We start from the raw sequence: 72,089 nt of genomic DNA on the forward strand, positions 1-72,089 counted from the left end.
AGACGAAATGACATACTGTCAGGGTTCGTCTGTAAAGCACTTTTAGAAGGGGAAGTCAACTCACTCGTGCTGAAGCACCCAGGGAGCGACGCGATCTGTCAGGTACACCACTCCCTGACACACCGAGGAACCGGCCCAAATCGCTACACACGCACACACTCTTTGTGTTGCTGTGAAAACAGCAGTTTTCGAGCTTATAGCTCAGCTCCTCGGAGACTCGCGACCTCGCTGAACGTGCCCTTTCACCAGCACTGAAAGCTCGCTGTAAATCCTCTTCTGAGGCAATGTTTTAGATTAAAACAAACGAAGAAAGGAGTCTTCTAAAACAGGACACCAGTGAATGGCTCCGAAGCGAAAGACAGAGTGCGATTGCATCTGCTTCCTATTTATATACACCTGACGGGGGCGGTGCGCATTATGCAAATATCGCACGCCAATTCCATTGGCTTGTTTTAGTTTACACGAAGATGATAGGGCTCTCTAAGCGATATCCCAATTCGTCGGTCACTACTGACGTACGTCGAACGTGACCGACTGAAAGGGAACTGTAGGCCTGGAAACTTACGCTATTTTGAATCAATAATCGGAAAAAAGCAATTGAAGGTTGACGTGCATAATTTAGTTATTTATCTGACTCCAAAATAATTAATCTGACTCCATTAAAGTTGTTATTTTTTACCTCTTATTCATTGAAGGTAAAAGTCTTAGAACTAATAGGAAAATGTAGGATTTAGATAACGAAATGTCAGAAATAAAGTCAGTCTGGTTAGTGATAAGTGAAGCTGGTAAAGCTGTTTGTGGAGATTGATCAGATCTTGAATGATTTAATGTCTTTTATCTTCAGTTGATTTCATCGAAGGCTGTGGCTGAAGTCAGTTGTAGTTCTTGTTGTTTCTCTGTCCTTCGGTGTTTCTGCTCGTTATCACCTAATTATCTCATTAACTCCAGCATGTTTCTGTGTTTCATTTAACAGCCTGTAGTGTGCACAATGAGCAGTGTTCAGTTCATCTGGGCTAACCCATGTGGGGCCTCCATGGAAACCGTGGACAACAATGTCTGGGCCCCAGTTAGGCAGTCCAGGTGACACCCATCTGGGCCCCACCATGCTATGTTGGCTGGGTTGCTTTAAATAAATGTTCATTTAAAAGCAGCTTACTTCAATGTTACATGTTAACATATCACTGTGCTTAACACTGAGAATTTGAATAATTGTAATGTGATGATCAGGTGTGGGTCGGGTGCGGATATCTAAATCAGAGAACATCATTGGTGTGGATGGGTGTTGGGTGGATGATTTGTTTTAACAGTGTGGAGTTGATCAGCACATCTCTACTGGAGACACAAGCTATGAGAGTCAGAAATCAATGTAATAAAAGAGGCAATGATGTTGTCGGTGAGAGAATATCACTGAACAAGTGAACAATATTTGGTCTCAAAGTAGACAGAATATGTTACAGAATAATACACTAGGCTGTAGGGCCGTGTGGAAACTTGCAAATGATGCTCTTATTAATTATTATCACTGTTTAGTGACATCATTGTATGTTCAGGGGAAAACTGAAGGTGGTCACAACACCTTTTAATTGTTGTTTTAGATCCTGCAATTATTAATTTACAAATTAAGCATTGCAGAGATGGTCTTATTGTTGGGAGATATGAGGGTCTGTGGCTCAACCATTGAAAAAAAGCCTTGACATCATTGAATTTCATTCAGTTATGTGACAGTCAATCACTGTTTGCAGATTCTATAGAAATGAATGAGAAGTGCTGTAAACTGAATCATACCTCTTGTGCTATTGTCTTTGACCTCTGTGTAAGATTAACCGATAGGCTGTCAATTCGTTAAATGATAAGCTATTTCCTCACAAAAGCGGTTTATTCAGCGTATGAAGCCTATCCTCCATTGACATCCATTCAAGTGGCTTTGCTAATGTCCACCAACTGCGCTGACAAAAGGCATGATGGGAAAATTTACTTGATGATGACACATATCCGCCTTTGATCTCGTAGGTGTCTGAGCCATTCTGAGAAGTGAAAACTGTCGGTCTTGGATGCATTTATTTCTCTCCTTCTCTGACCACAGCAATCTATTCTTGTCCATTTTCAAGGTAAATGCATCTCAAAAGAGACTACAAAAACAACCCCACACCCCACGTCCTCTACAGCACAACTTTGTATACCTTACCCTTTTTTTTCTGCAAATGTTTCAGCATCACCTTGTATAGGATGCACATGAGCTTCAAGATCTGGTACTTCTGTTGCTATGTGTTAGTCAGCCAAACAAATACAATTTGGTATAAATGGGAACACTAATGCTGTCTAGGTATTCCAAGTATTATATTGACTCCCTTGGGATATTGACAGTTCAACAACATCAGCAAAAATCTGTTTATAACTACAGATGTTAGAGCAACAGGTATGTGACGTCAGCACTCGTCTGTTCATCGCTCCTGAGGGTCACATGATCATACGGTCAACTCTAGAGAGAAGCTGCTGTGAGAAAGGAAACTGTATTCATGACCATATTACAGTATTTCACAATTGCTAAAACGCTAAAATCCATTTTCAAAACCAAAGTTGCAAGTGTACAAACCACTTTATTGATTGAATCACACAGTTTGCAGAACTTTAAACACTTATCATGTGGTTAAACACAACAAGCAAATCGGAATCACTCTTTGTTCAAAACTGTAAACACATTGTCATTCACAAAGCACATGTAGCATTGTGGTGCACTTAACTCACAGCCTCCAAAAGTGAAACATGAGCAACACACTGTTGTCATCGGTAACACACAAGCACTCAAAATTGAACACACCTGTTTCAAATCAGTAATGTGTTGCACCTAATCAGTAATCAGGATATAAAACCATGTCAAATCCAAATGGCATGTGTGATTTTCACAATGGAGGGCAGGAGAGGAGGAGGAGGAGGAGGAGGAGGAGGAGGAGGAGGAGGAGGAGGAGGAGGAGGGAGAGGAGGAGGGAGAGGAGGAGGAGGAGGGAGAGGAGGAGGAGGAGGAGGAGGAGGAGGAGAGGAGGAGGAGGAGGAGGAGGAGGAGGAGGAGGAGGAGGAGGAGGAGGGAGAGGAGGAGGAGGAGGAGGAGGAGGAGGAGGAGGAGGAGACGACAGAGACAGAGGAGGAACAAGAGCCATCATTTCCAATGAAATTAGAGCAACAATCATACACCATGTTCTGGTTCATGGAATGAGCAGGACTGCGTGTTCAACCAAATATAAGCAGGTTCTCTGTGGCCTCCATTGTCAGGACATTCAGAGAAGAGAACAGGTAAGTGTACTATCATTTGTGGTCCCTCAAACTTACAGTACAGTATGTACAGTTGTGGAATGTCTCAGTAAATTACTGTAACATATCTCTACAAATTGGTCCTTTTCTTGCAGTGATATACTTATATAATAGTATTTTATGTATTGTACATATTTGGTGACATTTCAATGCATTAGGCCTGTCTGTACAATTCTAACAAGAGGTTTTATTTGATAGAACTGAAAGACTTCCACATGCCGGTGGAAGGAGAGGTATGTTCTCTCAACAGCAGGAGACCATTATTGTCAATATGGTCCTTCAAAATAATCTCATTCGTCTGCGTGAAATACAACAGCGAGTTGAGGAAGACAACGTGAATTTTGAAGGAATCAACAGTGTGAGTCTCTCCACAATTGACCGTGTCCTGAAACGCAACCTGATAAGTCTCAAACAAGCCTACAGAGTACCATTTGAGAGAAATTCTGAAAGGGTAAAAGAGCTACGATATCAATATGTACTAGTAATCATGTCCAGCGATTATACAGCACTATTGAGTTACTGTACATCTTTACTGTGTTGAATGTAATGTAGCACATGTAAACAGAGGCATGAAGCCTGGAATGCTATGTCATTTACATTACTTCAAAAATTAATTTTCGTTACAGTTTTTTCCAATTGCTAACACACAATTTTTCAAACTAGTCTGGTTTTATCAAAACACTTAACACAATTCACAAAACCACACACCCAAACTGCAAAATACCTCATATATCCTGCAAAATGAAGCACTGCAACCGAAACTACACAGAGCATTATCAAAATCAAACTTTTGCATGAAATGGCACACACTTCATTCATATTACCAGATTTTTGCCTAACCACCTACACACTGTTGGGCATAATGAAAAGCACACCCATCTTTAGTATGCTTTGCCATAATACTAAAATATGTATCAGATTGTTCACATGCACAGAAATATTTGCAGATACACACATGCTGTTGCAACATTTTTATTTTTTTTCCTTCACTACAGTAAACAAGTCAGTACAACATAAGCACAGCAGATATATTTACATGGGACTGAACAAAAATATTCTTACAAAAAAAGTAAACTGAAAAAGAAAATTTCTGAAAAAAAATATATTACAGTAAAAAAAACAAAACAAAAAAAAAGGCAAGAAAAATAATTAGGCAGCATCTTGCCGCACAGCCGGGTCTGGCCACAACGCCTCGTCAACATCACAGGCAATATCTTCCCTTGCCAGACAGAGGGAAGAAGCGCCTTGAGTGCCTTATCCATCCCTGAATTGCACCCACATCAATCTCATCACATGCCTCTTCCATGGCCTGCACAAGAGGCATGCGCACAAAGGGCTTCCGGTCGTATACCTTCCACCGCCATGCCGAAAAGAATTCTTCTATGGGGTTCAGAAATGGGGAGTATGGTGGGAGGTATTGCACGAGAAATGTTGGGTGGTCAGCAAACCAGTTTTGGACTGGGGCTGCACGATGAAAGCTCACGTTGTCCCATACTACAACGTACCGGTTTCTTTGATGGTCTGCATCATTCATACGCTCTGGTGGTATGAGAATGTTGTGAAGTCTGTCCAGAAATGTGAGAATATGGGCTGTGTTGTATGGTCCAAGTTTGGCATGACGGTGGAGGACACCATGCATATTGGAGATGGCAGCGCACATTGTGATGTTCCCACCACGTTGGCCAGGAACATCTATAATGGCTCTGTGGCCAATGAGGTTTCTCCCTCTTCTTCTGGTCTTTGCTAGGTTGAACCCAGCCTCATCTATAAAGATGAACTCATGTGGGATTGCATGAGCATCCATTTCCAGTACTCCCTGAAAACAAAGAACAAAAATCACTCAATATGGTGTTATCCAGTACACTGGGAAACAATGTTGTGTGTAGTGTACTGCAGTCAATATAGTACTTACATCCACATATGCTCGTCTGAACTCTTTGTTTCTTTGAGAGTTTCTCTCAAACGGCACCTTATAAAGTTGTTTCATTCTGATTTGGTTTCGCTTGAGAATGCGAGCCAATGTGGACAGACTAACTCGTTGAATGTTGTTGAATAAGGTGTTGTCTTGGATGATGTGGCTTTGAATTTCTCGTAATCTGATTTCATTATTTTCCAAAACCAAGTTTACAATGGCAGCTTCCTGTACCCCGGTGAACATTTGGCCCCTTCCTCCACCATGGTGTTGTCTCTCAGTCCTTTAGAAAAAATTAAATAAAAATATATATAGGGCTTGGACAATGCAGCCTAAATATTTTCCCCCACAGTAGAGTACATTGTACAGGAAACTTGTACAGTTCATGAATGGCTGATGTCATACACTAAGTAAACAGGTGTCACCCAACTGATACACTATGACATGGGGTATGCTACATGTGTACTACATGAAATTTTGGTTACATCCCTTTTCTCCAGTCTAAAGGTCCGGATGACAGAGGCGACAGTAAAACGGCTCAAGTTTGGCTGCACTCTCTGTCCAGCCTCATGCATTGTCAACCCATGGTTGATGACATGATCTACTAAGGTTGCTCTGATTTCATTTGAAAGTGTTTGTCTTCTTTGGCCATGAACTCCTCTACCTGCTCTACCCCTACCTCTCACTCTTCCTCCCCCTCTTATTCTCAACCTCCCTCTTCCTCTTCCTCTCTCTGCAATGTCTTCCATTGTTGTTGTAAAAAAAAAAAAAGGTTCTCACCTGTGGTCTTTTCATAGTGCTTACATCCTGATTGAAGTGTTAACAATTAACCACTGAGGTGTTTGGCCAGGTGGCACATGTAATTGGCCAATTAGCTCATGTAGTGTCATTTTGAATGGCAGTGTTTTGAAATGGCAAACATGTGACTTTATGTCAGATTGTTGTGTCTTATGCAGAGAACTGTATTTAGTGAATTTAAAAAGTGCTATTTTAAAATGCAAAATGTGTGTAAAACAGAAAAGGTGTTTAGACTTTTGGAGACTTGAGAAGAAGTTTTGCTCTCTGTGTGTCAGTTTAAATAATTGTGCTGTGCATGTCATTTTAGTGTGTTAGCAATTGGAAAAAACTGTAATTTCTATAGAGAATGTTTCAACTGGATTCCATGGAGAGGCCTCATGAGTGCATCTTCTTGGATGAAGCTGGCTTCAATCTCACCAAGAGGAGAAGGAGAGGCCGCAACATTATTGGTCAACGTGCCATTGTAGAGTTGCCAGGGCAGTGTGGTGGCAACGTGACCATATGTGCTGCCATCAGCAGCTACGGGGTTATTCCCCGCCATGTGACATTAGGGCCTTATAACACTGCCCATCTTCTAACATTTCTGGATGCTCTACAGGAAGCACTACTGAGACGTGAACAGAGAGGTGATGAGCAGGCAGAGCATCCCATGTATGTGGTAATCTGGGACAATGTGAACTTTCACCGAGGTCCTAGAATTCATGAGTGGTTTGAAAATAACCCACGTTTTATAAATGTGTGCCTCCCACCATACTCGCCCTTCCTTAATCCAATTGAAGATTTTTTTTCTGCATGGAGGTGGAAGGTCTATGACAGAAATCCTTATGCACAGGAAAATCTCCTTCAGTCAATGGATGCAGCATGTGACAACATTGGAGTGGAAGCAATTCAAGGTTGGATTCGGCATGCTAAAGGATTCTTTCCCCGTTGTTTAGCAAGGGACAGGATTGCCTGTGACGTTGATGAGGTCCTGTGGACTGACCATGCCCAGAGGCATGATGCTGAGGGAGAATGATTTCAAGACATTGCGTACTATCGATCTGTTGGATATTTAATTTGTGACTACATCTTATGTGTGCAAGTACTTGATAATAAAAATAATTTTTCCCTGCTCTGCCCTGAGTGCAGTGTTTTGCATTTATCTCTGTAGTGTGTAATGACTGCTGTGTAGTGTTTATGCATTAGCTGGATGTGTGTGTTATTTGAAAACTGTATTTGGTTTTGGGTAAAGATAACATAGTTCTGAAGCAATTGTTTGATATAGAAAGACAAGTCAAAGATTTTGACAGTGTAGCTTAAGTTTGGTGATTTGTGTTTAAGGTTTTGAGAAAGCGAGAGAAACATTCAAAAAAAGTGTTTTAGCAATTCAGAAATACTGTAATTCATTTTCCTGTTTCTATTAAATTTTTAATGTATTTTATATCTTTTATGTATAATCTTGTTATTCTGACTTTAAAGCATTTTAAATATTGCTGTCTGGTTGAAAGAGCTGGGAGAATTAGGAAGAAAGCATTTGTGATTAGGTTAAAATTTGGTAAATTTGGATAAGGGGACAAACCATGGGGAAATTCAAGCTGTAGTGCATGGTTAAGATATCTCTGGATTACAGTCAGGACACTTTCCAATGGGGAAATTTGAACTGCGTTGCTTAGATAAGATATCTCTGGAAGTGGGATTAGGGCTGTGTGGTGCAGTTTGAGGTGTCTTGGCAAAAGGGGAGATTGAAACTTTATCAGTTTGAAGTGCCTTAACAGTCCTGTCGTGTGAGGAAGATCCGTTTAGATCTGCTCTGATGGACAACAACAAACTCCCTGAGACTTCCTAGCTCATCCATCCAGATAGCAAAATTATCTGTTTTTACTGTTATTTCTATTCCTTATTTTCTATTTTTATTATTCTTCTTTATGTAAAGCACTTTGAATTACCATTGTGTATGAAATGTGCTATACAAATAAACTGGCCTTGCCTAACTATAAAAATAACTATAAAAATTTTTTGTACTATCATTTGTACTATAATTGGTTTTTGAAGATATTTTTGAAAAATACAATTATTTACAAGGCTGCAGAGAACAGTGCACTATTGCAGACTTATATACTGAGGTTTTAATTACATTATTTTAATATAGTCAGTCGTGAATTAAAGTGGGCCGGTCTAAGGCATGAAACTCCAGGGCTGAAAATGAGTCCCAATCTGGCCCTGACAGCAGACACGCCTCTTCAAACACTACCTATTCAGAAACCTCATGAATACTGATCATGGTGACAGGAAGAGTCTCTTCACACTGAGAGCTTCATTTGAATATTATTATGAAACATCTGCAGTCATGCTTTTATAAAATAAATAAATAAATAATTCATTCATTCTTTGCAAGTGGTTTCATTTGGGTTGTTCCTGTCTCGGCATGGGGCAGGTCACTACAACAGAATTTAAAAAGAGGAAGGAAAAAATTTCAGCAGAAGAAAGTTTTCAGCTCACATTTTCAGTTCACTCTCCTGGAGTCTGTTTGCTGTCTGAAACTACAACACGGTAAGAGTTACACTTGTTCAGTGATGAATATTGAATAACTAATGAATCTCCATTCACAGAAGAAACATTTTCTTTCATAATAACCTCTGAACATCCAGAGCTCATGTGCGAATTGAATGTGTGAGAGTACAATAGACTGAAGTTATTGTGTTTTTGAAGCTAAAGCTGACATGTTGTGCTGTTGTGTAAATGATTTAGTTTTCTGCAGTGATGTCACAGAGACCGGCTCCTTCTCCTCTTCTGCTGTTTCTGCTCATGATTCCAGGTGAGTCTCTCCTGAAAATGTGTGACTGACAATAACTCAATATTAGAAACAGAGATTGTGACTAATTAACTTGGTCCAGTTAGTCCTGCTGTTAGCCCTGGGGAAAAATGATCATCAGTAAAATATCTACTAAAAATGTGTTGAAATGTATATTTTAGCATCAAAACATAATTATATTATTGTTTTTTTTACTGACATAATGCCAACTGCTGAAACTTCTGACATTTAGTTCAGACTGTTTTTCACGTTTACTCTTCTGCTTCCTGTATTTCATCACCTTTTGTGTAGATTTTACACATGATAAGTGTAGTTCTTCATTTACATAAACACCAGTTTTGTAAAAGAAAGTTTTTAGATGGGCATTTTCATTATTTTCTTGTCAATGTTGTGTTTCAGGGGTTTCTAGTGCTGATTGGGGTGTGAGTTACAGTCCTTCACACATCTGTGCACTAAAGGACTCATCAGTGATAATGAACTGCACTTATACATACCCTACTGGACATCAGATCATGAAAGTGTTCTGGACCAAAGGTGATGTAAAAGAGGATGGAGAGTATCCAGATCTGTCTGAGGACCCTGAATACAGTCAGAGGCTTCAGTATCTGGGAGATAAACAGCAGATCTGCACCATCAGACTGAGTCATGTGACACTGGAGGATTCACGCATGTACTATTTCAGGTTCATCACTTACAATCCTGATGGTAAATGGATTGGTCATTCGGGAGTGACTCTTACTGTCACAGGTGACTTTCATGAGGTTTCTCTCTTCTTCTGTGCATTATGTTGAATAATAATCAGTGTATGACAGCAGCACTAGATATAATGTGTGTGTTGTGTTCAGATCTTCAGGTGAAGTCTCCTGAGAGAGTGACAGAGGGAGATTCAGTCCGTCTGACATGTAGAAGCAGCTGCACTCTGACTTACAGAGCAACATTCATCTGGTACAGAAACTCACAGCCATTAACTGCAGGAATTTTTGAAAACCAGCTCATCCTTGGGAAAGTCAACAGAGAAGATACAGGCAGATACAGATGTGGTGTAGATGGACACAGTTACAGATCTGCTGCTGTTCAACTCAATATCAGATGTAAGTATATTCTTTGAAGTTTTATTTCTAAAGCCAGTAGAGTTCAATTGTCCCTCCTTTTGTTTAAAATGGAAGTAAACTATGCTGATCATTAAAACATTAAAATAATGTTTCAACAGTACAGCACAAGATGTGAACATTCAATCTAAATGGTTAATGGTTAAACAAACTTGGCCTTGAAGGAGGCTCGAACCCGAGGCTCGGCTTGAGCTCCGAGTTAAACCCCCCTATAACAGTACAGCATAGAGGGAGAATAAGATAAATAGAGGAGGGAGATGGGGAGGAGGAGGGATGCAAGGTAATCTATAGCAGACAGCAAGCCAAATCTGTTTACTACTCACGCTAAGATTATATGGCCACACAAACTCGTGAAACACATTTAAAGCTCAAATAACATTTGCATTTTAATCAAAGAATCAATAATAAAACACATTAATTAAATACCAAATACAAAAGTTTGAGTATTACTAAGAATGAAAAAAAAAATGCCATATACATATTATTCACTGTTATTTTTCATGTGGAGTCTGGATATTACATATTTCTCCTGTAGATCCTCCAGAGAATCCAGTGATCTCCATCAGTCCATCTGGTGAAATAAAGAAGGGAGATTCAGTGACTCTGATCTGCAGCAGTGATTCAAACCCTCCTGCAGAAATCAGATGGTTTAAAGGAGGAACGTTTGTAGGATCTGGAAGAATCTTCAACATCTCAAAGATCAGCTCTGATGACAGTGGAGAATACAAGTGCAGATCCACCTATGAACATGGAGAGAAATACTCTGATGCTGTGACTTTAAACATCATGCGTGAGTTAATGATGGTTCAGTGACTGTAACGTTACATTTAAAATGTATTGTAATTGTTAATGATTATATATGTTTTTCTGTTTTAGATCCTCCCAGGGACATCTCAGTGTTGATAAACGGATCTGGTGAAATAGTGTCAGGAGATTCAGTGACTCTGATCTGCAGCAGTGATTCAAACCCTCCTGCAGAAATCAGCTGGTTTAAGGAGAATGAAAGCTCAGCTGTTGGATCTGGACAGAGTTTCAGTGCACTACAGAGTGGACGCTTCTACTGTCAGGCTCACAATCAACATGGATCTCAGAGATCAGACGCTGTAACTGTCACAGGTGAAGCTTTTATTAACACACTCATGTATCTTCACATCATTCATCAGTTTGGAGAGTTAATCATGATGATCTTCCTCTTTCAGTTCATCATGGTGCTGGTAGGAATGTGATTGTGATCGCAGCGACATCTGGAGGATTATTCATCATCATCATCATCATCATCATCATCCTGTTTATAATGTGAGATCAATAAAAAAACTGCAGTGATTGTAAAAGTTCATTTTTTTACTGAATAAGTTTACTTTTGATTTAATGTAAGAAATTGCTCAGTTGTGTTTTTAGTTATCAGTAATTTTTAAAAACAACATTCATATTTTCTCTTCATTGAATAGAGTCCATATGATAATAATGTCTGTCATTATAACAGGAGGAAACAAAGGGATGATCAATCTAAAAAACAGGTAAATCATCTCAACATGACTTAAAAAATATGGTCTAATATCAGCTATGCTCAAATTAAGAGAAAGCAAAGAAAAACTGCAGAAATTATAAAATCCACATCAAGACCAAACTTCATGTTATTTTATCTTGTTAATTTTATATATATATATATATATATATATATATAATATAGATTTTGCTTTCATGCAACATGGAATAAAATGTTTATTCAATAATCATGTCAGATGAGCAAACGCTCCTGCTTCTGTACATCTGTACACATGAGAGGTGGGAAGAAGACAAGAAAAGTGAACAGCGTCCCATGAAAAAGCCCTTTACTTTCAACACTGTCAGGGATCTTTTTCCAGTATTTTTTAATGTGTATATTTCTAATTTTTTCATTGATCATGTTTTTATTATTGTGATATTTTGTGATGTGTGTCCTTCTGTCTCTCCTGTAGATCTCTGATCCCAATAAAGACACATATACAGCTCTTGAGCTCAAGTCCACGACCTCTGACCTGTACAACACACTCACAGTAAGTGAGACGTCACAGTCAGATGATCCATCACAGATGATCACATGACCGATCTCTCTCTCTTCCACACAGACGGTTCATCCCAGAGCTCCTGAAGACTCTTGATCCTCAGAGCTTTTCTAAACATGAGAATCCATCAGTGAGTGTCTGAACCTGCAGCTCTTCTCCATATCATCCATCAAACTCTCTTCAGCTCTAGTGTGATTGATTTGTGGATCTTGTGAAAGGTTTATAATGTTGTTGATGAACTTCAGTCAGTCTTTCTTCATCTTATTGTTTGTTCAGATCAACAGGAAGATGCTGCAGTAAGAGGCGGAGCATGAAGGAACCAATCCTGAGCTCTGTGGGCGGAGCCACATGTGATTGACAGGATCATCAGTGATGAGTCACACGAGTTTCATTTCTGTACAGTTGAAGAAACATGATGTAACAGAGGAATTAAATGAAAGTTAAAGCTTGTTATTGTGTAAATATAAATGTTAAAATTAATTCAGCAGAGCAAAACACAAGTGATGTTCAGCAAACAAGCCATGCTTTTCATTTTACAACATTTTCCTGCTTTTAATTCATAGTTGATCATTTTACCCTGATATACTGAACAAAATCATAATTGTGTGCATTCATAAAGGAATATGTTGTTTTTGCTCTCAAAGTGCTCAATATTATCAGCTTCTGTTATTCTGACTCTTGTGTTCCCTTTAAATGTTCAGTTTTATTTGTAATATGTGTTTGTACAAACCTTATGGTCCCTATTGATGTATCGATACACACTAGATACTTATAGATATTTTTAATGGAATCAATACCCAATATTAAAATTGGTGAATGAATCATTTTTCATTTCTTTCACACAAAATGCATTCATGAAACTATAACTCTTCTGGACTTCAGCGAATGACGGAACAGTTAAATAAATCACACTGCAGGAGTGTGTGCCAAATCTTCTGACACACTGCCAAAATTTTGTTGGAGGCTAAATTTGATCATTAATCGGCTGTTGGTGAACACATCAAACTAATGACCAAAGACTTGATTTTAGCCAAGGATCAGAGGAATCTTTTAAGATTTTCATAATGTGTCTTGGCCAAAATTGTACTTGTGTTTAAATTCTGCACTCTTAAATCTTTAATCTTCTCACATTACCAGATAATCTGGACAGAACATCAGAACCGATCAATGTTATGGATGAGATTTTTTCTCATATTCTTGGCATAAATCGGCCTGAAACTCCTGTAGTGTGAACCCGGCTTGATGTCACTGCTGTAGAGAAGCATGAGTCACATGACACAATGTAGGGGGCGACAGACAAAAGAGGAAAAGAGTTTTCTCATTCTGAATGCAAAAACATCAACTAACATAATAAATATCCAGCAGAACGTCTGGTTATACAATCCTCTTCTCTAAATATAATGAGTAACTATATTTATATTCACTTAAAGAAAAGATCATTATATTTCTTTGGTTATAGTTCAGTGATGTTGTTCTCTTGTTGAGGGAGGGACACTGATATTTCCAGCACTGGTTATTAATAATCAGTGTTAACCACAGAAAGTCCTTCACTGTGAAGCTAAAGTGCTTGAGATAAAACAGTCAGTCATTCAGTTGCTGTTGATCTGATGAGCTTCAACACGGTAAGACAAACACATTCATACTTCAATAAAAACTGATGAATATTTCTATAGATGAAGCTCATATAACACATGATTCCTGACATGAGAAATATCTTCTGTACATCTAATGATCAGTTCATTTACACACACTGATGTTGAGCATTAATAATCTTCAGATGAGCAAAGATCTTACACTAAGAGCTGTTTAGAGTGATGAACAGACACTGTTTATGAGTATATGAGTGATGATTTATGCTGTATTATAGATATATTTGATGCTGATGTTGGTCAGAATGGCTCCTGCTCTTCCTCTGATCTTTCTGCTCATGATTCACGGTGAGTCTCTGTTTCATTTCAACTTCTGAGGCACTGAAGCAGTTGCTGCTTAATTTAGATATAAAGTGTCTTTCATTTTCTTCTGAAGTTTGTGGCCTGTTTAGGTTGTGGCCAGTTTTCTGTGGTATGTTGATTTTCTTTTGAAACAGGAAGTTTGGGTGAGGCGTGTCAGTGGGCTTGTCCATTTTATAAATATCCAATAGTTTTATGTCACAGAATGGCCTTCTCAGCTCTTGCTTCATCAGAACAGGGTGTAACGTTTTGCAACGTGTTGTCAGGGCTAAATGCAGCCCAGATCATCAATTGTTTAGCTTGTTTTCTCAGAAGACAATGTGGAGATATGATAGAGGTTTATGTGACTGTTTGCATATAGAAAATCTCAGAGCAGATAGACATGAACTAAAAGCCATAAAATTCTCTTTTTGATATAAATGATTCCTTAAATCATTAATGCTTATTATTTTCCTTAGTCTTAATATTAGAATATTAATAGAGCAACATGTTCATGATTGACAACTTTGAAGAAGAAAGTCATAAACACCTAGGATGACTCAAGGGTGAGTAAATATTGGGATAATTTTCAGTTTTGGGTGAACTATCCCTTTAAGATGTGTACAATGTTTCTGAACATGCATTTGAACATGGTTTTCTTATTGTGCAAACACACATGAGTCTAAAAATGAAACACTACTTCTCTTTAAATGTGGGCATGGATCTTTTGACACATATGAGGCCTTCATAAGAATGTCAGAACTGAAAACTTCCTTGTTACTCCAGAAACGGCTTTTATTGAAACCAAGATTAGAAAGCAACTTTATTATTATTATTATTATTAGAGATCTGAGAAATGCATTAATTTCAGTTAAGAAATATGAAAAAGTAGGCTGAGAGTAAGATATTTTTTGCTTATAAATAGTATTTGTTTCCAAACAAATAATAATAATAATAATAATAAAAAAAAAAACAATGTAAATCATTGCATTAGTTGCACCTTTATAGTAACAGATTATATATTTCAACTGAAAGCATTTGGAAAAATCAAGATGTTTACCATATGAAGATATAAACTATTCCAAAAGTTTTGAGTTTTGTCACATTGAAAAAATAAACAGATTGCGCCTTCAGTAAGAGTGTGCTTGAGCACTGATCGGCTATGTAGGCAATTAAAGGCTCATTATTATGAGTTATATGGTTTATTAATAAAAGAGAAATTTGTACAATAATCAGTTAAAATGAACGACTACTAGTTGATCAGAAAAATCTTTAGTCGAGGGCAGCTCTACTTATTTCAGCCAATCATAGCAGTGCATCTCTGACAGCAGACACGCCTCTTCAAACACTAACTATTCAGAAACCTCATGAATACTGATCATGGTGACAGGAAGAGTCTCTTCACACTGAGAGCTTCATTTGAATATTATTATGAAACATCTGCAGTCATGCTTATACATTTTTTTAATCATCCTTCTTGAAAGATGTTTTACTTTTTCATTCTTTGCAAGTGATTTCATTTGGGTTGTTCCTGTCTCGGCATGGGGCAGATCACTAAAATAGACTTTAAAAAGAGGAAGGGAAAAAAAATTGCAAAAACTGCAGAAGAAAGTTTTCAGCTCACATTTGCAGTTCACTCTCCTGGAGTCTGTTTGCTGTCTGAAACTACAACACGGTAAGAGTTACACTTGTTCAGTGATGAATATTGAATAAATAATGAATCTCCATTCACAGAAGAAACATTTTCTTTCATAATAACCTCTGAACATCCAGAGCTCATGTGTGCCTAATGTTGCCTTTAAATGAGTTTCAACAGTGGAAAACTGCTAACAGTCATGATTTTTACAGTGTTTACAGTACACTGTAAAAAAAGTCAGTAAAATATACAGCAAAACACCGTCAAATTCCAAAGGTAATGGAGCGTAAAACCAAAAACTTCCTTTTACTGTATTAAATAGATTGAATAACCATTAATTGTGAGACTGGATAAAACTTCGTTTTTTACTGTAATAAAATGTTGAAATTATAAATATTTTCTGTGAAAACAAATAAATATGCATACATTTTACAATTAAATATTGTAATGTTGAAAATGTCTAAAAACCTTAGATTTTATGGTATTATTTGAGTAAAACTACATCTTTTGGGGTTGTGCACATTGGAATTCACAGTATAAATCTGTAGATTTTTAAGCAAACAAAAACATTCATTTTTACAGAAGCAAGATGTTAAAAAATCCCACTAAACACTGGACGTCGGATAGACGTGCAGATCATGTCTATATTAGGTCCGTCGGTCCATGACCATTTCTGAACATCTATTCGACATCCAAACTACACAGTTAAAAAAAACCTGTCAAATTTACGGTATAATACCGGCAGCTGTGGTTGCCAGGAATATACCGTGAAAAAAATGTGGAATCTGTAAAAGACAATACGGTATACTGGATTTGTAACCCTAAATTTTACAGTAGACAACCTATTTTTTTTCCAAAATGATGGTAGAAAAAAACAAATATATTTGTCAATTATACAGGTATTTGGTCGTATATATTTGGACGTCCAACCATGACCCAACTTGGACGTCATCTTGACGTTCAACATTTGACCTTTGAACGGGGTAATTTTTTTGGACGTCATTTGGACGTCAATAACAGATGCAGGAAATTGACATGATTAATATGTAATATTTGTTTTATAGGGCCTATCAACATGATTAATACATGAAGAGTTCAGATGCAAAAGCTTCTAAGTACCATCTGAAATTTTCTTCTAGAATTATCATTATTATCAAGCTTGTATATTTAAGTTCAATAATTTCACTTAAATGGCAATGCAAATTACCTATTAATTGTCATTTAAGTGAAAGTACTTAACTATATAGTTACTAACCCTAACCACAGCTGCCGGTATTTTACCGTAAATTTGACAGGTTTTTTTAACAGTGTACAATAGACTGAAGTTATTGTGTTTTTGAAGCTAAAGCTGACATGTTGTGCTGTTGTGTAAATTATTTAGTTTTCTGCAGTGATGTCACAGAGACCGGCTCCTTCTCTTCTTCTGCTGTTTCTGCTCATGATTCCAGGTGAGTCTCTCCTGTAAATGTGTGACTGACAATAACTCAATATTAGAAAGAGAGATTGTGACTAATTAACTTGGTCCAGTTAGTCCTGCTGTTAGCCCTGGGGAAAAAAGATCAGCAGTAAAATATCTACTACAAAAAAGGACTGAAATGTATTTGTTGCATCCAAACAAAATTATATTATTTAGTTTTTACTGACATAATGCCAATTGCTTAAACTTCTGACATTTAGTTCAGACTGTTTTTCATGTTTAGCGTTTTCTCTTCTGCTTCCTGTATTTCATCACCTTCTGTCTGTCTGTAGATTTTAAACATAAGTGTAGTTCTTCATTTACATCAACACCAGTTTTGTAAAATAAAGTTTTCATAGATGGACATTTTCATTATTTTCTTGTAAATGTTGTGTTTCAGGAGTTTGTAGCCAGTGGAGTGATTGGGGTGTGAGTTACAGTCCTTCACACATCTGTGCACTAAAGGATTCATCAGTGATAATGAACTGCACTTATACATACCCTACTGGATATAAGATCAGGAGAGTGTTCTGGACCAAAGGTGATGTAAAAGAGGATGGAGAGTTTCTAGATTTGTCTGAGGACCCTGAATACAGTCAGAGGCTTCAGTATCTGGGAGATAAACAGAAGATCTGCACCATCAGACTGAGTCATGTGACACTGGAGGATTCACGCATGTACTATTTCAAATTCATCACTGATAATCCTGATGGTAAATGGATTGGTCATCCAGGAGTGTCTCTTACTGTCACAGGTGACTTTCATGAGGTTTCTCTCTTCTTCTGTGCATTATGTTGAATAATAATCAGTGTATGACAGCAGCACTAGATATAATGTGTGTGTTGTGTTCAGATCTTCAGGTGGAGTCTCCTGAGAGAGTGACAGAGGGAGATTCAGTCCGTCTGACATGTAAAAGCAGCTGCACTCTGACTGACAGAGCAACATTCATCTGGTACAGAAACTCACAGCAATTAACTACAGGAATTATTGGAAACCAGCTCGACCTCTGGAGAGTCAGCAGAAAAGATACAAGCAGATATAGCTGTGGTGTAGATAGTTACATCTCTCCTGCTGTTCAACTCAATATCAGATGTAAGTATATTCTTTGAAGTTTTATTTCTAAAGCCAACCCTTGTGAAAAAAAAGTGCACTTTAGTATACTTTTATAAAGTGTACTTATTGCACAAATAATATTCTTAAAAAGAACACACTTAAGTGTGAATTAAATGTAATGTTTTCAGCGCTTAAGTGCATTCTATTTGTAATTAATTTCAAATGTATCACAGATTAAGTTCATATTAAATGCAATAAGTTGAACTTTTGAGTGATTTTTTTGAACAACTTAAGTGGTACGTTAATACAACTGTATGATAACCTTCATAATTACGTCTAGTATGTTTAAAATATAGTTGAAGTGCACTGCTTAATGTACTGACAAGCAATTAATGTGAAATAAAATATATTTTAATATCAGTTATTAATACACTTAAGTGTGAATTAAATGTAATGTTTTCAGCCGCTTAAGTGCATTCTATTTGTAATTAATTTTAAATATATCACAGATTAAGTTCATATTAATAATTATATTTCATATTAATAAGTTGAATTTCTGAGTGATTTTTTTTTAAACTACTTAAGTGCAACTTTAATACAATTTTTTATGTACTTTGAAATATGGTAAAAGTGTACTTCCGAATGTACTGACAAGCAATTAATGTGAACTAAAATATACTTCAATGTAATTTACATGTACACTGTTATATCATTTAATACATTTGTAATTACATTATTTACATTTGTTATTACATTATTTGTAGTTACATATAATAATGAAGTTACAATTTAGTATATTTCAAAATATTGCAATCAACACAAATGCAAATTGAAACCCTCTACATTTATTGACAAAACAATCTCTAAAACAAATACACAAAAACCTTTTTGTTGATGCACAAGAAAAACCCAAGAAACACTATACAAAGACAAACAATTACAACACTTTAACTCTCATATAGAAAGAGTCTGGAGGACAGAGAGGCTTATATGCACTATCATTTTCTCCATCACATACAAAGGTACGTAAAACTACCCATCACTTTCTGCATTTTTACATTTTCAGATAAAATCATTCGGTATGATCTATAAGATGATAAATAAGATGCAAACAAAAATGTATACAAACAAAATGTAAAGAAAAGAAAAGATTCAAAACTTTGGGTAACACTTTACAATAACTTTTTATTAGTTAACTATTTTAGTTAACATGAACTATGAATGAAAAATACTTCAAAGCATTTATTAATCCTGGTTAATATTCATTTTAACATTTACTTATGTAACTTTTGATTTTAATCATGCATATGTTAATAGATAATGCACTGTAAACTAACACGAACAATGACTATACATTTTATTAACTAACTTGAAAAAAATATATTTTTTTATTACCTAATGTTAACAAAAGATGAATAAATACTGTAAAAAGTTAATGCACATAGTTAGATCATTTTGTCTAATATATTAATTGATGTTAACAAATGAGACCTTATTGTAAAGTGATATCGAACCTAGTTACTTATAAGCTCTGAAACCTTTACTATCACAAAAATTAAACCGGACCAAAAGGTTTCTTCTAAAATCTTTCTCCAGCATTACAGTGAATGTAATTTTGAAAAGAAAAACAAAACAAAACAAAAAACTTGACAAATTCCAAAGGCACAAAAACAAGAAACCAAATTTGTCTATCACCAACTTTTTTGAAGTTGTAGGAAAAAGTGCTCAGTGTCCCAGAAGTGTCAATGTCCCAGAAGCTCTCCATCGGCAGGAAACCTCAAATGTCCATGAAGCTGCGCACCATCTCTACACAGTATGCGTAAATGGACATGTTCTAAAGAGGCAGGAAAGTAAAAAAAAAAAATACCTTGAGGAAAAAGATAAACAGAAGGAAGACAATTGTTTGTAAACAGAGTCAGTCCATTATTATAATTGGCTCAAATGAATGAAAGCAATATAGAGATATAGTTGCACTCCAAAGTTTATATACACCTTTGTAGTTTTGAAAATAATCAAAAATGAACAAAGACATTTGATGTCCTTTTCCACCACCCTCCTAGACCCATTTGGTATTCCCTAAAGGCAAAGAGTTGCTGATAGTGATTGAAGCCAAGATGTGTACTGTGTAACGATCATCTCCTCCACTTTAATACCAGTTACAGTGTGAAATAAATATGAAATGAACATCTGAAGGTATGTTACAGTACAACTGATCCATAACATGTCACATTTAATCGCTCAGATCAGTGTTTCAACCGTGGAAAGACGTCAATAAAACAGCCTGTAAACAATGTCACGTAACATCACATTTACTTCAGAAAAATCATATTCAGCATAAACTCATTAGTCAGCTATAGAGAGGAGCATTCTGCTAATTATATGCACCACGTTACATATTCATTATAATTTTATTTTAAATTTTTATTTTATTTATAATTAATTTATGTATTTAATGCATGATTGAATAAATTATTTATGACAGCCATGATTTAAATGTTTATATTTCAAAAAACGAATTGGAGTAGAAATATGATTATGTAATTATAAAGTTAGTATTATAACTTTATTATAAAAAAAACTATTTATTGTAATTTAAGTGTTTGTATGTAAATAAGTTAATTTTAACCTTCAATATTATAGTAATATAGTACCAAGTGACTCCCTCGTCTAGTTTATAGCATTATTTGAGAGATTTTTTTTCCTCAAGAAAATTTGTCATTAACTGTATCTGATATACATCCAAAATAATCGATATTGAATCGAAATCGAATTGCAAGCTTGTGAATAGAAATCTAATCGAATCGTTAACACTGTCAATACCCAGCCCTACTGAATACTGTTAGATTTAGCTGAAAAATATAAAGCACTATTTATTTCATTTGTATCTTTGTTCTATATTTATCTATGCTTATAATTTGTTCATTATTTTCTATTTGCATTCACTCACCTACAAAATCAACCCAATCCTCCTAGAATGATTACTTCTTTCCAAATAGAGCTATTTAAGTCATCTGGTGAATTGTTTTCATATCGCAATATATATATTGCAGATTTTTTTTTTTTTTTTTTGCCAATATCGTGCAGTCCTAAACCAAATATTATTAAACTATTTCAATTATAAATTATGTGCTAACTAGTTTTGATTAGGTATTAACTTTGATGTGCAATGATCTCCCACATATTTTTCCATTATAACTGCACTTATTTCCGTTGTTGGTATAAGTGGCAGTGGGTGGTAATAGCAAGATGGTAGAAAAAAATAAGTTTCTTGTCTGGTAATGCTTCTTTAGTCATTCGGCCATCCTGCAGCCTAAACGACTGTAGGCAAATCACCCTAACACCTTGCAGTATTCGCAAAATAATTTTAACAATAAAAGGGATCATACAAATTTGCATGTTGTTTTTTTATTTAGTACTTCCCTGATGAAGCAGTTCATTCTGCAAGGTGTAAGTAAACTTTTGACCGCAACTGCATCACCTAAGATGAATTACCTCAGTCATCAGGACAACACTGTAGTAGAATCCTAGAAGAAAATCATTCACATTTCCCACAAACACCAGGATTCCAGTGATCACACCATCTTCACTGACACTGGCCTTTAAACATAGAGAACATTTTTTATAAATGTTATTATTCCTACTTTACAGGGAATTAAACATAACTTTATCAATTACACAAATATAGATAAATAACCCAAGACCCAAGCAAATTGAGCGGGCGTTCACACAGAATGCGTTTTGCTTTGAAAATAATGATATAATATCATTATAAATATATAATAATGAGATGGGGATTTGTAAGTGCACAGGTGAGAATTTATTACTTGCAAATAGAAAAGATTCAAAGCATTTAAAAGCTATAAGGATAGTTGATGGCAGAGTTTAGCTTGTAATGTGGGATCAGGATGTGCTGGCTGAATTAATAGCAAAATTAATGGCAAAACTTGTAACATCACCTCATCAATACGGGTCTTTGATTCCACACAGCTTGCACTGTATCTCCATTGACAGATCTGTACTGATCCTACAAAATGAATATATAACTAGATAAGCACAAAAATATTACATATTACAAACACAAACAGTAATTGAACACCTCACTTTTCAAATGCAAAAAGAAAAATAGATTATAAGCAGGAATTTCTAGAGGGGGTGATATATTGAACATTACTGGTGGTTATATTAGCATTTAAATGGATTAAATGTAAATGTCTTTGAATGTTACAAGATCAGATCTTTGAATTTAGTTCTGCAAATTTAACCTTTCTTTCAAATGAGCCTACTTTCACTTTTCTGTGAACTTATATTGGTAAATAATCCACTGTTATGTCGCGGTTGTCCGAAACACAAAATGGAGAAGAATGAAGAAACACGCAATCTTCACACCATCATCCAAACGGTCTGGCTTCCTTCAGTGATGACGATGATATACATATGAGGCATGTGTATAAAGCTAAGGATCCTATTTGTCCAGGGACATGTCAATCAAGCTTCTAGTCCAATCAGATGGCGAGATATTCAACAAATCATTGAGGCAGACAGGCGGGATCACGCCGCAGCTTTACACACACACACGCGCTTCAGTTTCACGTGGTGGGCGTGTGATCGCGTTCCGAGTGATGAGAGGAGCTGTTTGATGGAAGATTTGCATGTGTTTTCATAGTTTGTGTATTGTTTTGACTTCTAAAATGGAATATGGAGAGGCAAAAGCACCAATGGCACCGATAGAAATGTTTCTGAAGTACTTGAAAGTGATGAGGCATGGACCAGTGACGCCGTGTTATGATTCGCCGTGTTATGACAGCTCGCTTTTCTCGAGGGAGACGAGAGGACCCTGAGCTTGACTGGTAAGCTCATATATTCCTGCATTTACAATGCTAATGCTTATTTAATGATAAAATTATTATTTTGAAATGGGAAAGCACAGCAACTAGGCCAATAAACTGTTACATTTGACAAAACATTTGACGAAACTGCGTATAAGTATACTCATACATATTAGTATACAAGTATCCAGACTTCAATAAAATCGTCATTTGAGTAAATCTACATTTTGAAATCGTAAAATGTATATTATTATATTGTAAACAACTAACTAACAACTTTTATTTTTTGTTTCAGATGCTGCATGAGATCCTGGACCACCGGCACAGATGGTCCTCAGCTTCACATCTTCAAAACAGGCCAGAGGAAGGTGATGCTCTCATCACAAGGGACAAAATATTATAGTGATAAACAGAATGATAAAAATGTGGAAGATGTAGATCATGTTTTACATTGTTAAAGACCACATACATTTTATTTTATATGTTATACTGTCTTGCGTCACCTGAAAGGAGAATAAAAAGTGTAAAACGCTAAACAAAATCTCATTCTTTTATGCTTTTTAGCATAGTACTTGTTTTGCATCTCAGAGACAAAGATAAAAATGAAGAAAATCAATAAATAATAAAATAAAGTGCTATACCATATAATAAAAATAGGATTTTTGGGGTAATGCAGTCTGTAAAACCTGTTTTTGCAAAGGACAATCCAAAGAACACTTGCATACGCTAAAATATCATTTTGCCTCCCTTCAGTTACATTTCAATAACTTCTGTTTAGAAGATGATAGATTCAAAATATTTTTTTTCTAGTACAAGCTGTCACCTAGTGGAATCAAAGAAAACAATCAGCAGGTCCCTATAGCAAACAGAACCTGATTTACAGATTTTCAAAAACAGGATTTTAAACAAAAAAAAGTGCTTATTACAGTATTTTAAATGCATACAATGTAATTTCTGAAGTCTGATTTTGTTATTTTGAGGGGTTTTCTTTACAATGACACCAATATTTTACATTTCTCTCACTGTATGTGTGAAGGGTGAACATTTAAACTTTGGTATGTCAAATTCAGGCGGAAATCTAAAAAATGCCTCAGAGTGGAAGAGGTTAAACAAAAAGTTTATAGGCTATGTGCATGATTTAATTTCTGTTCAAATTGAAGTTTTTCTAGTTCATTGTTGTAGTTCGACTGTACGTTTAGAGAACTTGACTCATTCACCTAACTAAAAGTCAATCATTTTTACAGTTTAGTCTGATTAAAATTATTAATGTATTTTAACTGAATATGAATTCAAATTAATTTTGTTTAGATTTGTTAAACCTTTGCTTGCAACTAATGCAATTAAATATGTTTATTCGACTTAGAACAACATAATGATATTAGAAATTATTAGACACATATGTAAAGTACAGCACTATTGCATTAAGTATCACAAATTCACTCCACAAATGACATTTTATGTCAAATATTATGTAGAAAACTGACACTAATTGAGTTTAGAGCAGGAGCGAGTGATAAAAATGTCAACAATAAGTTGTACTGGATTATACTGTATAAGCAAGTGTATTGAAATTCAAAAGAAAAATACATTTCAGGTGTATTAATGCACACAGTATACTATATATTAAAGACTAAGCACATTTAAAATACATTAACAAATATCATTTTGGACAACACACTTAAATTGAAATTAAAATAAATTATTTTTTCACGTGCTTTAGCATATTAGTCAATAAATCAAAATAAGTGTACTTATGTAAAACACTATGAAGTCATAATTAAGTAAAAATTAAGTGCATTTTTAAAAAAGTTTAGAAATATTGCCATTAAATTGTACTTTCTTTAAGTACAACTTAGAGATCATTAAAAAGTGCATTTTTAAAAAGTGCACTTTAGCATATTTAGAAATATTGTGATTAAAGTGTACTTTCTGTAAGTAAAATTTAATTAGACATTATTACAAAGTGCATTTTTTAAAAGTGCACTTAAGCATGTTTATAAATTTTGTCATTAAAGTGTACTTTCTGTAAGTAAAACTTAATTAGACATTATTACAAAGTGCATTTTTAAAAAATGCACTTAAGCGTGTTAATAAATATTGTCATTAAAATGTACTTTCTTTAAGTACAAATTAATTAGACATTATTACAAAGTGCATTTTTAAAAAGTGCACTTAAGCATGTTTATAAATTTTGTCATTAAAGTGTACTTTCTGTAAGTAAAACTTAATTTGACATTATTACAAAGTGCATTTTTAAAAAGTGCACTTAAGCGTGTTAATAAATATTGTCATTAAAGTGTACTTTCTTTAAGTACAAATTAATTAGACATTATTACAAAGTGCATTTTTAAAAAGTGCACTTAAGCATGTTTATAAATTTTGTCATTAAAGTGTACTTTCTGTAAGTAAAACTTAATTAGACATTATTACAAAGTGCATTTTTAAAAAATGCACTTAAGCGTGTTAATAAATATTGTCATTAAAATGTACTTTCTTTAAGTACAAATTAATTAGACATTATTACAAAGTGCATTTTTAAAAAGTGCACTTAAGCATGTTTATAAATTTTGTCATTAAAGTGCACTTTCTGTAAGTAAAACTTAATTTGACATTATTACAAAGTGCATTTTTAAAAAGTGCACTTAAGCGTGTTAATAAATATTGTCATTAAAGTGTACTTTCTTTAAGTACAAATTAATTAGACATTATTACAAAGTGCATTTTTAAAAAGTGCACTTAAGCATGTGAATAATTTTTGTCATTAAAGTGTACTTTCTGTAGGTAAAACTTAATTTGACATTATTACAAAGTGCATTTTTAAAAAGTGCACTTAAGCGTGTTAATAAATATTGTCATTAAAGTGTACTTTCTTTAAGTACAACTTAATTAGACATTATTACAAAGTTCATTTTTAAAAAGTGCACTTAAGTGTGTTAATAAATATTGTCATTAAAGTATATTCTTTTTAAGTACAATTAAGTGGCCTTTAATTTTAATTATATTATATTATCTGCAAGTGCACTTTTTAAAAAGTATAAGACTTGAAGTACATAAAAAGTACACTTTCAATACAGTTAAGTGCACTTCTTTTTCACAAGGGTTAATAGAGTTAAATTGTACCTCCTTTTGTTTAAAAGTGAAAGTAAACTTGTCACGGTGCACATAAAAAAACAAGATAGGATCCAATTGCAGCGGTTGTTTATTGGGGAATCCAGAAACATATATCCAAAGCCAGGCAAGGGGTCAAAATCCAGAATCCCAGTCCATAAAACAAAAAGCCAGAGAAACAAAGAGCACGTAACAAAAAAACAACGAACCACAACCAGGGACAGACACAACTGAGATTAAATAGACAAACACTAATTAACAAACACAAAACAGCTGGGTGCAATGATGAATGGTAATTAGTCCAGGGAGTGTATATGGGAAATGTAGTTCATGAAATGAGTGAAACAATGAGTCCGGGAAGGAGTGCCCTCTAGAGGCTGAAGGCACTCTCACAGGTGATCGTGACATTACCCCCCCTCAAAGGAGCGGCTACCAGACGCTCCACCAGACAAAAAACAAAAACACAAAAAAAAACTCAGGAGGGAGGTGGACAGGAGGAGGATCAGGGGGAGGGATGGTGGGCCAGATCCAGGGTGCCCAACTGATAGCCAGGGTGGTGCTGGAGGAACTAACCAGGCTGGTTCCAGTGGTTCTGGAGTCCTGGCTGATTGCCAGGGTGGTGGCGGAGGAACTGACCAGGCTGGTTCCAACGGTTCTGAAATCCTGGCTGATTGCCAGGGTGGTGGCGGAGGAACTGACCAGGCTGGTTCCAACGGTTCAGACGGCCTGGGCAGTGGCGGCAGGGCAGAAAGCCTGGGCGGCGGCGATAGGGCAGAAGGCTTGGATGATGGCGGCAGGACAGAAGATCTGGGCGGCGGCGGCAGGGCAGAAGGCTTGGACGGCGGCGACAGGGCTGGCCAAGGGTGCTTCGTGGCCGTATCAGGGAGAGCGGAGTACTCAGGGACGGCAGCGGGTTCAGACTGGAGCTGCTCTGGGACGGCAACGTGTTCAGACTGGAGCTGCTCAGGGACGGTAACGTGTTCAGACTGGAGCTGCTCTGGGACGGCAGCGTGCTCAGACTGGGGCTGCTCTGGGACGGCAGCGTGCTCAGACTGGGGCTGCTCTGGGACGGCAGCGTGCTCAGACTGGGGCTGCTCTGGGACGGCAGCGTGCTCAGACTGGGGCTGCTCTGGGACGGCAGCGTGCTCAGACTGGGGCTGCTCTGGGACGGCAGCGTGCTCAGACTGGGGCTGCTCTGGGACGGCAGCGTGCTCAGACTGGGGCTGCTCTGGGACGGCAGCGTGCTCAGACTGGGGCTGCTCTGGGACGGCAGCGTGCTCAGACTGGGGCTGCTCTGGGACGGCAGCGTGCTCAGACTGGGGCTGCTCTGGGACGGCAGCGTGCTCAGACTGGGGCTGCGGCGCCGGCAGGGCAAGGCGCTTCGGTGGCGCCGGCAGGGCAAGGCGCTTCGGTGGCGCCGGCAGGGCAAGGCGCTTCGGTGGCGCCGGCAGGGCAAGGCGCTTTGGTGGCGCCGGCAGGGCAAGGCGCTTCGGTGGCGCCGGCAGGGCAAGGCGCTTGGAGAAACAAAGAACAACCTCTAGAGTGGCCTCCAGGCCTTGTAGGATGGAGGAAGCCCTTCTCCTCCTCCTCTGCTTATGAGGGTGAGGCGGTGGCACACCCAAAATGAACTCACTAGCTGGAGCGGCCTCTGTAGTAGACCCACTGACTGGAGCGGACTCACTGGCTGGAGCGGACTCACTGGCTGGAGCGGACTCACTGGCTGGAGCGGACTCACTGGCTGGAGCGGACTCACTGGCTGGAGCCTTCCTCCTCCGTTTCCTTCTTTTCCGTGTGGGAAGCGAAGATTCAGCGCCCACCTCCTCAGTGATCTCAAGAACGGACTCACGAGCTGGAACGGACTTACTGACTGGAACGGGCTCTGAAGTGGACTCACTGACTGGAACGGGTTCTGGAGTGGACTCACTGACTGGAGCGGGCTCTAAAGTGGACTCACCGACTGGAGCGGGCTCTGAAGTAGACTTACTGACTGGAGCGGGCTCTGAAGTGGACTCACTGACTGGAGCGGGCTCTGAAGATGACTCACTAACTGGAGCGGACTCACTGACTGGAGCGGGCTCTGAAGTAGACTCACTGACTGGAACGGGCTCTGAAGTGGACTCACTGACTGGAACGGGCTCTGAAGTGGACTCACTGACTGGAACGGGCTCTGACGTGGACTCACTAACTGGAGCGGGCTCTGAAGTGGACTCACTAACTGGAACAGGCTCTGAAGTGGACTCACTGATTGGAACGGGCTCTGAAGTAGACTCACTGACTGGAACGGGCTCTGGAGTGGACTCACTGACTGGAGCGGGCTCTGTAGTGGACTCACTGACTGGAGAGGACTCACTGACTGGAGCGGGCTCTGAAGTAGACTCACTGACTGGAACGGGCTCTGAAGTGGACTCACTGACTGGAACGGGCTCTGACGTGGACTCACTAACTGGAGCGGGCTCTGAAGTGGACTCACTAACTGGAACAGGCTCTGAAGTGGACTCACTGACTGGAACGGGCTCTGGAGTGGACTCACTGACTGGAACGGGCTCTGGAGTGGACTCACTGACTGGAGCGGGCTCTGGAGTGGACTCACTGACTGGAGAGGACTCACTGACTGGAGCGGGCTCTGAAGTAGACTCACTGACTGGAACGGGCTCTGAAGTGGACTCACTGACTGGAACGGGCTCTGACGTGGACTCACTAACTGGAGCGGGCTCTGACGTGGACTCACTAACTGGAACAGGCTCTGAAGTGGACTCACTGACTGGAACGGGCTCTGAAGTGGACTCACTGACTGGAACGGGCTCTGGAGTGGACTCACTGACTGGAGCGGGCTCTGAAGTAGACTCACTGACTGGAACGGGCTCTGGAGTGGACTCACTGACTGGAGAGGACTCACTGACTGGAGCGGGCTCTGAAGTAGACTCACTGACTGGAACGGGCTCTGAAGTAGACTCACTGACTGGAACGGGCTCTGAAGTGGACTCACTGACTGGAACGGGCTCTGACGTGGACTCACTAACTGGAGCGGGCTCTGAAGTGGACTCACTAACTGGAACAGGCTCTGAAGTGGACTCACTGACTGGAACGGGCTCTGAAGTGGACTCACTGACTGGAACGGGCTCTGGAGTGGACTCACTGACTGGAACGGGCTCTGGAGTGGACTCACTGACTGGAGCGGGCTCTGAAGTAGACTCACTGACTGGAACGGGCTCTGGAGTGGACTCACTGACTGGAGCGGGCTCTGTAGTGGACTCACTGACTGGAGAGGACTCACTGACTGGAGCGGGCTCTGAAGTAGACTCACTGACTGGAACGGGCTCTGAAGTAGACTCACTGACTGGAACGGGCTCTGAAGTGGACTCACTGACTGGAACGGGCTCTGAAGTGGACTCACTGACTGGAACGGGCTCTGACGTGGACTCACTAACTGGAGCGGGCTCTGAAGTGGACTCACTAACTGGAACAGGCTCTGAAGTGGACTCACTGACTGGAACGGGCTCTGAAGTGGACTCACTGACTGGAACGGGCTCTGGAGTGGACTCACTGACTGGAGCGGGCTCTGGACTGGACTCACTGGCTGGAGCGGGCTCTGGACTGGACTCACTGGCTGGAGCGGGCTCTGGAGTGGACTCACTGGCTGGAGCGGGCTCTGGAGTGGACTCACTGGCTGGAACGGGTTCACTAGCTGGAGACTTCTTCCTTCTCCTCCTCCTCCTCCCTTTACCGGGGTGAAGCTGAGGCTCAGTGCCCACCTCCTCAATGCCTTCTGAAACGGAATCATGGGCTGGAGCATGCAAACTGCCTGGCTGACTCAGTGAGGTCCATTCCCTCCGACGGCGAAGATATGTGGCGAACCTCCAGAAATCTAAACTCCGTAGCCCCTCCATCTCACATTGAGGCAGAGGATCGTCGAGACAGCAATTAAAAGTATCCTTCAGCGCCGCGTCGTTGTATCTCAGCCCCACCGCCATCGTCCAAAAGACCTTGGCGAAGCATCCTACCTCTTCTCCCTCCTGGCGTAGAGCCATCACTGCCCCAAGCAGTGCCACACGCTCCCTGCAAGTGGCTGACGGAATAGTCCTCATGCTGCTGGATCCTTATAATGGTGGTTCGTTCTGTCACGGTGCACATAAAAAAACAAGAAGATAGGATCCAATTGCAGCGGTTGTTTATTGGGGAATCCAGAAACATATATCCAAAGCCAGGCAAGGGGTCAAAATCCAGAATCCCAGTCCATAAAACAAAAAGCCAGAGAAACAAAGAGCACGTAACAAAAAAACAACGAACCACAACCAGGGACAGACACAACTGAGATTAAATAGACAAACACTAATTAACAAACACAAAACAGCTGGGTGCAATGATGAATGGTAATTAGTCCAGGGAGTGTATATGGGAAATGCAGTTCATGAAATGAGTGAAACAATGAGTCCGGGAAGGAGTGCCCTCTAGAGGCTGAAGGCACTCTCACAGGTGATCGTGACAAAACTGTGCTGATCATTACAGTTTTTTACAGACGCTAGGACACATTTCTCAATACTTAGGTCACTTTTGCAAAACTCTTCACACAGTTCTCCTAACCAACTTTCAGCTTGGCAAAGCAGTTCATTTCACATTCAAAATGCACTAAATCTACCAAAACACTGTATTCAGGTCTCAAATCAACTCATTCTTCCAGAACACTAGCAAAGGTTGACAGCCGACAAACACACTCTGTCACCCACAAAACAATGACCTAAAAAACACTAACAACATGTAGCATTATACAATGTTTTCTTGTGTAAAACAAGGACACATCTCTGTTTATAATTCACTGCAATATATGTTACTGGAATGAATCAGACGTGATGCAGAATTCGTCAATATTTTATGTCGTTTATTTATTTTTATAATTTTTTATAATTCCAAAATACAAGAATTTGTATACACACCATCCACTGATACAGATACAATTCAATTGTTTTTATAGCATTTAATTTTAAGATTTAAAATATATTTCATTAAAATATTACTGTAGGAATGCAGCAAATTGCTGTCTTATTCAGTTTTGTATTATGTTACTGTTTTGAACACAAGTTTAACAGTTTTGAAAACAGTATGTAAGCGTGTGCAAATTGGCCTGTACGTACACAGAGTTTTGGCAGTTGTTGTGTCTGAGTGAGAAAAGAATTCATGAAATTTGAGAGATGTAGTCAATGAATGCATTTTGTGCCAAAGCAATGATAAATGATCCTCAGTTTAGCCCACATAGACTTCTGTTGTGCTCACTGTGTGAAGAGTTTTGCAAAAGTGACCTAAGTATTGAAAAATGTGTCCTAGCGTCTGTAAAAAACTGTAAAAACAGCAGTAAAATACTGTTTCAACAGTACAGCACAAGATGTGAATTCACAAGAGGATAGAACATAGAGGGAGAATAACGGAAATAGAGGAGGAGATGGGGAGGATGAGGGATGCTGGAAGAATTGTCACTGGGATTACACAGTTACTGCTGCTTATATATGTTCGTTTGGAAATACATTATATGTGATTTTAAACACCTTAAAGCTCAAATAATGATTACAGTTTAACAGAAGGATGATTTAAAATGATTCTATGAAATAACAAGCTTCACTTTTATGTCCCCACTCATGTTGGATCCAAGAATTCACGTTGTTTATGCTAAATTTTGTAAAAACTGAAATAAAAGTACATTAGTAGATTAATGATGCTTGAATGGAAATTTGAATTTACTTGAGTGTGAAGCGATTCTAGACTCAGACCATGTGTGCAAAATCCAACTAGTCACGTTTATATATGTAATATTCATATTTTGACATATAATGTACACGCATGTTCAAGTTCAAACACTTTATATACTGTCATTGTGTATTATGTAGAATCAAGAATAAAACACACTAATTAAATACCTAATAAAATTATGAACGTGAATAATTAACACAACAATATAAGACATGTAATCTAAAAAGGCCAAGAAAACAGTATCAGCATACAAAAGCTTGAACATTAATAGAAAAATGCCATATACCATGTACATATTATTCACACTCTTATTTTTCATATGGAGACTTGATATTACATATTTCTCCTGTAGATCCTCCAGAGAATCCAGTGATCTCCATCAGTCCATCTGGTGAAATAGTGTCAGGAGATTCAGTGACTCTGATCTGCAGCAGTGATTCAAACCCTCCTGCAGAAATCTACTGGTATAAAGGAGGAACATATCTGAAATTTGGAAAAACATACATTATCTCAAAGATCAGCTCTGATGACAGTGGAGAATACAAGTGCAGATCCATCAATGAACATGGAGCGAAATACTCTGCTGTGACTTTAAACGTCATGTGTGAGTTTATTATAAAACATAAGATGTTAATTCTCTCTCTCTCTATCTTTTTTTTTTTGTTTTTGTTTTTGTTTTTTGTTAAATAATTTTATTTCACATTAATAATTTTAAAAAAAAGTTTAAATAAATAATCCGATAATTGCTATTAGACCCTCCCAGGAACGTCTCAGTGTTGATAAATGGATCTGGTGAAATAGTGTCAGGAGATTCAGTGACTCTGATCTGCAGCAGTGATTCAAACCCTCCTGCTCTGAACTTCAGCTGGTTTAAGGAGAATGAAAGCTCAGCTGTTGGATCTGGACAGAGTTTCAGTGCACTACAGAGTGGACGCTTCTACTGTCAGGCTCACAATCAACATGGATCTCAGAGATCAGACGCTGTAACTGTCACAGGTGAAGCTTTTATTAACACACTCCTGTATTTTCACATCATTCATCAGTTTGGAGAGTTAATCATGATGATCTTCCTCTTTCAGTTCATCATGGTGCTGGTATGAATGTGATTGTGATCGCAGCGACATCTGGAGGATTATTCATCATCATCATCCTGTTTATAATGTGAGATCAATAAAAAACTGCAGTGATTGTATAAGTTCAGTTTTTTACTGAATAAGTTTACTTTTAATTTGATGTAAGAAATTGCTCAGTTTTGTTTTTAATTATTAGTAATTTTTAAAAACAAAATTCAGAATTTTTTTTTTAATTGTATAGAGTCCATATGATATTAATGTCTGTCATTATAACAGGAGGAAACTAAGGGATGATCAAACTAAAAAACAGGTAAATCATCTCAACATGAAAATATGGTCTAATATCAGCTATGCTCAAATTAAGAGAAAGCAAAGAAAAACTGCAGAAATTATACATTCCACATCAAGACCAATCTTCATGTTATTTGGTTTTGTTATTTATATATATATATATATATATATATATATATATATATATATATATATATATATATATATATATAATACATTTCATGCAATGGAATAAAATATTTATTCGTCTCAGATGAGCAAACGCTCCCGCTTCTGTACATCTGTACACATGAGAGGCAGGAAGAAGACAAGAAAAGTGCAAAAAGCCCTTTAATTTCAACACTGTCAGGGATCTTTTTCCAGTCATTTTTTTGTGTTTCCATTAATGTGTATATTTTGTAAATGTAGTTTTTATTATTGTGATATTTTGTGATGTGTGTCCTTCTGTCTCTCCTGTAGATCTCTGATCCCAGTGAAGACACATATACAGCTCTTGATCTCAAGTCCACGACCTCTGACCTGTACGGCACACTCACAGTAAAGGTGCGTTCACACGGACTCCTAATTCCTGTAGTTACGAGATTCTAGCTTGTAAAAAGCATTCACATCCTCATAGAGATCGTAGTAACAGAAACTCTGAAAGCTCCACATGTACCACCTGACCGCTGTAGATTCATTTAGGCGTTCATAGTGGTGCCATGGAAACACATAATTCCCAGTCCAAGGACAAGAACAGCTCCAAATATGACGTCACGTGTTGTCATCTCAAGATTCTGGTAAATACGAGAAAGCAGGATATGTGAGATGTCACAGTCAGATGATCATCACAGATGATCACATGACCGATCTCTCTCTCTTTCACACAGAGCGTTGATTTGAGCTCTTGACCCTGATTATTATAGAGTTGATTCTTTATCAGCAATCACATGTTTTCAGAAAACATTTCTGCATTGATAAAAAAGATCAACATGTCTGTTTTATTTTCTTTACTTTTGGCATTGAAGTGTTATGTGAAAAGGAAATAATAATGTAATGAATGTAGCAGTTATTAATCAATTTATGGATGAAATATGAATATAATAATTCATAAGGTTATGAATAAATTATGATTCATATATCGACCCAAGGGGGAATTAAACATATATTGTGAATCAATTACAACGAATTATAATCAATAACATATATGATTAGTTCTGGTTTAATAATTATTTAGAGAAACTTTTCGTTTGTCCAGCAAACTAAGTCCCTCACAGAATATTATAAACAGAGTTATTCTCTGGCCATGAAAATAACTTATAGCATCAAAGCATAAAGCGATCGAAAAACGTTAAAGTGACTTGGTTTTCAGCTGAAAGAACAAACAGAACAATCGAGCGTGAATAACGTTTTAATATATGCAAACTACGAATACAGAGGTTATACATCTAAATATATATACAAGAATATACACACCTATGTACAAGAGTGGAAGTAGAGAAGGAAAGAGAGAAGGCAAGTAGCAAACTCACAACCAGTCCTAAGCCAGCACGGAAATCAGTTTCATCATCTAAGGTTGAGAAACGGCAGTATACTTGCATTGGTTGTGTGTGTCGAATTTCAGGTTAGCGCTGGTGCAGTTCGTTGGCTTCCTCCTTTCCGCGGGAAGGTTCGAACTGAGGACTTGAGAGTGAGTTTCGCTGGAAGATGGCGGTCCCGAAGCTGAGCGCGATGGCAGCGCGTGGTCACCGGAGATGTCTGGGAAAAACGTGCACGAGATGCTCGTGAGACAATCGGGAGAGAACACACTAGAAATTGTGCGTCTTTGCTTTTATGACAGATAAGCCGACACACCTCCTTGTGGTAGGGTGGCCAATAACATGGGTGCAAGGTTGGCGAGAAAGCTTTCCCTTTGTTTGGCCTCACGACTTAATCTGCATGATTTATGACTCTCAGATCAGATTTCAAAATGGAGTGCGTTCTTCACAGTATCATTAAACACATAGAAAAATGCATTTGTCAGCTGTGTGACATATCTCAGTGAATAGCTCGTGTCCGGAGCTTTACGGAGAGATCAAACTCGGTACATCAGAAATGCCTATAAAAGAAGTTATGGTTTACAGACAGAATTCTATCATTAAAATGCACATTAGCACAAATACACTCATTTAAACACTAGGAAACATGCATACGCTTCAAAATACAGGATGGGTATATGTTGGCATAATTGTATCTTACATTTACAGTCAAAAATGTATGTTTGTGTGTTTCTGTATGCATCTGTGTGTGTGTTTTGTGTGTGTGCCCGTGTGTGTGGGTGTTGGAATGTGGATCTGGTCAGTCTCTGGGGGGGTGCTCCTTTTGAAGTCACCAAAGTGAGGACGTTGCAGTTTTCTGTTTACCCTCACAGGTCCACAAACCTGCCGAAAGTCACAGTCGTCCGGAGCCGAGTTAGTGATTAACAAACAAAGTTCATCAGGTTAAAAGCGCTCTGAAAACTCCAAAGTTTATTGACTCTGAACGGATCCATCCAGACGTTACAGTCCCCCTTTCGGCCAACGAAGTTCCTGTGCGGACTTCGTTGGACGTTAACCAAGTTTGATGGCACATGGATCCAGATGGTCACGCAGCAGGTGGTTCCTACTGGTCCTTGAGGAAGGGTAGATAGGCACTTGTCCGTGGATTCTTGCATCCCTTTGGTCCCTTTGGATAGGATGAAGGCCAGGCCCAGGGCGAGCGCGTACTTGATTGACATGGAGAGGCAACGGATTGTGTTGGCAGCAGTCCAAGCTCGGGCTCTAGGTGAGCTGGTCAGGACAGGCAGTCGTGAGAGTGCTTGGAGGGCTGCATCAATAGGAGTACTGTCACTTAACAGGGACACCCTTTTGTCAATCCTCAGTTCCAGTCCTGGATCTAAGGCGTGATTGTGATTCCTGGAGGAGGATGGGATTTCCAGTTCTGACTGGTCCTCTTTGCTTGAGAGACAGTGCACTGCCAGATGGCTGCGATGAAGGATGGAACTCAGGGGTACCTGGATCATCTTACTTGGATTGGGCAGGCTGACACGAGTGGCGGTGTTGTGCTGATTGTAGATTAGGATGGCAGCATGAGTGGGGGTGTGGATGAGTAGTCGATCACCCACAATCTCGGCTTGTGTTCCGATGACTGGGGTGCGAGGCTTGGCCGGGCAGCGTGTGTTTCGCTGGTCATGGGCTGCAACCGGCCCATTCCTTCAGTGTGGTTTCTGAGGAAGAGCTGGTTTGGGCAGAAGTACTGAAAGTCTTTGGTGAAACTACACCTGCGAAAGTGGGGAGCCGGGCACAGCCGTGGGTTGCTGTTGTGGTAGGCTACCGCAACTGAGGTGTGTTTCTTGGCATGGGTGTTACGTTGCCGCCACCTGACATTGACCGTGTCTTTGGGTCTGCCAGTAGCAAAGTCCAGCACAGTTTGTGTAGAATACTGATGAATCCTATTCATAGCCACTCTGTCCATCCATAGAGAAGCTAATCTCTCTTAGCAGGTCTGTCAACAGAGCTATAACCAGCTGATTTTGGGCAAAGTCATTCTGGAGGACTGTAAACAGTTGCTTCCTTGAGTTCGCTGTTTGGATCAGCAGGAAACTGTGAGTGCGGAGAACCACCGCAATACCTTTCCAGGATTTGCAGGGTTTGGTTCTGTGTTGCGAGTTGTTTTCTCAGTTGTAGGCAGAGCTTGTTGCGATGCTGATGAGGAGAGCAGGCTGTGATGAGACTCAAGTCTCCTGGTTGGTACAGGTGCAACGGCAGTGGCAGTGGCACCTGCCGTGCCATCAGTAGTTCCGTGGGGAACACCTGAGTTGACTCCTGTATGGTGTCTGTGATGGCCATGAGCATCAGGGGAGGTTTTACCGTCCCGTCTTTCTGGTCGACTGACCGTGGAAACGTGACTCCTCGGTTTTGCAGTGAAGCTCGGTGCTTTGCATTTGCAGTCTGGACGTGACGGTAAACTTGACATCCTCTGGCGTGCTCTGCCACCTCTTGCTGCATGCTGGGCCAGTGCGCCACTTGTTTTAATGTCTCATAAATAGTTCTGGTGCCATGGTGTTTGGCGCATGGTGTGTCGTGGGTGTATATCAGTTCACCCCCCTTTTGGCCCTGTGGCAATACAAGCTTTGGTGCTGTGAGGACATCAGGGACATACTTTAGAAAGTTTATTCCCACACGCAGCATGTGGTCGGTCTCATGCAGTCGTTTGCGGCTAGGGGCCACCGTGGGACCGGATTCCATAAACGGGAGGTTGGAGGGGTCTGAGTGGTGGTGCAAAACATTTCGCATGGAAGTGTTGGCAAGTTTGGTTGTCAGTGGCAGTGGCAGTAAGAAATGTTGCAGGAACAGTCCGCTGGCTGCGGGTTGATGTTGCCACACTAAGGGTGGGTGAATGGGGTGGGTGTGACCATAGCTTGTTATGCAGGGTGCCAGTCTTGGCAAGGGCATTAATTTGGTCGTTCACGCCTTTGTCACGCCCTGGTTGCTTTAAGCGTCTTTTCACCTTTTCCCTATAAGTGATCGTGTCGTGTGCTTGGGTGAGGTGATCACGTGTCTGGAACATGTGTTGATGTTTCACCTGCTTGTTGCATGCAGTCTTGAAACCAGTTTGTTTCCAGCCCAGAAGATGGCATGTGAAACAAGGTCTGGCATAGTGTGAGTCTGTGCACCTGAGTTCTCTGATGTTATGGACAGAGGAGACTTGAAGAGTTATGAGGGTAGCTGCTGCTCCACCATACTGACATGATTGGGGACCCCACCTGCCATTCTGTGATTGGCAGGGTTGGTCGCTTAACCATCATACCCCTGCACTTGCCTGTAGGATGCCCTCATGGATGTAGGAACGTCCCTCGACATAGGCCATGGGCATTCCTTGGCACGCATTCTCTTTGAGGTACCTGTGACAGGTTGGTCACTGTTGTTGGGGTACCATTATCTCAAGTGTCAATGCTGGTGTGCTGTTATAGCCATTTTGGCAGGCAGCTGAATCTCCGCTCTGTGCAGACTTGTGCTTTCTGGCACATCGTGGCAGTGGCACTTGCTGGTTTGACTTCCTGAAGTCGATGGTGAGTCGCCACTTGCTGTCTGGTTTGACAATGGACCAGGTAGGGACTGAATAGGTGCTGTTGCATGGGCAGATAACACATTTTTCTTCCATGAAACGAATAGTTTCCTGCACTGGTTCATGTGAGGCAATAGGTCCATTGTACTGTTTGATGAAGGTGGGAGGAGCATTTGGGTGTGTTGCACTATTCACTGTGTGAAGTTTAGTGAGTCCACAGCCTACAAGGTCTTTGTCAAATGTCACTTTGAATTTGTGCAAGACGTTTCTGAGTCTTTGACAGTCTGCGTCATTCTTTAGGGCACTTGCATCTTTCTGGATCTGTTGGCCTTTAGGCTCAAACCTTGGGAATGGTTCCTCTGTTGTGGTGTTAGCTGTCAGGTTGGCTGTCAGAGGTGCAGCGCTTTCCTGAGTTTCACAGGCAGGCTGGTTAGCAACTGTGGGTACAGCGAGGTGTTGGTCCTCCATCAGCTCCATTCTGCACACATGTTTGGTGGGTACCAGTTTGATGGGAGTGATGGAGATGCTCTTGAAGGATGCCGTGAAACTTGTGTTGCTTAAGCTTCCTTCTGGGACCATGGCAGCTGGTATTAAGTTAATGACTGTTAACCTGAGTTTAAAGTCATAGGGGCCGTGGTCCACTATCCATTCTAGATGGTAGGCTTTGGGAATGCTGATGTCTGTGACCATGCATTCGTTGAGCCAACTGTGAACTGCATAGGGTGGCACTTCAGTTAGGGGTGTGGCTTTTAGAGTGAGTCCAAGTTCCACGCCTTCAGGTGAAAGTGTGAAGGGGCCCAGCATGTGGCTTAGAGTTTGACCACATTGCTTGTTGAGCCAAACAGCACCCCCTTTGGTGTAAGGTGGTACTACTGTTTCCTGTGTGTGGAGCCAAACAGCACCCCCTTTGGTGTAAGGTGGTACTACAATTTCCTGTATGTTGATCCAAACAGCACCCCCTTTGGTGTAAGGTGGTAATACAGGTTCCTGTATGTTGATCAGGATGCAGACCTGTTGGATAGTCTGGCCTGACAGGAAGTTGGCAGTGTTGACAGGAACAACAGGAAGCTGTACAGTCATCGGGGCCCACAACAACTCATTTGCACTGTCCGTATGAGCATTAGAGTGCATCAGGAGGTCTGGAAGGACCAGGAAGTGATGGGTTAAATGCCGGTTGTTCCATTTGAAGTTCAAAACGCAGATAACCTTGACAGTCATCATGGTTGGCAGACGAAAGTCTAGTGGAAAGTGTGTTTGCTTGTTGACAAATGGGAGGTCCGATGTTCCTTCACTGAGAGCACTTGTGCAGCGTGTGGCTGAAGGCTGAGTTGTCTGCCCACAGTGTTAGAATAATGTCTGTTGTAGTTACATCATTCAGCTGTGAGTCTGTCGTGACCTTGGAGCAGAGAGAGTTACAGTCTATGGTGAGTTGAAGTACGCCAGCTGGCGACCTTGAACTGTGCTCTGAGCCAGGGTTCCCGCGGTTAGCTGGGAGATTTCCCGCGACCTCTGTGACCTGACCGTCTGGCTCAGGTGGTCTGGGTGACTGGGAAGGCAGAAGTTCACACGCTTGAGCCCAGACTTTCAGCAGTCTGGCGTTCAATAAGGGCTCAAAACAGTCTAGCAGGTCTTTGTGAGTGAACCAGGGAAACGTGTCCATTTGCGTTACACCCACGGAGGTACCAGGCTCACTCGACCAATGGTGTGGTGCATGGGAGCTGTGTGTTCAAGGTGGACCTCATTTGGACTGTGCGACTGCACATTCAGCTCACATCTTTGTGACTTGAGAGTCTGGCTTTGTCTTTCAGCTTCATTTCTCAGTCTTTCAAAAAGGTAAGGACAGGTTTCTGGGCAGTGGTAGGAGACTGTGTAACTGGTTTGATTTTCTACAGTCTTTTCAGGAGCAGTGTTCTGCTTGGAGTGAGCTTCGTCAACCAAGTTTTGCAGCTGCTGAGTAGACATACTGCGTGAGCAGGCCAAGGCTGCCAGGTGATCACTCACCGCAGGGTGCAGCTCTCAGAGAAGCAGAGTGTTGAAGATGAAATCTTCCTCCATTGCTGGCTGACCACGTGCTCTAAAGTAGGCCATTTGCCGTCGGCTGTAGCAAGTGTATGGGTTATTCAGTCTGCCCTGTTTTAGGTCCATGGCAGCAGGGAGCCCTTGATCTGATGCAGGGTCAGAAAGCTTTTGGATCAGAGCCTGTCGCAGGTGCTGGCAGTTGGATGTGACAGCTGCTGGCAAAGTTTCCTGGCCGTTGGATGTTTTGGGCAGTGGACTTTTAACCCCATTTGGAATTAGGGCTTCTTGACTGGTTAGGGGAAACCCGGTGATGTGTGTTTCCCCTCCCATGCCACTTTTCAGTACTCTGTAACCAGTGTCAAGTTCATTCACATAGTCTCTTTGTTGTTTCAGAGCCATAACTCCTTTCTGGGCCTGTTTGAGATGATTTTCACAGGTCAGGGCTTTAGTGTGTCTGTCTTTCAGCTTAGTCTCTGCTTTGGCTAGGGGAGCTTCGCTGTGTTGGAGTATTCCAGTCAGTTTTCTACGCTCCACCTCCAGGTGGAGCTCTGCAAGGGCTTTTTGAAGTCTTTGCAGCTCCTCCTGCAGCTCGGGTTTGGATTCATCCGCTGTCCAATGCTGGTCCTGGGTCTCGACGAGTCGCTGATCGTGGTGACGATGAATCTGGGCCTGATTACTCCGGGCATCCTCCGCCTGGAGCTTGAGGTTGTGGGCGATGGCTCGGATGACTCTCGCCCATTCTTTGTAGCTCGGCATTGGATCGTGGGCCATTAGTCGATTCAGGTTGTCGTCCAGCTGCTCGTTGCTTAGGTGCTGGGGATCCACAGCATCGTTGGGCAGGATCGTGCTGGTCAGGGAGCCCAACCCGGTCTTGAGTCCGTCCCCATGGGTGCTGGGGCTGGCTGCTCTGAACACGTTAGCTTGCTGTTGGCGAGAGAAAGACAGCACAAACAGAACTAATGCAAGCACGCGCAGGGCTAACGACTTATAATAATGCATGATTATATAATTTTTTGGTTTGGTTCCAGTTAACTGGTGCAGACAGTTAGTGGAATGTGGGCTAGACACTTAATTGTCGATAGCCAAAAGGACCACGCGGGTCAATCTGTGTGGGTGAGTGCTGGATTTAAATAAAGATTTCGACAGGCGGTAGCCCTAAGAGTCCTTTGATGACTCTCGCTGCTCAGTCGTCTATCTATTACTCAGTTTTCCGTGATGGCTCTCACAGGCTCTGCTTTTACATGAACTGAAAGAAACAAACACAGTACAGAAGCAAAACAGAACAGGGTGGATGCAATTAAATGAGAAATAGAGCAGTAAACAAATAGAAAGGAATAAAAATAGAATAGCAATAAACTAAAACAGAAGGGCTAGAGGGGAGAAGTGAAACTTAAACTTCCTATTCCAGCTGGGTTTATGATGGTGTCAGGCGAGTGCACTGTTGCGTCATAAATCCTAGAGGGATGGTATGGATCGAGAGCATAAGGGTTGGCCCGCACCTGAATAATTGAAGAATATGTAATATTCTGTGGCTTTCAATTAGGTGAAGTGACTGTATGTCACTAATTTAGGCCAGGGTGAATCATGGGTGCTCAGATAAGAACTCAATGGCAGGCCACCTTCAAACACTCTACTGCGGTGTCCGTGGCCACCTGTCCCCTTTGTACCACGGTGCAACCTCTCAAACAGGGAACATCAGCACAACTGTGCACTTCGGTAAGGTACTTGCGCCAACGGCCTGAGTGACCGGTCAAAATTGAGTTTTCCCTAAACTCAGAGTCTGTCCCCTTTACGGGCAGTTACTCCAAACGGGCGGTTCTGTCATGCAGAAGCCTGAGCAGGGAAATTAAACAAAATTGCCGTTTGTTGTCAATCTGGCTCGTTGCCTCCCTGTACCTGATACACAACTCGCTGATGTCCTTGCGTGTTGCCCGTGATACGAGGTCAGAATGTCCCCGATTCACACACAGTTAGTGCAAGAACCGCCAGGCCAGGCAGCTCCACTCACTGGAACTCACTGGGGCGACCGTCAACTCACCACCAGGCGGTGAAGGGCCTTATCTGCAGATACACAAGTGGTCACACAAACACAGCTTAATTGTAAATTTAAATCTGTTTAAATCTTGTTTAAACCAAATTTAAATAATCAAGTGTGTATGATAAAAGAGTAGGGGTCTAAAATGAACGCGCTAGAAGCAGAACAAAAGTAAAAATAAAATAAAACAAAAACAAATCAGATGCACTTGATTCAAATTTGAATTAAACTCTGTTCAATTAAATTTCAATGAGTGCATAGAATAACAGAATGGGAAAAATAGAAAAGAGGATAATTCAAAGGCACTTGATTCAAATTTAAATTAAACTTGTTCAATTAAATTTAAATGAGTGCATAGAATAACAGAATGGGAGAAAGAAAGGAGAAAGCCTTCCCTATTTGCAGATTCCCTAAAGATAATTTCTTGTTGATGAGCAAAATGCCAACTGATTGACACTACTTAATTTTAAAATTGAATTAAATGTTATTTAATTAAATTCAAAATAAGTGTATGAAATGAGGGAGGCTTGGGTGTGCGTGAATGTTATTGCCAGCCAATAACAAACAGGACCCAGGACTAAGAGTGAATGAAATAAAACATTAAGTAATAAAAGGGAATGAATTTCCAAAGTAAAACTAATGAAATAACTTGAGAGAAAGAGAGAGAAAAGACAAAAAGGGAATAGATGAAATAAAACAAAGTAGAATAAAAATAAAATAAATAAACTAAAATAAAATAGAGCAGATCTGTGAATATAGGAAAAGAATACAAGGGGAAAAAGAATTGACTTATCTGGCAGTGTCCACCAGGGGGCGCACTCTCAGAAAGTGAATTCTCTTGTTGGAAGGGAAACTTAATTTAAATTAAAAATTTAAACGTGTTTAAATTAAATTAAAATTAGTAAAACACATTCCAACACGATTGGAAAGCATAACCACCAAATGCAAATTACTTTTACAACTCCCCGCAGTATAGAGAAGCAAAAGATAATTTGCCAATTCACTGGACACTAAACATGCACTCCTTATCGCGAGTACACAACTTTGGGAATCAGTCCCAAAGTTTTGTGCAGACTTATAGCACACGAACATGTAACGCTTGCGGGATTCCTTCGCCGCGGGTTACAAATCAACATTGGATCAGGATGCTGATATAGCTCCAAACTCTCACACATCAATCGTTAAAGCAGATGAACTGCTCTCCGATTAGATTTGTAAGGGGGATCACGTGGTTTGGTTAGCTAGGCCGAACGACGTAACCCAGGAGCGCCAACTATTGTGAATTATTTGGACGACACAATTAATTCAGATTTAATAGTGGCAGATAATAATAAGGCCTTAAAAGAGATTTAGTGGGAATATCGCCACTAAACTCGTTTCAAAACGCGTTGCATACGATTCAATTCGTTAATTCAAGCGGAAATTAATATTAAACTGTATTTGCAAAAGACTGTCGCCCTCTTGCATACGAGTCTGAATATTAATGAACTGCAGTTATTTCACGGTCAACCAAGACTAGGCCTGCAGTGTTTTTAGACACAAACAGCAGCTTGTTAACGGTGCGAAGAGTGAGGACCCGAGCGTCTTCTCACTGAATAAAGCGCGCATGTACATTAAATCACACACAAATTATTCTACATTGCTCTTTTACCAAAAACCAAGTTTGAAACGTTGCTCGCGAATCCTCCACCAAATATGTAATGAATGTAGCGGTTATTAATCAATTTATGGATGAAATAAGGTTATGAATAAATTATGATTCATATATCGACCCAACGGGGAATTAAACATATATTGTGAATCAATTACAACAAATTATAATCAATTACATATATGATTAGTTCTGGTTTAATAATTATTTAGAGAAACTGTTTGTTTGTCCAGCAAACTAAGTCCCTCACAGAATATTATAAACAGAGTTATTCTCTGGCCATGAAAATAACTTATAGCATCAAAGCATAAAGCGATCGAAAAACGTTAAAGTGACTTGGTAAAAACGTGCACGAGATGCTCGTGAGACAATCGGGAGAGAACACACAAGAAATTGTGTGTCTTTGCTTTTATGACAGATAAGCCGACACACCTCCTTGAGGTGGGGTGGCCAATAACATGGGTGCAAAGTTGGCGGGAAAGCTTTCCCTTTGTTTGGCCTCACGACTTAATCTGCATGATTTATGACTCTCAGATCAGATTTCAAAATGGAGTGCGTTCTTCACAGTATCATTAAACACATAGAAAAATGCATTTGTCAGCTGTGTGACATATCTCAGTGAATAGCTCGTGTCCGGAGCTTTACGGAGAGATCAAACTCGGTACATCAGAAATGCCTATAAAAGAAGTTATGGTTTACAGACAGAATTCTATCATTAAAATGAGCACTAGCACAAATACACGCATTTAAACACTAGGAAACATGCATACGCTTCAAAATACAGAATGGGTATATGTTGGCATAATTGTATCTTACATATACAGACAAAAATGTATGTTTGTGTGTTTCTGTACGCGTCTGTGTGTGTGTTTTGTGTGTGTGCCCGTGTGTGTGGGTGTTGGAATGTGGATCTGGTCAGTCTCTGGGGGGGGGGAGCATGCACGGTCAGCACTCGAGGGTGCTGGCTGTGAGCATTGTGAGCTGCTTCCTTTACGGACGCTCCGCTCCCGCCTGGCACTCTTTGAGGAGGGCGCTCAGGCTCGCGGTCCTCAGGGTTCGGGTCCCGCTGTTGCCGAGGCACAGCGTCGATCTAGATCTTGGGGATCGCAAATGGATTTATCAGAGGGGTTTGAGACGGGCGCTGCCTTATCTCAGCCTTTACCTGATAGATCCAGTGCCTTTTCTCAGTGTTTGGAAGCACGCCCTGCGGTTCCTTCCACACTGGATCAGGCACCGGTGCTCGAAGCGTACAGCTCTGAGGAGTTGGATGTGGAGAGCATCGATGCAGCGGAGAGTGTGGACTCGCCATCCCACTCTCCGGCTTATGAGGAGTTGGTGGAGGTTGTTACTCGCGCTGTTGCTAGATTAAATCTTGACTGGCCAGCAGAAAGGCAGGACGTTCGTCCCAAAAGCAAATTAGATGAACGCTTCCTGCCCTCGCGAGCACAGCCTCCGCGTCGGGGTCTCCCGTTTTTCCAGATCTCCACACCGAGGTGTCGAGATCTTGGAAGAAACCAGCCTCGTATCGTGTGCATAGTGCTCAGACCACGCACTATGCATCGATAACGGGGCTTAAAGAGCACGGTTATGGGGCGATGCCTAAAGTGGAGGAGACGCTCGCGAGCTATCTTTCTCCACAGTCAGCATCGTCCCTAAAGGCCCCGACGCTGCCCACTAAACCAGTCAGAGTCACATCTGGTTTGGTGGGCAAAGCTTATACAGCTTCTGGTCAGGCGGCAGCATGTCTTCACACCATGGGCGTGCTGCAAGCCTACCAGGCTGAATTATTGGGGGATATTGATGAGAACGGGGGAATTTCGCCCGACGTAGTCGATGAGCTACGTCGGGCTGCAGATTTATCTCTCCGTGCCACCAAAGAAACGGCCAAATCTGTGGGCCGCGCTATGGCAGCTCTAGTGGCCACGGAGAGACACCTATGGCTGAATCTTAGTTCCATCAAGGATAAACATAAAAACTTCTTTCTGGACGCCCCGCTTGCGCCCCCTGGCCTTTTCGGCGACGCCGTCAACACTGTCGTCGAGAGGTTTCAGGAAGCTAATAAGCAAGCGGCAGCGTTCCAAAAGCTCCTCCCCCGTAGATCTCATATCCCCGGGGCTGCTCAGCAACACCAGCAGCCCCAAACATCAAAAGCCAGCTCCTCACAGCAACACCGTGCCACTCAAAAACAGAGCGTCACTACCCGCGCTCCTCCTCAAAGATACGGGGGGTCGGGTGGTCGTGCTCAGCCGCAGCCTTCAAGGGGTAGGACAGATCTGAGGAATGTCATTATCGCCAAGAAGGCTGCGGCGAAGAAGTCCTGACGCCACGAGTATCAGGACTCTGAGGGCAGCCCCCTCTGGAGGGAAATGGTGTACACCTCCTCTTACGGTACCCAGTTCCCTTCAGTGCCCTCAGGGGGCCGTTCTGCTAACCCTGCCACCTCGTGTGTTTCAGGGCGCAGTGGTTCCCAGCGAGCATTTATCCATGTGTCCGCCCGGAAACGTAGCGGCACTGGGGTGCTCGCTCCCTCTGAGGAGGGTCTCAGAACAGTCAATTCTGGTGCCCCCTGCCGGTGCGCCGCTTCAGGGCACCGAATTGATTGTTCAAATTACACCAGAGGCCAGTCTCGAGAGACTGGTTCCCTTAGTAGAATATCTGACAGCGTGGAAACTACTGCCAAATATTTCTCAATGGGTCCTGCGTACAATCGAAAGAGGTTATGCCATTCAGTTCGGGTCTCGCCCGCCCAGGTTTATGGGGGTCCTTCCCACAGTAGTGGGTCCCGAGCAGGCTCTGGTTATGGAGCAGGAAGTAAAGACTCTCTTGGAAAAGGGGGCCATAGAATATGTACTCCCAGCCAACAGAGAGAGCGGCTTTTACAGCCTGTACTTCATAGTTCCAAAAAAGGATGGGGGGGTTGCGTCCCATTTTGGATCTGCGTCTGCTGAACCAGTCAGTGAGGAAGCTCAAATTCAAAATGTTGACTTTACGACAAATCGTGTCACAAATCAGGTCCGAGGACTGGTTTGTCACGATCGATCTCAAAGACGCGTACTTCCACATCTCCATCCTTCCACATCACTGGAAGTTCCTAAGGTTCGCTTTTGGGGGCAAAGCTTACCAGTATCGGGTTCTTCCGTTCGGCCTAGCACTTTCACCCCGCACTTTCACCAAATGTATGGATGCAGCCCTGGCACCTCTTCGTCTTCAGGGAATTCGCATCCTCAACTATATCGACGATTGGCTAATATTAGCCCAATCACAGCAGTTAGCGATTCGGCATCGAGATGTCGTCCTCGCTCACATGGGAAAGTTGGGGCTCAGGTTAAATGCCAAAAAGAGTGTGCTTTCTCCGGCTCAGAGGACCACTTTTTTGGGCGTGGTTTGGGACTCAGTAACGATGCAGGCGCGTCTTTCGCCTGCTCGTATAGAATCGATCCTTTGTACCGTAAACCGAATGAAGCTAGGCCAGTCACTCACTGTGAAACAGTTTCAGAGACTATTGGGGCTGATGGCAGCAGCGTCCAACGTGATTCCATTTGGCCTGCTGTACATGAGACCCCTACAGTGGTGGCTCAGAACCAGGGGGTTCTCTCCGAGGGGGAATCCTTTTCGCATGATCAAGGTCACGCGGCGATGCTTACGTGCCCTCGACATGTGGAAGAAACCCTGGTTTCTATCCCAAGGCCCGGTGTTGGGAGCTCCTTGTCGTCGCAAGATGCTAACGACAGATGCTTCCCTCACGGGTTGGGGAGCGATCCTAGATGGACGCTCAACTCAGGGTCTGTGGAGCAGACATCACCTCTCCTGGCACATCAACTGCCTGGAGATGATGGCTGTTTTTCTGGCTCTCAAGAATTTTCTCCCAGACCTCAGGGGCCACCATGTTCTTGTCCGGTCAGACAACACATCGGTGGTTGCCTACATAAATCATCAAGGGAGTTTGCGTTCTCGCCAGCTTTACAAACTGGCTCACCAAATTCTCCTGTGGTCCCAAGGGAAATTGTTGTCACTTCGTGCAGCCTATATTCCAGGGGTCCAGAATATCGGAGCAGATGTCCTGTCGAGGCAGGGGCTGAGGCCGGGGGAATGGAGGCTCCATCCCCAGGTGGTGGAACAAATTTGGGGGGTATTTGGAAAGGCTCAGGTGGACTTGTTTGCGTCTCGGGAGATATCTCACTGTCCGCTCTGGTTCTCCCTCACGCATCCAGCTCCTCTAGGGCTGGATGCCTTGGTACAGACGTGGCCGAGGCTTCGTCTGTACGCTTTTCCCCCGATCGCTCTGCTCCCGGGAGTCCTGGAAAGAGTTCGCCTGGACCAGGTCCGGCTCATCTTGATAGCCCCTTGTTGGCCGGGCAGAGTATGGTTCTCAGACCTAATATCCCTTCTCGATGGCTCTCCTTGGAAGATTCCGATCAGGAGGGATCTCCTGTCTCAGGCGGGGGGCTCAATATTTCACCCTCGCCCAGAACTTTGGAGCCTGTGGGCTTGGCCTCTGAGGGGGCTCAGCTCATAGACTCTGGTCTTTCAGCCGAGGTTGTTAGTACCATTCTTCATTCTAGGGCTCCCTCCACGAGGAAGTTATATGCATTGAAATGGAAGCTTTTCACTGCTTGGTGTACTGTTCGTCAGTTGGACCCAGTTATCTGTCCTGTTGGTTCAGTTCTCGAATTTTTGCAGGAGAAGTTCTCTGCAGGGTTATCTCCCTCCACCCTTAAAGTTTATGTGGCGGCCATTGCGGCTTACCATGTACCTTTGGCTGGGGTATCCCTGGGGAGGGACCCTCTGATCACCCGCTTCCTTCGTGGCACTCTGAGGCTGAGGCCTGCGGTACGCTCGAGGGTTCCAGCGTGGGATTTGGCCGTGGTGCTCCAGGGCCTTTCCCTAGCTCCCTTTGAGCCTATTGAGGAGGTGCCAATTAAGTTCGTCACTTTAAAAACTCTTTTCCTCCTCGCTATTTCTTCTCTCAAGAGAATTGGGGATTTGCAAGCTCTTTCGGTGTCTCCGTCGTGCTTGGAATTTGCACCTGGTATGGTTAAAGCTTTCCTTTATCCCAGACCTGGGTACGTCCCTAAGGTCCCCACTAATGTGGCTAGACCCATTGTACTGCAAGCCTTCTGTCCTCCCCCTTTTAGGGATTCAGACCAGGAACGCTTCAATCTGCTTTGTCCTGTTCGGGCATTAGACACTTATGTACACAGAACTGTCCTGGGGCGTAAGTCAGAGCAGTTGTTCATATGTTTTGGGTCCCCTAGTGTTGGGGCCCCGGCGTCTAAGCAGAGAATGAGTAAGTGGGTAGTTGAGGCTATCTCACTTGCGTATGAGTCGGCCGGGCTTCCTTCCCCTTTGGCAGTCCGGGCCCACTCCACTAGGAGTATGGCGGCTTCTAAGGCTCTGCTTTCAGGAGTATCTTTACAAGACGTTTGTGATGCGGCAGGCTGGTCCTCACCACATACATTCGTCAGGTTTTATGACCTTGACCTTGGCTCCACTCCTGGGGCCAGGGTTCTGTCTAGTGCTGACGAGTCACATTAGACAGGCATTGGTCAATATGGCTGCGTGGGTATATACGTTCCCAAAGCGTCAATATCTCGACGCAACGCGAGTTCCCTTGAAAGGGAACGTCTCGGTTACTTATGTAACCTTAGTTCCCTGAAGAGGGAACGAGACGTTGTGTCGCCCTGCCATACTTCCTGCATGCTTGTGTGGAATTACAAATTTAAGAATCTGTTTAAAATCTGCAGATCCTACATCCTGACCATTTGGCAGGACAAGCTCAAGATACAGCAGTGCTTTTGTCTCTATGATAATGTAAAGGTATAGGTGATACTGCCAGACTGATTGGATTAGCACCTATGCATTTGAATGACACAGTTATGCTGATTAGACCATGGCTAGGAAATGTAAGCAATGATCTGATTCCTGTACTGCATTTGCATCCTTTGTTTAGATTGTCCACACCTCTACTCTATGTATCCCTCCCCCTTGAATGTATATGAACTACCAAGTCACTGCTTTAGTTTAGATTTTGGATGACCACAGCGACGCACAGCATGATTCTCAATAAAGAGTAACTTCTGCTTCAAGAGATCCCAAAGTCTCCTGGTCTATGCTTCTGAGATTTCCAACACTTGTCAGCGACTACTTCAGACTCTTGAAGCTAGCGCTGCTTTGTTTGAGTGTGCTTTATAGTTTCCTGGTCGTGACGTCACCCGCCTCTGACGTCTCGTCACACCATTGGACGGATTTCACATGTGCGTCATGACGACATCACGCGTTGCGTTCCCAAAGCGTCAATATCTCGACGCAACGTCTCGTTCCCTCTTCAGGGAACTAAGGTTACATAAGTAACCGAGACGTTTTCTGTTTACCCTCACAGGTCCACAAACCTGCCGAAAGTCACAGTCGTCCGGAGCCGAGTTAGTGATTAACAAACAAAGTTCATCAGGTTAAAAGCGTTCTGAAAACTCCAAAGTTTATTGACTCTGAACGGATCCATCCAGACGTTACAATAAACTCAAAAATGTAATAGAAATCACTTTTAACACTGAAGTGATTTGTGTAACTTTGTCCAAAAACTACTTAGAAGTTAAAAACAACACATTTAGACATCAGCACTCATCATACAAACCTCAACAATGGTGACAATAAAAAAAATCTGCAGCATTTTATTCATGCATGCTGGGGACCTTGAATGTGTTTCGTATGCTGCATGAAGCATTTCACCATTGATGTGTTTCATATGCCAAATGTTGATGACTGTGAGTGTAAAAATGATTGGTTGAGTTTGATACATTTCAATTACAGAGGAAAAAAGTAGTTTAAACCACTTTAATGCAATCTTTTGTCTGTTATTAGAACAGACATGTTGATCTGATTTATCAATGCAGAAATGTTTTCTGAAAATTTTAGAAATTAATAGAAAATAATTTTAATCAAAATTAAGTTGAAAGAACATTTGAGGAACATTATATCTTATAAAAACGTTCCTGTAACATCAAGAAAACTGGACGATTTTAATGTTCCCAGAACCAACACTGAATATTTAGAGAACGTTCTTATAACTAAATTCTGTTAGCTGGGAAGAAGACAAGAAAAGTGTAAAAAAAAACTCTTTACTTTCAACACTTTCAGGGATCTTTTTCCAGTATTTTTTTTTTTTTATAAATGTGTATATTTTGTAAATGTTTCATTGATCATGTTTTTATTATTGTGATATTTTGTGATGTGAGTCCTGTCTCTCCTGTAGATCTCTGATCCCAATGAAGACACATATACAGCTCTTGAGCTCAAGTCCACGACCTCTGACCTGTACGACACACTCACAGTAAGTGAGACGTCACAGTCAGATGATCCGTCACAGATGATCACATGACTGATCTCTCTCTCTTTCACACAGACGGTTCAACCCAGAGCTCCTGAAGACTCCTGCAGGACTCTTGATCCTCAGAGCTTTTCTAAACATGAGAATCAATCAGTGAGTGTCTGAACCTGCAGCTCTTCTCAATATCATCCATCAAACTCTCTTCAGCTCTAGTGTGATTGATTTGTGGATCTTGTGAAAGGTGTATAATGTTGTTGATGAACTTCAGTCAGTCTTTCTTCATCTTATTGTTTGTTAGAGTATAATATAGCATAATACAATGTGTGGTACTTTACAATTAACCTTCTGGAGTCTGAGGCTGATTTGGGGCTTGGGGAAGTTTTGACATGCCCTGACATTTGTGCTTTTTTCATTTGTTCATAAACATATAAATGACAAAAGTGTCATTACACTGTATTCAGCACAAACTAGGCTACAATAATATGTGAGGAACATGTACGTACATGTTTGTGTCAATTCGTCCTTGAAGTCGGAGGGCGCTCTGTGCATTTTAGTCCACAAATTCATCTAAAAGAAGAAGAGGCTATTCCATGAATGGAGTTTCGAATTCATACAGCAGCAGGAGGGTGCTAAAGAAACAAAAACTCATCTAAAATTCATCCATAGAAGAAAAGTAAACAGGAACTAACTGTATGTCTTCTAGAGATCGCTAACCATGACTTTTACATCCAGATAAACACTTTTCAAGACAATAAATACACGATTGAGATGATGAATGCATGTATTGCCTCTGAATTTGCGTCTGAATAGCGCTGACTCCGTGGGCGTGGCCGCATTAGCGGATAATGAGCTGAATCACGGATTTCTGACATGGCTCTCTTTTCATACAGATTACATAAACACAGAAGGTTTGTTTTTGATTTGACTTACATGATTTAAAACATGACATGTTAACGTTTTTTTAGACATAAGTTAATTTTTTCTGTGATTAGTATTCACTAAGTTACAGTTCATTTTCTGAGAACTATCAGATTGGACTTCGTTCAGAGGGAGAGGAGAGATCACGCATCATGTTAGTTTTCTTAATTTTACAAAAAGCACAACATTTTGTTTTTACTTTGAGTGTATATAAATAAAAGAAGACATTCTATAGTTTCAATTGATATATTACTTATGTCTCTATGACAAAAAATGAGTATTTTAAGTCTGTTTTGCTGCAATGTGAAAAAAAACCTGCAAAACGCGCCGGCGCGTTTTCAGACCTCAGAGTGTTAAAATCATATGCATGTCAGAAGTAGGCCTTCATGTAGGCCTGATTCTAAATAGGGTTTGCTGTGCTTACAGAAAATTGAATCACAAAGCGTGCATGAATGTAAATTGAAGAGTCTATTTTGAGCTTGAAGAAAGAGAAAAATATGGTCAAATAACTTGGCCCCAGATCATATCACAAATATGAGCCCAAAAGGGTGGGCAGACAGCTGTTAACTCTGCAGATCTAACAGGCTCCGCTTGTAATAAAGTGTGTATTCTGAATCAAAGATTTTGAGAAGTGTTGTTTTTATAAAACAAAGAAACCACAACATTTTGGCACCCCAGATGGGACTGGATTGAAGCACAAGTGGAAACGTCTCGGTTACATATGTAACCCTCGTTCCCTGAAGGAGGGAACGGAGACGTACGTCAGTAGTGACCGACGAATTGGGATATCACTAGAGAGCCCTATCAGCTTCGAGTGAACTAAAACAAGCCAATGGAATTGGCGTGCGATATTTGCATAATGACAGAGCAAAGCTAGGGCTGGGTCTGCCTCCTCCGAAGGCAGCGCTTGCAGATTCACTACCTGATCTCTGAAGGGAGTGGTAGGAACCTTGGGCACAAACCCGGGCCGGGGTCTCAGGATGATGTGAGAGTCGCCGGGCCCGAACTCTAGGCACGATTCGTCGACCGAAAATGCGTGCAGATCCCCTACCCTCTTCAGAGAAGCCAATGCAACCAGGAGGACGGTCTTGAGAGACAGTGCTTTTAACTCGACTGATTGCAAGGTTCGAAGGGCTGACCCCGGAGAGATGTAAGAACCAGGGTCAGATCCCAAGAGGGTATGGAGGAAGGGCGAGAAGGATTCAGTCTCCTCGCCCCCCTCAGGAACCTGACGATCAGATCGTGTTTCCCCAGGGACTTACCCTCAACTGCATGGTGATGTGCAGCGATCGCGGCAACATACACCTTCAGGGTGGAGGGAGACAGCCTTTGCTCCAACCCTTCTTGCAGGAAGGAAAGCACGGATCTGACCGAGCATAATCGGGGGTCCTCTCGGCGAGAGGCGCACCATTCTACGAATAGGTTCCACTTCAGCGCATAGAGGCTCCTCGTGAAAGGAGCTCTAGCGGAAGTGATGGTGTCTACGACCGCATGCGGGAGATCACTCGGAACCTCCGCATCCCGTCCAGGGACCACACATGGAGGTTCCACAGGTCGGGACGCGGGTGCCATAGGGTGCCCCGTCTCTGAGTCAGGAGGTCCTTCCTCAGAGGAATCGGCCAGGGAGGGGCTGTCGCGAGAAGAATGAGGTCCGAGAACCAGGTCCGGGTGGGCCAGTACGGAGCCACTAACAAGACCTGCTCCCCATCCTCCCTGACCTTGCACAGGAGTTGTGCGAGAAGGCTCACTGGGGGAAACACATATTTGCGTAGACCCGGGGGCCAGCTGTGTGCCAGGGCATCCGTGCCGAGCGTGCCGCCGGTCAGGGAATAGAACCACTGGCAGTGGGCAGTTTCTGGGGAGGCAAACAGAATTATCTGGGCCTCGCCGAAAAGCTGCCAGATCAGCTGGACCACCTGGGGGTGGAGCCGCCACTCGCCCGCAAGTGGAGGCTGCCGTGAGAGCTCGTCGGCTGCACGGTTGAGCACACCTGGGACATGAGTGGCACGAAGGGACCTCAGATGCTTCTGACTCCACAACAAGAGATGGGGGGCGAGTTGCGACATGCGACGGGAGCGTAGACCACCTTGATGGTTGATGTACGCAACGGCCGCAGTGCTGTCCGAGCGGACCAGTATGTGCTTGTCTGACAGCAGCTCCTTGAAGCGGCCCAGTGCAAGACGTACTGCGCAACTCCAGGCAATTGATATGCCAATGCAGTTGAGGCCCCGTCCATAGACCCGACACTGCATGCCCGTTGTATGTGGCCCCCCATCCGGTGACGGAGGCATCTGCGGAGACCACAGCGTGCCTGGACACCTGTTCCAGGGGCACTCCGGCCCGCAGGAACAAGGGGTCCGACCACCGGATGAGAGTGCGTCGGCAGCTCTGTGTCACGGGGACACGGAGCGCACCACGCTGCCATGCCCATCTCGGGACCCGGCAGCGAAGCCAGTGTTGAAGCGGTCACATATGGAGCAATCCGAGCAGCGTTACCACAGCTGCAGATGCCATATGCCACAGGAGCCTATGAAATAGTTTCAGTGGAGCCGCTGTCCTGCGACTGAGCATACTTAGGCAGGTCAACACCGATGGGTGACCGAGTCTAGCTCAAGACCGAGATAAGAGATCCTCTGCCCGGGGGAGAGTTTGCTCTTGTCCCAGTTGACCCAAAGCCCCAACCATCTGAGGTGAGCTAAAACCATATCCCTGTGTTCGCACAACTGTGCTCGCGAGCTGGCCAGGATCAACCAGTTGTCGAGGCAGCTGAGAATACGAACGCCTTGTTCCTTGAGGGGAACAATGGCCGCCTCCGCAATCTTCGTAAAGACGTGGGGTGACAGGGCCAGCCCGAAGGGTAGGACTTTGTACTGGTATGCCCGACCCTCGAAAGCAAACCGTAGGAAGGGTCTGTGGCGAGGCAGAATCGAGACATGAAAGTATGCGTCCTTCAGGTCGATTGCTGCAAACCAATCCCGGGGACGGACGCATTCGAAAATGCGCTTCTGTGCATCTTGAACGGCAACTTGTGAAGGTACCGGTTCAAGACGCACAGATCCAGGATTGGCCATAGCCCACCGCCCTTTTTGGTACAATGAAGTAGGGGGCTGTAAAACCCCAACTTCATATCTGCTGGAGGGACCGGCTCGATTGCATCCTTCGCCAGGAGGACAGCAATCTCCGCCCGGAGAACAGGTGCGTTGTCCAGTGACACCTGAGTGTAGTGGACACCCCTGAAAACCGGGGGACGCCGGGCGAACTGAATCGCATAGCCGAGTCTGATGGTACGAATGAGCCAGCTGGACAGGCTGAGGAGCGCTATCCACGCTTCCAGACACTGAGCCAGCGGGACCAAAGGCACCACAGACGCACCAGGGGTGGGGCAGCGAGGCAGAGTACGGGGACCCGACTCGGACGGCATGGGAGCGGCCCGGAGTATGGTCAGACTCTGCGAGGCAGCAGTGCGTATGGGAGACGCGGCCTGCACCATCACACTGCCACCTGCTGGCGATGTGAGAGGGGGCTGCGCGTGACAAGGCAGGTCCTCGCACGCTGACAGCCGCAAGCAGAGTACGGGGACCCGACTCGGACGGCATGGGAGCGGCCCGGAGTGTGGTCAGACTCTGCGAGGTAGCAGTGTGAATGGGAGACGGCACATGGGGTGCGGCCTGAACCACCACACTGGAACCTGCTGGTAAAGTGAGAGAGGGCTGCAACACCCTCTTGGAACCTGGAGGATCAGACAACAGTTCTATTCGTGGGTACCACTGGACTCCGGAGAGCCAGCGGTGGAACAGACCAGAATTCTCCACCCGGCCCTCCTCCGGGGAAAGAACTGTTTCCTTCAGCTGCAGGTCACCATATCCCCAGGACCGCCTCCTGTTAACCAACTGGGTTGGCTGCGGGGAGAGCGGGCTGGGTTTTAGGCCAGCTTGAGAGATGAGCACATCGAGAAAGTGTACTTGACGATGACACATCCCAGCAAGACTAGCCAGGGGTGTTTCCGGACCACCATGGTGGACATTGTCTGGCCAGAGGCCTGCGCTATGACCTGCATCATGCGTAGCTCAACCCTGACTCAGAACTACCCACATGCAATGAGTGCTTTGGCCTACAACGGACTTGCCGGGGGCCAAGACCCATGCAGGGCAGAGGTGGTGTGCCCGTAGCACTGCGACCCCACCCTAAAGGGTAGTGAGAGAGAAAAAACTTGTAATGCACATTATGGCCCCCTTGGCATTCCATATTTAACACCAAAGAGGCTACAAAACCAAAGCCAAGTTTTTCCATGCACATCCGGGCACAGGGGGCGGGGCAAGGCGAGTGCGCGTCACACAACGCCCCCAGGGGCCCGGGAAAGCATGGTTGTTAAGTCTGAATCTGATTCAGCATGAGCACATCACGACTGTGGGATGCTCAGCATCATCTTCATTTTCAGAGCCCAACAATACTCTCTCAAATGTAGCAGTCGACATCTGATCCTCTGCTGGAGCTCCGACTAAGACGCTAGGTCCCTCATGAGAAGGACCAGCAATCCAAGCAGAAGCTACCAGCCATGTTGGACAGTGAACGTGGCCGTCCAACTGGATGACACGGCGCACTGGGCGCCGACGTGGCCATGTTTTACTAAACATGAACCACCCACGGACATAGTCACAACATGTTTGCGATGCACTAGAGGAGTGGGGGGCCCACGGAGAATGGCTCGGCGGGTATAGCCCCACTGTGATCCTCTGGTCACCCAGGCTTTATCCAGTATTTATCTTATTCAGAAAAATAAACTACATCAGGGAATAAGTGAGGGGAGTCCACCTCATTAAAGGCGCTCGAGTCTCGACCGTGTATCTAGAGCGCCAGACGACGCGCAGGGTTGCCATGGCAACACGCGCTGTCAGCCGGCAGCTCGACGGCACACGGTGCGCTGAACGCTCAAGCCCTTACGAGAAAGGCGATACAAACAACACGCCGACGTGGGCATATTCTCATAAGAGAATATGAACCACCCACAAACACAGTCTCAGCACGCTAAGCAGACATGAGAGAAAGTGATTGTGGCCGTCAGTGAGGATAGGAAACGCCCGCCTCCAGAAACGCACAGACAGAATGACAAATATCTCACGCCAATTCCATTGGCTTGTTTTAGTTCACTCGAAGCTGATAGGGCTCTCTTGCGATATCCCAATTCGTCGGTCACTACTGACGTACGTCGAACGTGACCGACTGAAAGGGAACCACAGTGGTGGACCCTGCGGTAGTCAACGCAAAAAAAGTGTCCACAAGGTAAGCGATTTATGCTTATTATTTGTGTTGAATACCGGAGAGTTCATTGTGGTAAAACACTTAAAAGCTTTTCCAAATTTAAAAATAATTATTAATCTTTGATTCAAGAATATTTGCATGAAGTGTGTCAGGCCTGGGTACTGATAATGATGTCAGTAGATCTGTGTTAATGCATGCACACAGATGGAAATGTTCACAATTACCACGTTATATCAAACAAAAGTCTGATAAACGGTCTGCTCGGGTGAACGGTTTAGAGATTTTAGTTAAATTCTTTGTGCAAGATCAAAGAAAATTGTTTTTTTTATTTTAACCTGTTAGCCAGCACCCCCGCTTTTGGAAAATCCCCAAAAATGACATACCCAAACTAAAACAGATACAGTTCATGAACCCTTTGCACTAAAAGCATAAGTAAGGTCTCATTTGAAAGCAGACACTTTGCAGTTTATTGTAATCTCATAATTAATTATTGTCACAAAGAAGAAAATAGTTTAAAATAGCTTTGAAATTTTGAAAAGTTATTAGAAATGTATTTTTATGAAATATATTTATGAAAATGAAAGTGAAGTTGGCCTTGTGGCAATCTAGAAATGCACTGCAGCTAAAGCCACATGTCTGACCATGTTATATTTCAAATCTGAAGATGATAGGTTTAAAACTCTGAGTTTTATTACATGTTTTTCAAGACCATGTCATGAGACTTTATTTAGAAAGGACTCTAAAATGTTAACTGATGTTTATTGTCATCTATTCAAGGGTATTGTCGATATTGTGTTTGAAGTGCCCCATTCAATTTCAGTCTCCCCTGAACACATTCACACCTCTCCAGCCAGCTTATGGCTTTTATTATTCTTTTCTTTTGTCTCTATTATAATTACTAATGTTCTATTCAAGATTTAATCCTTCATTTCATTCACCAAACTTCTCACTTCACCTTCTTTCAAACTGTATCTAATGCCCTTCTTGGAAAAAAAAAAAAAAAAAAAAAAAAAACAGAGAGAAAAAAAAAGTGAGCTTTACTATTAAAAATTATTTATTTGCATTAGCTTTAGATTAGAACAGGTGCATATCTGGGCTCGTTAGCATATTAGCTTAGCACACCAACAAAACATGACAATTTATAAGATTAAAACCACGTTTTTTCTCCAAACTTACTAGTCAATTGTTTTAAATAACCTTCTTTGATGTGATGTGGCTTTGGATCAAAAATCAGACAGAAAATATATAATTTTAGGCTATTCTGCACAATGAGAAAAGCTATCTCGATTAGCATTGCATTATAAATGTAATCTACTATTATGAATACCTGATATGGCGTGAAGAACACAGATAAACCACATATCGTCACAATCGTGTATTTATTACTTTCAAAAGTGACGTTCTGTATGTTTATATCAATGATTATAGCGATGTCTGGTAGCCTCTGTTAATTCTGTGTATGTCACATGACTGCCTCTTGTTCATGCTGTATAATTTGTGGACTAAAGGTGCACAGAGCGCCCTCCGGCTTCGAGTATGTGTTGGACACACAGTAGTCAGTGTATACAGCGCTCATATAATAACAACAGCGCATTTTGGGTAAAAATGTAATAAATATCTGTATAGAAAATTGACATAAACGTATGACAGTTCATTAATATTTCTCCAAATGTGCATGCTTTTAAGCTAAAAGCCCCGAGGGATGTTATTTTGTGGAGTTTTTTCATGATGATCGTACAGAGTTTTTTTCTCAATGGCTGAAGCTGACGCTCATATTTCAATGAAAAGGTAACGACTCCGTTTATCATATTCATAACTCCCGACGCATATTAACAAATAACGGTCACTATACGATGTTGAGTATAAAATAAAGATTAAAAATTGAAGCTCGAGTCTTAGATCTTTTTAATGATGTATAGTTTGTCAAGGTAATTATATTAAATCTAACAGTAAATTTGAGCTAATTTAAACAAAGAAGCTTTGGTGCGTCGGCGTGACAGTGTGGGTTAACAGGTTAAAAATTCTTTGTGCAAGATCAAAGAAAATAGTTTTTTATTTTAAAAATTCTTAGTGCAAGATCAAAGAAATTCGTTTTTTATTTAATTTTCTTTGTGAAAGATCAAAGAAAATGATCTAGCTCAAAATACTGCTCTGTGACGACACAGAGGGCTGCATGGTTGAGACTAGGATTATTTGTGATACCGCTTTATTGTTGATCGTTAAAGGGCTGAATCATAGATAATGGTTTTTATGTAGTTTTATTTATTTAGTTATTTATTTTATGGTACATAGAATTAAAAGGTCACAATAGGGAGTGACAGTTGCAGTGTCAGAGGCCTCTGTGTCTGTGTGTGACTTTATGTGTGTGTATTCCAGAATCCAAAAATAAGCTCCTCTTCTCTGGACTGTGAAATTTGATACTTGGTTAATGAAAAAGTTTGTGAGTAGAAAAGAAGATACATTGCAGTCCAAGGAAAAGGAGATACATTAATGGAATGCCTGTATGAGCCCTGGGGGAAAAAATGAGGCCCGAGGGACAAGTGTGAAAGGAAAAGATTGTCCAATTTTTAATAAAGGACTAAAGGTTTGAATGTGTTGATTGTGGTGTGAATGTAAGAAAGAATAAGTTAAGATATTAGCTGTGCAGAAATACAATTGAAAATAATATTTAATTTGTAAAGTTGCATTAACATAAAAAGTTAAAATAAAAAGAGATTAGTAAAAAGATATATAGGTTAAAGTTAAATATTTAAAAAGAAATTGGCATATAAAAATGTAAAAACACAGGAAAAAGAAAGAGAGGAAAAAGTAAAAAATTATAACGTAATTAAATAATAAATTGAGAAATTAGTAAGAAGAAAAAAAAAAGTGTAAAATAAGGTTAGTTAAATTAATTAAAAATAATGGCTGCCACTACACCAGTGGAAATGTTAGGGTCAAAGTACCCATTATGTAAGGATTTAATAGACAAAATGTCTAATAAATGGCAAAAGAGAACTAAAGATATGATGACAAAATGGCCTAAAGAAGGAACATTTGATGTGTCATTATGTGAGGAAATGGAAACTCTCATAAAAAATTATAAAGTAAAAGAGAGAAGTGTAAAAAGACAAAACAGAGAGGCAAAAAGAGAAAGAAGAAAAACCAAAACTGGCATTGTTTAAAAAAGAGGGAGAAGAAATATTAAAAAATATAAAGCAGGCAAGGAAAATATTAAAAGAAGTAGATAAAGAAACAAAGAAAAAAGAAGACATGATCACTAAACCACCTCCATATTTACCACCAGAAGGTCAGTTTCCAATACTTAAAGGACTGGTAGAAGTATCAGGAGCAATGCAAATGGAGGGACAAGTTGAATTAGAAAAAGAAAAACAATTAGGACCAGATGTAAGACGAAAAACAACTCAAAGTAAACAAACTAGCAAGACTTTGCCTTTAGACTGTTATGAACAGGCACAAACTGCTTTAGAAAAAATAAAAACAGAGTATGCAGGGAAATCACTTAGGAAAGAAGACAGTGAAATCGATATGCAAGCTCAGATAATTGAAGAGACAATAGATAAAAGAATTAAAGAAACAAAAAAAAATGATAAAAGATACAGATAAATTAGTAAAGGATATAACTAAATTGTTAGAAAGTTTACATGTAGAAAGTGAAGAGGAGGAATCATTTGATGAGGAAAGATGGTCACATGGTAGATAAAAAGGTACATTAGACCTTTAGCAAAGCAGTTACCAATTTTGATAAAAGGGACACAGGGACAATATGTTCCATGGGCTACACAGGACCTTGAGGGGCTGGTTAATCGTCTCCCTGACATTCATGAAGGGGCTGGAAAATGGATAAGAGTGTTTGAGGAAGAGACAATGGGCAAACTGTTAGCAGTGGGGGACATCAAAGCACTTCTGGCAAGAGTTATAGGTGGAACAAAAATGGAGGAAATGCTTGAAGCGTCCGAACTAGACAGAGCTGTGAATTCTTTTCTGGTGGATGGGACTGTGTTTGACATGTACCGTCCAGCAGTGTGGCAGACATTGCGACATGAATATCCTACAAAAATAGACCTGAAAGCATTAAAGGGTGAAGAGTTGGGAGACTCTGAGAGTCCATTCGCATATGTGCAGAGACAATTAAAAAGATGGAAGCAAGAGACTGAAGGGAATCCTGAAGGAGACCCATTAATGCAGGGGTCTCAAACTCAAATTGGTGGGGGGCCATTTCTGTGATTGACACCTCATAGGAGGGCCATATTAACATTCAAGCACAAGAAAGCGCAACATTTCAGAAAATTTACTTTCCTTTGCATTGTTTCTTATTTACTTAAAATTTCATTAGGCCTACTAAAATATTTATATAGCTATGCTATAAATATTTTATTTACCATACTAAATGTAAACAGCAGTGTCTATCTTATTGTTACAGAGTGTAATAATTATATAATACTACTAATATAAGACTATTAATTGCAATGGTGCAACTTCTCACATCCAACAAGGTGCATGGAATAAAAAAATATAGTAATTTAGGAACAAAACCAACACTTGTGGCATGGACTCCTGGAGGGGTCAGAAATAAAAAAAAAAAAAAACTGGAGCTATATATATCAACTTTATTTTGCCAAAAAAATAAAAATCTCTCATTGTTACATACATTATTAGTTTTAAACATTTAGTGGAAGTATTTTCCCTTACTTTATGTTAGCCTAAATGCATTAAAATCTTGCACTGAACAGCACTGTACTGAACAAATACAATCCCTGAATACTACATGTGTACACTCTTCTGTTTCTTGACAGACACCTGCAATGCTTGTGCTCACAAAGCTGAGACACGTTTGTCCAAGATGCCGTTTGAGCATCGGTAGCGTTTAATGGTTGCATCAGACGCGTTTCGGTGGTTTAAATCGACGCTCGTGACTTAAAGTCGAGTGCTTTTACTGTGTTTTAGGCAAGCACGCTCATAATAGAAGTGACGCGGTTGAGAGCGCGGCTCATGGTTGCATAGCAACAACAGACGCCACTGGAGCAAAAGCGCATTGGAAAGAAGGAGAATGCGGTGCGGGCGCTTATGTGACGCGATATGTGAATGCCCCTTAGAACGGCGACTTTTTCTTTGCATATCAGACAAGTAGCAACTAAAGAAGAAGAATAATAAAAAATTTTGCGGGCCGGATTATGTTTTATTTTTAAGATCAGTTGCGGGCCGGATGGAGGGGGAGGGCGGGCCGTAAATGGCCCGCGGGCCGGCAGTTTGAGACCACTGCATTAATGGCTACACTGTTCAGAAATGCTATAGTAGATGCAATGCCACAACCAGTAATAAGTAAACTGGAAGATGTGGTTGGTCTAAACTCTAAAACACACAAGGAGTTTTGTGATCATGTAACTCATGCTGTTGAACAGTACAGAAAAAATGAACAAAAACAGAAAAATCAAGAAAAAGACTTGCAAAGAAAATTGACTCAGTTACAACTTGAACAACTAACAAGTAGTCACAAGAAAAAAAATACAAGCAACTGTGCAAAAGGAAGGAGCTGCAGAACAAATGACTGTAACTACTCCTATAAATGTTCCACCAACAACTGTGCAGCAACCCCCACCTGCTGTGATCCCTCCTAACATGCAACAGGCCCCAACACCCACTGTTAATGTCTATGCTCAACAGACAGGGCCTTGGAAAGGAAATCCACCACAATGGGGGCAGAAAAGAAAAGGTGCACCTAATGGTTTTCCTCAAGGAATGTGTTGGAATTGTGGACAGTGTAAGGGTGGAACTCCTACAGGGGTTCAGGCTGTAAGGTTTGCCGAGCGACTAAAGAAACTTCATCAGTAAGATGTTAGAATACTGTACATTTCTTGTCTATTACCACCCACTGCAACTTATACCAACGACGGAAATAAGCGCAGTTATAATAGCAAAATATGTGGGAGAGCGTTGCTATAGTGTGACAATATTGTATTGCAATAGGGAGTACATTAATGTTAATACTAAATCAAAACTAGTTAACACATCATTTGTAATTGAAAGGGTTTAATGACAATATCTGATTATGGTTACACTTAAAATAATCACAAAATAGATGTATGAGATGATAAAATCGTATACCATTAATCGTACACAGCATGTATGAAAAAGTTACCTGAGAGAGAGAAAGAGAGAGAGAGAAAGAGAGAGAGGGCCAAAGAGTGCCCCAGAATCCAAGAAAGAAGAGCAGAGTATCAAAAAGAGCCCAGAGCAACAGTTAAAATCTTCTTTTATCCCTTCCTTGACCATGTGACTGAAACTCAAATGTGAGACATTCAAACTGACCAATCAGAAGATAAAACTTCCCCCCACTGTACTAAAGGTGTGACCATTTGTAGACCCCCGATGTACACACATCTTGGCCTACAGGCCTTGATCACTATCTCCTTTGTGCCTCCCAAATGGCCCTTGGCAAGAGAGAGGGGTGTGAAACAGTAAAGCAAATGTCTTTGTTCATTTTAAAATATCTTTGGATATTTTCAATTCTTACAGTCCCTCCTTGGCACCATTGGCCACACTCATGTGTCAAAAGGTGGCACAATCCATGAATACATGCTTTCTGTTGTGTGTAGATGTCAACTTCAGACTTCTTGTCCAGACTTGTTGCAATAGCAGTCGGTCAGTCTTCATTCTTTGTTCTCCTTTCAGTCCTGCATGAGAAGGTCCATCAAATGGTGTTGCACCATTCATAGATATGCAAATCATCCATCGAACACTTCACACCTCCACAAGAATCAGGCACTGATAATGGTAGAACTCAGTTGTCCCTCCTTTGAGACAAGACACAGGATTTGAACTTTGACAGCAAGGATTCTGTGATTTAAAAAAAAACATATAGCACAACAAACAGCAAAAGCATACATATGACAGTTTTCATTGGTCAGAGGTTTGATGTGGTCAGATTAAATTTGTCTCTGGCAATAAGTTCTTAAATCGATGTACTTGATAAAGTGGTCAAGGTGAGAATAAAAGAAGATCTTACAAGCTCTTACATTTTTTCTGGAAACATTGAAATAAATTGCATAATAACAAAACAACAAATGTTGGTTTAAAACACCCCATTTCATGAAGAGTATTAACAAATTATTCAGTGTAACCAATACAGAGATCCAAAACGTCTCGGTTAAAAAGGTAACCCTCGTTCCCTGAAGGAGGGAATGGAGACGTACGTCGGACAGACCGACGAATAGGAATCTCGCCAGAGAAGCCAATCTACTTCGAGTGTAACTAAACGAGCCAATGCACATTGGCATGCAATCATCTGCATCAGCTGCTCACCTCGCAGCGCGGGTATATAATGAGCAGCAGGTGCGTTGCATCTTCAGGTTTTCGCTGAGGAGCCGAACCAAGCAGGCGGCAGCACAGCAGGACAACAACTGTGGCGACGGGACGTACGTCTCCGTTCCCTCCTTCAGGGAACGAGGGTTACCTTTGTAACCGAGACGTTCCCATTCAGTCGGTCACGTTCGACGTACGTCGGACAGACCGACGAATAGGAATCCCTACCAAAGCGCCACAGGAGCTGCCCTCCTCCAGTGCTCTGTTGTAAGCCACCTGAACCCCCTTGCCTGCGGACGGTGGGACCAGGCTCACACAGAGAGGGTCGATCACTGTTGTTCCAAAACCCATTCAGTGAGACTATTGGATAACGCTGGGAAAGCGTAACCTTCGTTTGAAGGAACGCTGCGGAAGCCACATCCTTCCCCGAAGGAGTTATGTGGAGAAGTACATATGGACTAACCCTGTAGGGCTGTGCTACATATGGAAGAACTGGGGTGACTCCAACTCGATAGAGATGGGTTCTCCCAGAGGGAAAGACACGGCTTCGTTTAAGAGCAGCCGTGGAAAAGCCATATGGGATCCCCGTAGGGTCACACATATGGAACTCAGCCTAAATCCGGTTCTCAAGGATACAACGGAGTATAGGCCTGGCGCCAGACGCTCCACCACGTCGGCTGCCGAACGGTAACCGGAGGACTCAACAGGGTCTGCCCGTAGGGACTCTCTGGAGAATAGAACGCGCATGTAGCGCAGCAAGCCGACACTAAGCCGGGGCCTCTCCGTGCCTCTGACCTGAGGCGAGAACACGGGAGGAGACCGGCTCGACACGAAGGCTATAGTATCTAGCGAACGTGTTAGGTGTCGCCCAGCCCGCAGCTCTACAAATGTCTGTTAGCGAGGCGCCACGAGCCAGCGCCCAGGAGGATGCCACACCTCTTGTGGAGTGAGCATGCAACCTGAGCGGGCAGGGCACGCCCTGAGCTTGGTAAGCCAGGGCGATGGCATCCACTATCCAGTGGGCCATCCTCTGCTTGGAGACAGCCTTTCCCTTCTGCTGGCCTCCGTAACAGACAAAGAGCTGGTCTGAGGTCCTGAAGCTTCGAGTTCTGTCTATGTACAGTCGCAAGGCGCGAACTGGACAGAGCAAAGCCAGGGCTGGGTCTGCCTCCTCCGAGGGCAGCGCTTGCAGGCTCACTACCTGGTCCCTGAAGGGAGTGGTAGGAACCTTGGGCACATAGCCAGGCCGGGGTCTTAGTACCACATGGCTATCACCCGGCCCGAACTGTAGGCACGATTCGTCGACCGAAAATGACTGCAGGTCCCCTACCCTCTTGACGGAGGCCAATGCCACCAGCAGCAAAGTCTTCATAGACAGAATCTTTAAGTCTGCTGACAGCAAAGGCTCAAAGGGAGCAATCTGAAGTGCTCTGAGCACCAGAGTAAGGTCCCAAGAGGGTATGGAGGGGGACGAGGAGGATTTAACCGTCTCGCCCCCTAAGGAACCTGACGACCAGGTCGTGCGGACCAACAGATTTGCCATCTATGTGGTCGTGGTAAGCGGAGATAGCAGCAGAATGGACTTTGAGGGTGGAGGGGGACAGCCTACGCTCCAACCCCTGCTGCAAGAAGGAAAGCACGACACCGATCGAGCATCTTCGGGGGTCTTCCCGGCGAGAAGAGCACCACTCGACGAACAGGTTCCACTTCGAGGCGTAAGCACGTCTCGTAGACAGTGCGCGAGCCGAAGTGATGGTGTTAAGTTCCTCGGGGGGTAAGTCACCTAGAACCTCCGCGTCCCGTCCAGGGACCAGACATGGAGTTTCCAGAGGTCTGGACGCGGGTGCCAAAGAGTGCCCCGTCTCTGAGAAAGAAGGTCGTTCCTCAGAGGAATGGGCCAGGGAGGGGCTGTCGCGAGGAGTGAGAGTTCTGGGAACCAGGTCCGGTTGGGCCAGTAAGGCGCAATCAGCAAGACCTGCTCCTCGTCCTCCCTGACTTTGCACAGAGTCTGTGCAAGTAGGCTCACTGGGGGAAACGCATATTTGCGCAGGCCCCGGGGCCAGCTGTGTGCCAGTGCGACTGTCCCGAGTGTTCCCCCGGTCAGAGAGTAAAACAACTGGCAGTGGGAGGTTTCTGGTGAGGCAAACAGGTCTACCTGAGCCTCTCCGAACTCTCTCCAGATCAGCTGAACCACCTGGGGGTGGAGTCGCCATTCTCCTGGCAGCGCAGCTCGTGATAGCTCGTCGGCCACACGGTTGAGCACACCGGGGACATGAATGGCGCGAAGCGACCTCAGAAACTTCCGACTCCACAGGAGGAGATGGCGGGCGAGTTGCGACATGCGACGGGAGCGTAGACCACCTTGATGGTTGATGTACGCAACGGTCGCAGTGTTGTCCGTACGGACCAGTACATGCTTGCCCCGTAGCAGGCCTTTGAGGCGGCTCAGAGCAAGGCGTACTGCCAGCAACTCGAGGCAGTTGATGTGCCAATGCAGATGGGGTCCCGTCCAAACCCCTGACACTGCATGCCCGTTGTACGTGGCACCCCAGCCGGTGGCAGAAGCATCTGTGAACACCACAGCATGCCGGGACACCTGTTCTAAGGGCACTCCTGCCCGAAGAAACAAGGGGTCCGACCACGGACTGAAGGTTCGGCGGCACTCCTGAGTGATTGACACCCGGAACGTGCCGCGCTGCCACGCCCATCTCGGGACTCGGCCGTGAAGCCAGTGCTGAAGCGGTCTCATATGAAGCAGACCGAGCGGTGTTACAGCCGCAGCAGCCGCCATATGCCCCAGGAGCCTCTGAAAGAACTTCAGTGGGACCGCTGTCCTGCCGTTGAACGTATTCAGGCAGTTCAACACTGACCGAGCACGTTCCTCTGTGAGGCGTGCTATCTGCTCGACCGAATCCAACTCCATACCGAGAAAAGAGATCCTCTGCACCGGGGCGAGTTTGCTCTTTTCCCAGTTGACCTGAAGCCCCAACTGGCTGAGGTGTCTGAGCACCAAATCCCTGTGCTCGCACAACTGATCCCGGGACTGTGCTAAAATGAGCCAGTCGTCGAGATAGTTGAGAATGCGAACACCCTGTTCTCTCATGGGAACAAGGGCTCCCTCCACGACCTTCGTGAAGACGCGGGGAGACAGGGCCAGCCCGAAGGGTAGGACTCTGTACTGATATGTCCGACCTTCGAACGCGAACCGCAGGAAAGGCCTGTGTCGCGGAAGGATCGAGACATGAAAGTACGCGTCCTTCAGGTCGATCGCTGCAAACCAATCCCGGGGACGGACGCATTCGAAAATGCGTTTCTGCGTGAGCATCTTGAACGGTAGCTTGTGAAGGCTCAGATTCAAGACGCGCAGATCCAGGATCGGTCGTAACCCGCCGCTTTTCTTGGGTACAATGAAGTAGGGACTGTAGAACCCTGACCTCATATCGGCTGGAGGGACCGGCTCTATCGCATCCTTCGCCAGTAGGACTGCGATCTCCGCACGCAAGACAGGGGCATCGACATCTTTCACTACAGTGAAGTGGACACCCCTGAACCTGGGGGGACGCCGGGTGAACTGAATCGCATAGCCGTGCCTGATGGTCCGAATGAGCCAGCGGGACGGACTGGAGAGCGCTAACCAGGCCCCCAGAGACCGTACCAGCGGGACCAGAGGAACCACAGGCGCACCCGCAGCGGGGCAGCGAGGTGGAACGCAGGGACGCGGCCCGGGGGGCTCTCTCTGCGAGGCGGCCCGACGTGGCGTCACAGTGTGCTGTGCAACACTTACCTGCTTCCACGGGTGGACAGAGGGAGCAGTCGAGGCTTTGACTGCCTGCTGCTCGCTGCTGTCCGCTGGCGAGAGAAGAGGGGGATGAGAGTGGTGAGGTTCTTGCCCTCCCACTGCTCTCCGAGCCCTCTTCGGACCCGGAGATAGAGGAAACTGCTCTTTTATTGAGAATTTGGGTACCGCTGGCTGTTGGGCCAGCGGCGGAACAAAAACAGAAGGAAACAAAAGATTCTCCACCCGGCCCTCCTCCGGGGGAAGGAGCGGTGCGGTCACCACCTCCTGTAGAGCAGTTCTCTCCATCTCCGGGTCGCCAGTCCTAGGGCCGCTTGGACTTGGCCTTGCCACCCTTCTTCTTGGGGGGTGGCGGGACGGGCTGGGCGCCCCGACCGCGACCGGCTCCACGGCGCCGCTTAGCCGGAGGCTGCTGCTGCTGGGGCGCGGGAGCGGGGGCGGCCGCAAGGGGGCCTGAAGAACTTGTGGGTCATGACCACCCTCGTGCAGATCCCTCAGTGCCTTGGCCTGATGGACCTGCAACAACGCCATAGCGTGTAGGGCAGAGGCAGCTTCCCCACAGGCCTGGTAAGCCTTGCCGGTAAGATCCGACGAGTGCTTACAGGCCCGGGAAGGGAGAGACGGCTCCCCCCGCCAGGTGGAGTTAGGGCACAGTTGCATAGCAACGGCCCGTTCCACAGGGGGTATGCGCGTATAACCCTTCGCTGCCCCGCCGTCAAGGGTGGTGAGGGAGGAGGACCCACCGACACGGTTTCGGGCAGTAAAAGGTGCCGTCCACGTGCCAGTGAGCTCTTCATGCACCTCCCGGAAGAAAGGCACTGGGGTGGGGGGCTGAGAACCAGCCCTTGCCACCCCGAGATACCAATCGTCCAACCTCGAGGGTTCGGGACACGGTGGAGGATTCCACACGAGCCCGACCCTGTTGGCGGCCCGGGAAAGCATAGCCATCATTTCCGGGTCTGAATCAGGCACAGTTGTCACTCCCGAGGGAGGCAGCTGCGCCGAATCGTCATCCCCGGAAGTATCAGGCTCACCCTCCGATGCAGCGATCGACATCCGGTCATCCTGGGGAGCTCCGAAGGATACGGATGGTACACACCTCTGGGGTGGTCCACCGCGCTCCCCCGGCAGCTCTACTGGCTGCGGAGTGCAGGAGGGATGAGGGTTCCTAGGGGGTTGGTTCCCCGAAGGAAGCACGCTCACCGTGATCCTCAGGTCACCAGTGCCGCTGCCCGAAGCAACCCTCTGAGGAGGATTGGAACGAGGCAAAGGCACCGGGACTCCGCCCCTTTGCAGGAACTGGAGTCTAGACCGCAACTCCGCGACGGTCATCATCCCACAATGGGTACATGACTCGTCCACAAACGCCGCCTCAGCGTGCCTTAAGCCCAAGCACGCGATACAGCGTTGGTGACCATCCCGGGGCGCCAGGTAACGACCGCATCCAGCAGCACACAAGTAGAACGACATCTTTAAAAAGACGCGAACTACTCGTGTTAGCTCTTTCAAGGACTGACTCTTTTAGGTGCTGAAGCACGCAGGGGAATAACCGCTGCAGCACAGACAGGGAATGTGCAGCCTGTCGTGTGCACTCTCTTTGCAGACGCTGCTCTTACCAGCTGTGAGAACAGCCTTTTAGCGCTCTTAAAGCGCACTGTCACCAGCCGTGAAAACGGCCTTCACGCTGATACACAGCTTAATTTGCTCAAATAAAAAAGGCAAAACACAAAGCAAAGAAGAAAAAATCGGGCCCGCTGCTGTGCTGTTCCTCCTGCACCGGACGAAAAGAGCAGTCAGAGAGAGAGCTGGCTCGTTGGAGTCCGTTCTTCAAACACTCGCTCGTAGAAACCACCGTGTTTGCAGTAGTTCGGCTCTGAAGCGAAAAGCTGAAGATGCAACGCACCTGCTGCTCATTATATACCCGCGCTGCGAGGTGAGCAGCTGATGCAGATGATTGCATGCCAATGTGCATTGGCTCGTTTAGTTACACTCGAAGTAGATTGGCTTCTCTGGCGAGATTCCTATTCGTCGGTCTGTCCGACGTACGTCGAACGTGACCGACTGAATGGGAAACATTGTTACAAGCCAAATGGACAAAATACAAAGAAACAAATGAAATAAGCTTCAGAATTGTTTCAAATGCATTTATGATTATACACCTTTTGTGCTTAGGTAGAATGAGAAATACTAACATACATTTTGATATTTAACTTGGTGAGACAAATAACGAAGTGATTTAGTAAATCCAAAGTAAAAAACAACAACAACTGGATGAAATTCACAGTTATAGTGCAGTCTAGATTTAAAGACTTAAAAACAAAAACATTATATGCAAACATTTTGTGAGGCATATGTAGATTTAGATTTGACTTTGTGTGTGAAGATCAAATCTATGTGGCTGCATTTAGCTGTGGCTATGTGTAAATTAAATCATGCTCCAAACAAAGGTGAGGGAGTTTTTACAATTGTGATGCAAATTTGGTCCTGTTATAACAGGGAGCCAGCAGGAGAATATGAGTATGAGGTGTGATTTGGCTCAAAATCCTTCAACACCAATGTTTTCATTAAGGAGCATGATAAAGTGCAAAGTTCAGAGTTACTGAATCCTGTTGTGAGGAAAGCATTTTCATGGTTAATGCAACTGTGAATCACACTGTAGCCACATGGCAATGCTGTGCTCCTGTACATGGTTTTACTCTAGCTATATGGAAAATAGCAGAGTTTCCCATTTAGGAAGCAAACAAATTCTACATAGTCACACATGCAACTAGAATTGCTACACAATTCCAGTACTACACGTATTATTCCAATTTACACAAGATACATGGCCTAGAATGGATAACATCTACAACCTTTAACCTAAGTGTTTCATACAACACTTACAGTAAAGCAATCATGTGTTTTAAAGAATAAACTCAGCTAGTCTATGTGTACATATAGTATCACAAACAACTTTAATGTGTGTTCTATGCGCACAATGGGTTTAGCACAATCACAGATTTGGAAATACAAACAGGATCATTGCTATTGGGCTGCTAATCCACTAGCAAGTGAAGTCAATAGTTGGAGGCCTTGCATGAACAATGCAGTTAACTCACTTAGAGTTTTTCCTGCAAATGAGCGTTTATCTTTGCTCTTAGAATGTGGTTTCCTATTTTGCTGAAAATAAGGTGGAGGTCTACCCCTACCCAATGACCAGCATTTGTCCTCTGTATGGCCTATTTTCTGACAAGAACGGCAAAACCTGTTCTCTTTGCCATAGGGTTGTTTGCTGTGTTCTCCTGGAGTTTGAGGGTTTTCATGACTCTCTAATGCTTGAACACCATGCGTTCTGGTACATGACTCTGCGCTATTCTGGTGCTGCATCACCTTAAGAACTGAAATAGGCACACTTTCTTGAGCAGCGGCCTCTGAACAAAACATTCCAGATTCATCAGAGCAATTCACCTCATCTAAGAAGTGAACATGCTTTTTAGCCCCATCGCTGTTAAGCGTTTTGGGAGACTTTTGAGCATTTAGCTTAGCCTTGAGATCTGCAATGGTTTCCTTGTGTTTTTTGCACTTTTCAGTCAGAACTAACTGTTCAGCTAGTAAATTATCCAGCTGTGACTGAAGATCCTGAATCTTTGCCTCACACTTTTGTACCTCTGCAT

The 72,089-nt window shown here is 42.8% G+C and overlaps 2 protein-coding genes across 5 annotated transcripts; both read left to right on the forward strand.

Annotated features, from left to right (window-relative positions):
• The first annotated feature begins 8,407 nt into the window (after nucleotides 1–8,407).
• Nucleotides 8,408–11,216, forward strand: LOC137032456 (sialoadhesin-like). The gene is made up of 7 exons (XM_067404220.1): nucleotides 8,408–8,545; nucleotides 8,744–8,810; nucleotides 9,207–9,554; nucleotides 9,653–9,898; nucleotides 10,452–10,706; nucleotides 10,793–11,032; nucleotides 11,116–11,216. The coding sequence occupies exons 2-7, from the start codon at nucleotides 8,756–8,758 to the stop codon at nucleotides 11,214–11,216; spliced, it is 1,245 nt and encodes a 414-aa protein (XP_067260321.1). The 5' UTR covers nucleotides 8,408–8,545; nucleotides 8,744–8,755.
• Nucleotides 11,217–13,549: 2,333 nt separating this feature from the next.
• On the forward strand, nucleotides 13,550–52,848 carry LOC137032165 (B-cell receptor CD22-like). Of its 4 annotated transcripts, XM_067403775.1 has the most exons (13): nucleotides 13,550–13,583; nucleotides 13,829–13,898; nucleotides 15,440–15,564; nucleotides 16,907–16,973; nucleotides 17,382–17,735; nucleotides 17,834–18,073; nucleotides 32,060–32,311; nucleotides 32,461–32,703; nucleotides 32,787–32,868; nucleotides 33,057–33,090; nucleotides 33,531–33,614; nucleotides 51,087–51,164; nucleotides 51,237–52,848. In XM_067403775.1, the coding sequence occupies exons 4-13, from the start codon at nucleotides 16,919–16,921 to the stop codon at nucleotides 51,324–51,326; spliced, it is 1,512 nt and encodes a 503-aa protein (XP_067259876.1). In that variant the 5' UTR covers nucleotides 13,550–13,583; nucleotides 13,829–13,898; nucleotides 15,440–15,564; nucleotides 16,907–16,918; the 3' UTR covers nucleotides 51,327–52,848. The 4 variants fall into 4 exon arrangements, 3 of the variants coding, with proteins under 3 accessions (XP_067259876.1, XP_067259878.1, XP_067259877.1); XR_010896662.1 differs by lacking the exon at nucleotides 33,057–33,090 and having other exon boundaries at nucleotides 51,237–51,296; XM_067403777.1 differs by lacking the exon at nucleotides 17,382–17,735.
• Nucleotides 52,849–72,089: the final 19,241 nt, after the last annotated feature.

The sequence above is a fragment of the Chanodichthys erythropterus genome, chromosome 12 (genome assembly GCF_024489055.1).
Source record: "Chanodichthys erythropterus isolate Z2021 chromosome 12, ASM2448905v1, whole genome shotgun sequence".
NCBI lineage: Eukaryota > Metazoa > Chordata > Actinopteri > Cypriniformes > Xenocyprididae > Chanodichthys > Chanodichthys erythropterus.

Bases quoted from the DNA above. Each gene is read 5' to 3' on its own strand.
- LOC137032165 (XM_067403775.1), top strand. From the start codon at position 16,919: ATGTCACAGAGACCGGCTCCTTCTCTTCTTCTGCTGTTTCTGCTCATG. The intron at 17,736-17,833 runs GTGACTTTCATG...TGTTGTGTTCAG, and splicing joins AGTGTCTCTTACTGTCACAG to ATCTTCAGGTGGAGTCTCCT. The intron at 33,091-33,530 runs GTAAATCATCTC...TCTCTCCTGTAG, and splicing joins ATGATCAAACTAAAAAACAG to ATCTCTGATCCCAGTGAAGA.
- LOC137032456 (XM_067404220.1), top strand. From the start codon at position 8,756: ATGTCACAGAGACCGGCTCCTTCTCCTCTTCTGCTGTTTCTGCTCATG. The intron at 8,811-9,206 runs GTGAGTCTCTCC...GTTGTGTTTCAG, and splicing joins GTTTCTGCTCATGATTCCAG to GGGTTTCTAGTGCTGATTGG. The intron at 10,707-10,792 runs GTGAGTTAATGA...TTTCTGTTTTAG, and splicing joins TGTGACTTTAAACATCATGC to ATCCTCCCAGGGACATCTCA.